We start from the raw sequence: 60,948 nt of genomic DNA, 5'->3' as shown, positions 1-60,948 counted from the left end.
AGGGAGGACGATTCACAATGTTAAAGAAAATAATGGATTCTACTACTTTGAATATGGAAGTAACTTGTGCGAACAAGTTCATAAGACTCAAATAACTAGTCTTAAATCCTTTTCTGAAATCTAGTAGCAATGAAATAATATTATGACATTTTAGGTTATGTCACCCTAACTTCAATATTTGAAGTATTTGTTTCCAAAGTCATTCAAAAATAAAAATCCATCTTGTTTTCAATGTCATATTTATCAAATTGAAAAATATCATCATGCATCATTCCCTATGCAACATTTCCTTCGCTTTTGTTCATAGTGATGTTTGGGGTCTATATAAAGTTCCAACAATTTTTGAAAAAAAAAAATGTTTCTTAACACTAATTGATCATCATATAAGTGTTTATTTGGTTTGTTTGCTCAAAGAAAAATTAGATGCTAAGCAAATTTTTTTAAAAAAAAATTACATTATGGTATAAACTCTGTTTCAAGAAAAATACAAGTGTTCAAAAGTGATAATCAAAAAGAGTATTTCAACAAAATTTTGAGCACATGTTTCTTAGAAAATGATATTATACATCAAAGCTCTTGTTTTGACACTCTACAACAAAATGAAGTGGCAAAAAGGAAAAATAAACATCTTCTAGAAGTAGTTAGGTCTTTAATGTTTATAACTAAAATACATAAATACTTATTTAGAAAAGCTATTCTTATTGCCATTTATTTGATCAATAGAATACCCTCAAGAAATTTAAATTTTGAGACACCAATGGAAATGTTTGAAAAGTGTTTTCCAATGTCACGTTTAATCTTTGATTTACCTCTTAAAATTTTAGGGTTTTTTTTATTTATTTTTTATTTTTTATATATGTGCATAATCATCATTAAAGTAAGTTAAACCAATAAGCATTGAAATGTATTTTTCTTGAATATTCTCCAACACAAAAAGGGTATTGTTGTTTGATCCAAAAAAAAAAAAATTGTTCTATGGATGTCATATTTTTTGAAACTCAAAGTTTTTTTTTTTTAATACTTCTCTTCATGAGGAGAATAGTTATGAAAACTCGTTACTTGAATTGGAAAGGAATGACGTGGTTTATGATAAAAACTCATAATTGATAAATTTTGACATGGTTTTTGATAAATAAAAAAAATCAAAATTGATAAATTCTTATTTTTTTAATGAACCAAATGTTTCAATGGAATTAAATACTTTACATTTAAAAGAAGGGCAACCTACTTCAGTGCCCATAAGTGAAGTAGTTGGTTGCTAATCTAGGAGTGCAACCATTAATCAAGAGATGTTAGCATGGAGTAGTTGGCTACACTTCATGTATTTTCAGTGTGACAACATAGTGCTAATGATGGATCAGTCAAAACTACAGGGGCATTATTTGTTGTGCAACATTCATGAGTGTGTGAATGGTTGGAAGATAATGTGCATAAAGTAGAGTTATTAAGGCATTGCACTGAGATTGAAGTTATTTGGGTGTGCTTCATAGTTGGAGGAGAGAGCACACTTTATTACTAGGAAGTGCTCTACTTATTTGAGGAAAATTGTGTACCTAAGGTTGTGGATGTGTGCTTGGGTTATTGATGACTGGATAACATACTTATGGTTGTCAGTTTTGTGAGTAAGATGCAAGTTGAGGTAAGGTAGTGCGCTTTCTTCTTGGTGCACTTAGATAACTTATAGTTGTTAGGACACCTAAGAGAAGTTCACTATTTACTATGATGCTCTTCACTTTGAGCAAAGTTCTTTCATTGCGCTAGATGGGATGCATAATGTGGATCATGACCCTAAGCCTACAAGTCAAACCACCACTTTACGGTGCACAAGCTTAAGTGCACTTCTTTAAGTGTGTAATTTAGGTCAATGCTCTAATAGTGTGTCATCTACATTGGTTACCCTTTAATGCACTTTCTAAGGAGTCGTGCACAAAATGAAGTGAACTATTAGTGATAGCACACCTCTCTTAGGTGCTTCATTTCTCATCAAGTGTTGGAAATATGCTAAGCCTACCTTAATCCTATAAAAAAAATATCATAAAACACATTAAAATGAGTTTTCCTAAGTAGATGACAATAAACTAAAATTAGACCGGTATTGAGTGCCTCAAATACACTAAAATAGGTTCTTTTAGACCTATCCTAGCATATTATTTGAGTTCCCATCAAAAAAACATTATTGAAATTCCTAAAATATACTGAAAATATGGAGAGAAAAAAAGTCAAATTCAACAAGTCTTAGATTGGAAATTTAGAAACTATGACAAGGATAAAAAAAATTTATACCTACACTATAGTATCAGATTCATTCAATATATGCCCAAACCTTTTAGAACTTTGAATGCCTCTAAGTGTAGTATTGAAATGTGCTCTCATGTATTGAACCATATTAAATTGTATTTCGATAACAACCTAAAACTTTTGGACCTTTGGAGTTGTAATTGGTGTATCATTTTAGGTATTGGGTTGTATTTAATAGAAATGATGAGTTGCATTTACAAACATGCATCAAAATATTTCAATATGTAGTACTGACATTAATTTTCAAAATGATAAGCGTCCAAACTTTTTGTGTACAATTCAACACTGATTCTTCTATTGGAAAAAGGTATCGAATTCTTCTCTAATGTTAAAATAGAATTCAATAAAATGTGAAACCTTCCGCCTAAAGTTGATTCTTGGAAATTACTTTTTTTTTTAGTTTTTATTTTAATAGTATGGAAATAACTTTTGGGTGGGCAATGGGGATTAATTGACCACTCAAGGTCACTAACCCCTTAGGTTTCACCTTAATCTCTTTAGAACAAGTTCAAATTTCTAGCTTTTAAGCAATATTTTTAAGTGTTCCAATTCAACTTGTCATTCTAACACACACATATACTCTAGTTTACGGAAGGTATTCTCCTAATGACATAACTAAGTATCATATGCTCATATGTATAAGTCATGTATAAAATTAAGTAATAAAATGCCCTTGGATTTCTCAAGCCAACCACCTAACTATCCATGTATATTTCCTATAGCAAGTGAAATTGAATTATATTAACTTCAAATTAGTCTACCTCAAAGGAACCCCACAAAAAAATTTATAGTATTTGTTAGGTAGAAACAAGGAGATAGGGGTAATTGATTTTGATGCATTCATCATTTCAACTGGATAATTATGGTTGCACTTAAATTCCAATCACCTAGATTCTTAAGACAACTCCATTCATAGTTAGGCTTATTTATTAAATATAAAACATGACTCCTAAGAAAACAAGTTAAAATGAAACTAAAAATAAATAAATAAATACTATAACCTACTAAACTTCCAATGGTCAGTTAAGAGCTAGGATCGCTGAGGGAAAACTCACTTTCCTTGTCAAACCTACCCACATAGTGTTTCAGCCTCTCCTCAATTACTTTGAATTCACTACCAGTCTTAGGATTCTAAATTTTAATGGCTCTAAAAGGTGAGACTTCATTGACAATGTAGGGACTTGTCCATCTTGACATAGTTTACCTAGAAAAAGGTAAAGCTTAGAATCACACAATACTTTCTTTCCTAGATGGAATTTTCCCCTTAACAATGTGTGATATTTAAAAAACTTAGTCTTCACCCTTGCTCTTTATGCACATTCATAAGACTCATTCCTTAAGATTTTCAATTCATTCAAATCATATTTCCTACTCATCCCAACCCGATCTTTATCAAAGACTAGGCCTTACTTTTGGAATTTATTATCTTCATCAAAATTCCCTTAATCTCACAATTGGCTAATTCCACTTACCATTGGTTTGGGGATGATAGGGTATAGAAACTTTGTGTTTGGCTCCATATTTGTTCAGTAAGTTCGTAAAGGGATTGTTATATATATAAATAGGTTCCTTCATCATTGATTATAGCTTTAAGAATTCTAAACCTTGAGAAAATATTCTTCTTAATGAATTTGAACATTACTTTATGGTCATTATGTTGGGAACCCTAGATCTCTCTGTTTTCTAACCTTGGATCATATAAGTGCATGCAAACTCCCTTAGGCCTTTAAATCTTATGTAATAAAAGGAAAAATAAAATTTTTAACATTCTAGAATCCAGAGAAAAGTCATTAGAAAACATTACTTTTGATTTGGACGTTCTCAAATTAATTATGCTCGATAAAGATGAAACCTAAAGGGTCTGGAGGTCTCGTACATCCAAGATGTTTTGTCTAATGACTCAAACCACAATCTTAGCACTCTATAGTATGGCTTTTGGAATAGAAGAATTCTAGGCACTCTCTTTCTCTCTATTTGGAGGTGGAAGACGACTCTCACACCAAAAAGTGATGGAAACCTTAACCCTTAAGGTATATTTATAGGGTTCCCCTACTAGGCTTAAGTGACTTGAACTCACAAAAGCTTGAGTCACTTAATTTAGACTAAAATGGGTCTTAATTAATTAATTAACCACATAGAGCCACCTAATTAATCAATTAACACATTCCAAAGAACTTGTTCACTATCCCCTATGCAACTTCACATAATTACCAAAACACCATTATGTACAAGAGTGAAAAACCCTCATAAACTGTGTCATCATGGTATATGTGCTTAAAGTGGGGACTATTAAGCCCTATAGGAGTATTGGCTCTCTTGAAATCCAATTTTGAAGTTGATTCAATATTCCACCAAAAGAGAATCAATCGCACTCTATTTCCTAATGTAAATAACAAAGAGATGAAGCTTGGGTCCATGACCTACTATCCATTGTATGTAAACACCCCTTGAACTAGTGTTCGTAATCTAAGAAGATAGTATTATCATCTATCAAGATTACTTTTCTAATCCTTGAGTTACAAATCCCATTTATTATGTGATCAGTTGACATACCCTAGCTCCAAGGAGCATATGTTAAATTTCCACTACAAGAGATGTTATGGCCATGGTTTTTTAGATCACATGTTCTTTAGATCACCCAAACAGAGACATTGTCTCAATCCGTAAGATATTATGGAGCTTCTATTAAGAATATCTATTCCCACCAGCCTCCATCAACAATAACCCAATCCATAGGAATATATGATCACTTTAGGGTCTCACCCATAAGTCAAAGCTTTTTGTCAAAGTTGACACAAACTCGATATTCTTTCAAGGTCGAGAGTCTATGCATGCAATATAGTAGCTTAGTCAATTATGACAATTGATAGCCTTATGTCATAATTCACCATAGGTCCTATCCAGTATGCATCACATGCACTAGTGCACTCACCATAAGACAACCATCTCGACGGCCAACACAAATCATCCCTCGATTAGGAGGTAGTGCATTACAATATTAGATGGATTACCCATATCCATGAATCAATTGTGGACTAATCATCACTCTACAAGGAACCCATGACTTGGATCTTCTATGTAACTCATAATGCACCCAAGTCATGTACAATGCAAATGATGTAGGACATGTATGCTCAAAGAATCCAATCAATGCATAATAAGATAATAAAAAGGAAAACTACAAACATAAATAAATAAATTTATAAATGAATTTCAATATGTTACATCATGTCATGTTTTTTAGGGTTTAATCCCAACACATTAGTCTTGCATGCTACTACCTTCACACATTTTGAAATATAATCAATCTTTACGATATTGTAGAGGTATCCAAAAGATGGAGGAAGAGGTCTCATAAAGTCTAATCCTCAACAATCGAAAACTTCAACTACTTGAATTTGACTCATAGGCAACTCATGTCTCCTACCAGTCTTTCCCAATTGCTGGCATTTCATATAGCTCCTGTAATGGACATTTAAGTATTTGAAAGGAGTAGACCAGTAAAACCCACATTGTAAATTTTTTATTTTTTATTTTTTTTCTGAAGTCTCCCTCATTGCAAAGTGGCCTCCATATGATTCTTCATGGCACATTTTTAGGATGTTTCTTTACACATCTTCTCGTATGCATATTCTTATGATATAATCTAGGCAATGTTTGTAAAGGTAAGCATCATCTTAAATGAAGTGTTTAGCTAAAGCTATGAAATATTTCTTTTCTACGCTTGCTCATTCTTCAAGTATTCTTCTAGTAGCAAGGAAATTAATGATATTATAATTTCATGGTAGCTTTGCTACAACAAAGTGTCTAAGTGCAAATCTTTGTTGTAAACAAAATATTAAAGTCTAAATATATAGTAACTTTGGCTAAGAAAAACCAAAGATAGAGTTACAATGACTTTATAGTATTTTAGGTTATCATCATCTGGGATCAACTCTACTGTGTTCAATTATTTTTAGCTTCGAATGATTAATTATTTTCTAAAGATAAAAAAAACTATAACGTAAATAAATCAAAATAAAATATGGATAAAGGTTTCCTAAAATAAACTTATTTAAATTATATAATAAGTATTGAATTTTAATTCAGTTAATCAAGATTAGGGATCCACAATTCAACTTCAAGTATGCATCTTTAAGTGAAATAAGGGTTTAATAATCTTAAAGTAATCAAAATGCATAGTCTAACGAGATCAACCTGAGTTTCACACCTTATAGTTGATTTGGATCCTAACTTTTAATATTTTATTTCATTGAATTACCTAATAAATGAATAGATATGAAATATAGGTTTAGGTATAAGGTTTTTAGGTTTTTCTCACTCTGTGTAGATTTTTCTTAGGGTTGATAACAATGATAAAACCTTTGATAGCTATCAAGAATTACCAAAAATCTCTAGTATCAAGAAATGTGTGATTATACTATCTTCTAAGTAAAACTAACTTTAGAAGGTATTTTAATCTCAATAGTAGTGCCTTAACTTTTCATTCATTTTATTGTTAATCCGATTTCATCCATTATTTCCTTTTGGATCTAATACTAGGTTTTCATGTTTCATCCCAGATGATTTTTTAGCCTCTTATTAGCATGTCCTCACATACATAGGCCATAAAAGAATAAGAAAAAGTCATTATTCATTTCAAAAAAATTACAAAATATAATTTATTCAATAATAATAAATAAATAAAAACCAAGAAAAACCCTCAATGTGTCCCTCTCCCATTGCAAGAATTGTCTAGCCATCTCCAATTCTTCTAAAAATTTAAGAACTTCCTACAAAACCTAAAAATTGAGTTTTTATAGATTTCATAAAAACCCAACACATGACATGTTCCTATTGACTACTTATTTTGCTAATAGTTACCTAAAAATGAGTAAAAAAAATAATAAAATCATGATTTCCAATCATATGGGGCTACTTAGGGTAGATGGAGTGACTACGATGCAATTCCTAATGTAAAAAAGGCGAAACATAGAAATAATGGTTTGTGATTTTGAAATTGGGGTCATTTCAAAAAGGATTTTGAAATCATGAGTTGAATTTCAAAATCATTTTGAAATGGTCCTTCAACTCTATGTAGTTACCTTCAAATGGTCATAAAGTTTTCATTTCAACTCCTATTTGCATATTGCTTGAAGTGTTGGACTCCTGATTTCTTGACCTTCAAAACCATATGTGTCTTACTCCAAAAATATCATAAGAAATACTTCAAAAATCACGTCAAAGTCAAGATATATGTTGCTATCAAGTTTGAATTCCAAATTCCATTTTAAGCTTAACTGCATTTGCTTCCAACCCTCTTCCTCATGATTGTTTGCCATGTATCTCACTTTATAACATTTATTGTTTATATTTCATGCCCATGACTCATTCTTCGTGGTTTATAAGTTTGGAATCTCTCATTTATGTATATTTAACCCCTTTTACTTCCTTGGTTGAGAATGACTTTTGCATTTAACATTCTTTTTATCCCTTAGACCTAGAATTAGGCTTAAAATAGAAGTTAGATCCATCATTAGGGTCTTAACATTAATTTGAGTTAAGTTGGATGATTTGAGTTTTTTATACTTCATAAATCATATCATATAAGTGCCATTGAAGCACATATTTTGGCTCCAATGAGTGTTATCAGGGAATGTGCCATTAATCATACTATCATGAAAGGATGGGTTAATCTTAACCCTTGAGAGGTGATCAACTAACACATTTTCTACGTCTTTATTGTCTTTAATATGAAGATTAAACAATTACAACAACAATATCCACTAAATTAACCTTGCTTCATTATTTTTTTTTATTGATAAGGTACTTCAAAGTAAACGGTTACACAAAGAAAATAGTTTTTGAATTTGTCTAATGCAAATACTTCAACAAGGAGCTCATTCTCAATTGTGTGATAATTTTTTTAACCTCATTTAATGTTTTGCTGGCATAGTAGACCATATAGGTTTTTTCTTCTTCTCTTTGGCTAAAAAACATCCAATCAATTCCCCTATGGTTGTTTGTTCACTTGAAGTGAACAAAAACCCATTTCGTCCTAAAGAAGAAAATGAAGAATTGTGTGGTCCAAAAGTATCATATCTTAGTGCAATCGATGTACTAATGTATCTTGCAAATTGTATTAGACCAAACATGACATTCTCTGTCAACCGACTAGCAAGATACAATTTTGCCCAACTAAAAGGCATTGGAATTGGATTAAACATATATTGTGATACCTTTGTGGAACAAGTGACTTGAGCTTATATTATTTGAAAGAATCAAAATCACAATTAATTGGGTATAGAGATGCAGAATATCTTTCAGATCCTCGTAAAACTCGATCTCTAACGGGATATGTTTTTATTTATGGTGGTATGACAATATTTAGGAGATCAGTCAAGCAAACAATGGTAACCAAATCTTCAAATCATTAAGAAATTATTGCAAGTCGTGAATGTGTATGACTAAGGTTAATGATTCAACATATTCAAAAAACATGTGGATTACCTTACATAAAAGGCAACGCAACCAAGTTTTATGAAAATAATACTGCTTGTATTGCACAAATTAAATGAGGATTCATAAAAGGTGACAAATCTATTCTTCTATACTCATGAACTCCAAGAGAAAGGTGAGATCGATGTTCAATAGATTCGGTCATGCAATAATCTAACAGATCTATTTACAAAGACCTTCGATCATATTGAAAAAGTTAAGGCATGGCATTGGAATTCAAATATTGAAAGATTTACCAATTGAAATGTTGAAGAAATCATAATCATGTCTACATGAGGGGGAGAATATTAATATGGATATATTGCGCTCTTTTTTACTTTCGTTCAGGTTTTGTCTCACTGGGTTTTACTGACAAGGTTTTTAATAAGACAATTACCATATTCTTATGATCATTCAAAGGGGAGTGTTATAAAATATGAGAATTTGTGGCATTATGAAAACTTATGGATGATCATCCGTAACGATGTTTATCTCTTTGTGACTTCGTATAAAAGGGAGAAACCCCTAATGAAAATCAATTCAATTTTCTCTGTGCATTCTATTATCTATTTTTTTTTATTTTTTATTTTCCACTTAGTTTTACAACATTATATAATTTTTCAAACTTATTTCACTTATTTCATTTCATTATATATATATATATATATATATTAAATAATTTAAAGATATATAAATTTTTGAGAAAAGTGAGATTTGATTCACTAGTATGAAAATATATGGAAAAAAGTACCTCAAAAATTTTAAATTAGTTTTGTTTTCATCTATTTAAAAAACATATATTTTTTAATGAATCATCCAATTATTCTCAAAAATGCCTTTTTACTTGTCATATTATTCAAATCAATTGACAACTAGACTCCTTCATATAGATATTTCCTTTTATTTTATATATTTTATTATTATTATTATTATTTTATTTGAGATTTTTTTTCTCTAGAAACAAACGTCTTGTAGAATTCTTATTTTAGTTTTCTAAAAGTTTAGGAAATATTAGAAAAAAAATCCTATTTAAATATGATTAATATTTTTTTTTATTTCCTAGAATTTTAAGAGGAAATATCGTCAAACAAATCCTATTTAATCATAACTACCAATTCAAAAAGTAATAACGATGTTTATTAAATAACAAATAATAAGTTTAATAATATATAATTATTTTAGTTATGATTAGTTTATTTAATATAAAATATTTATTTATTTATTTTTATACCATATATGAAAGTACAACCATATTGCAAAACATTTTATATATGAAAAACTCTTGCAACAAATCTCATTATCTATTATATTAAATAATTATTAATATTATATAATAAATACAATTTTATTATTGGTTTATTTATTATAAGGAATATGAATTTATTTTTAACTTATTAATACTAGAATAAACTTTTTTTTTTCAAATTCTTACTTTATAATGTTTCTAGAGGAAAAAAAATTCTCAAATTCCCAAATAATAAAATAATAATAATAATAATAATAATAATAATAAAATATTTAGAAGGGAGGGAAACATTACATGGAAGAGTCTAGTTCTCAATTATTTGAATGACATGATAAGTAAATGAATATTTTTGAAAATAATTTCATGACTTATTAAAAAGTGTATGTATTTTAAAATATTCTTAAATAGATGAAGATCATACTAATTTAAAAAATTTGAGGTTTTTTTTCTATATATTTTCATATTAGTAATCAAATCTCATTTTTTCTTAATTTTTTTGACTAATTTTAATTATATTGATTATTTTTTATATATTTTTAATATTTTATTATTATTATTTTTTAATAGATTTTGGTAATCAAATGTAGTATCAGAGTGTTTGAAGATGAATTTAAAAAGTGTTTTTAATATCTTTAATACTTGAACATTGCCAAACGCATTCTTAGTATTGAAAAATGTGTACGGGGAAAAGCCTAAAAAAGGCATTGCTTCGTGGAGAGGTAATGGTTGGAAGCCGAAGCTTATGTCTGGTAACGCACTTTAACTTTATTTTCCCCGTTTTGGCCCTGTGAAAAGGAGGAGGTGGAGGGTCTTTATGAACCCAAAAGAAAACCTAGCACATGTAATGGAAGAAGTGCGAAAGACAACTGGGTCTGCACTTTGCTTTGGGTTACCAATTACAATCACATTGACCGCAGCTCAAAGCCGAAGTTAGCGAATAAAAACAGCGAACTGCCGAATCTTCAAAACTTGAAAGAGAATATACTTGTTGGGCAAAAGAAAGAAGAAGGAGCAGAGGGAGAGAGGTTGAGGTAAAAGATGACGAGATCAGGGAAGAAAAGGCAGAAGGATGGAGAACAGAACAACCCTGGCGTTGCTGAAGGCACTCGGATTCGAATCTCTAGAGCCCTTCAAGAGTTCCGAGAAACACACAACGAAGGTATCTGAAATGCCCATCAATGGATATCAATTTTGACTCTGTTTGAGTTTTGCTCACCTGGGTTTTTGGTTGGTTATGCGCTTTTCAGTCTGTTTGGGTTGATTTTGTTGGTGGGCATTGATTATAATTTGAGAATATAGGCTTGTGTTGTGGGTTTTGCTTTTGGTCCCTTGGTCTGGTTAGCTTCATTAATGAAGAAAATGATTTTGAGTTGGAACTTTATGCAATCTTGTACAGTTCTAGAGTGGTTTGTTTTTGTTGGTGGGCATTGATTATAACATAGAATAATAACATAGATTTTGTTAGGGCTTTGCTAAAACAGAGTTATCATATCGGTCTTGCTTGTTTCTGTGTTTCTTTTATTGTACTTTTATTTTGTGGTGAGTATTGCTTAATAATGAAGAATAATCAAATTTGTGTTTTTCTTGCTGGATGCATTCAATTTTTTTTTTTTTTTGATCAGAAACGAAGAAGAATATATTAATATAAGAACGGATACAGGAGAGATAAAAGAAACAGAAGAAAAAGAAAAAAACCAATGGAAGGATGAGAGGTCCTTCCTACACAAATTGAACAAAGGAGAAAACTCCCAACAATAGAACTCTAAAAACAAAGAGAAACCCCATCAATCTTCAAACTTTTGAAACGCAAACCGCAATCTAGTTGAGTTGTAAAACATTTAGAGGAACTCCTCTAAAAGCTTCAGTACAAGAAGCCCATAGAGAAGAATAAAACCGAATCAAATCCCATACTATCTCTTCCGTTCTCCCTTTATCCTCAAAGATCCTATTGTTTCTCTCTTGCCACACCATCCAAATCAAAGTAAGGCAAGCAATTTGCCAAAGTGTCTTGCCTCTTAATGAGTTCCCCAAGCCTTTAAAAGTAATAACCAACATGTCCTCAAGACTCCTTGGAGGGACCCAAACCAACCCTACTAGATTGAACAACCTGTGCCAGAGTCCAATGGTAACGGGACAATGAAGAAAAAGGTGGTCAATCGACTCTCCATTTCCTTTGTAAAGAATGCACCATTGAGGACAGAGGGCTTTGTAGGGTCTTGCTGGATGCATTCATGAATTTGGGTAGTTTCATGATGGTACATGTAATGCTTATTGTTTGCTGCTAAAATCTGATTTTCTATGGTTTTGGAAAACATTTTTATTGGGTTGGTTAGTCGGTTGGTGTGACTAGAAGAAAGAAATATCATATGGGTTCTAGCTTGTTTCATGTCTTTTAAGGATGTCTTTTGTTTTGCTTTCATGGGGCTGCTGAATGATCACTAATTTGTACTGAAGTATAATTCTTTCAATTTTTTAAATTTTAGTGATGGCCCCTTTGGTGTTTTTTTAACACATTAGAAGAATTATTACTACATTTGCCCAAAGGAGGTGCTGCCCAGGTAAATGTAAGGTATTCATGGAGCACCTGATAAAGCAAAAGTTAATGTGAAAGAAAAAATGGACTCCTTACTCCTTAAGGTTTTCCCAGTGGATAAATGCAATTTAAACTTGTTTGGGAAAACTTCTTAAATGCTAAATGCCATGTTTGATGGTCAAATATAACTTTTAAGAGTCTTTGGATAGAATTCTCAAACTTGGCCCTCAACAAGATTTATCTACATTTTGAAGAAGTAGGGAGACTCATGCTTTTCTTCAAATGCAATGAAGAAAGTAGATTTTTATTTAATTTAAAATTTTTTACATATCAAAATTACTCTTATTTTAATACAAATTTTTAAAAATAGAGTTCTGAAATATAAAATTGAATCGCATAGCAACACTAACTACTTTTACTTCTATTGCTAAACTTAGAAGGCAAACACTACTCAAACAAGCCCTTAGAAAGGATAGCATCCTACTCTTTATAGAGACAAATGACAATGAATGGTCAAACTAGCCAAACCTTCCTTTTTTTTAATAGGCAAAGATCAAATATTTTTTTTTTGATAGGCAAATAAGAATTGTATTAAAAGAAAGAAAGTATACATGCCATATACTCCCTTGCCTTACACAAGCACCAAAATAAATATAGTGGACCAATATTCTATACTTTTCCTATGCTTGTAGTCCTTCTTGCCTACTATCCAAGGTGTTTCCAATTAACTTTGGAAGTACCCAAGTGATACAAAATGATGAAAATAATTGGGATCATAGACTCTAAGCCATCCCACAATGGGTAGTAAGTGATTAGCCGATTCCTCATCCTACTTGCATAACGAGTACAATTGGTTAATTTCACACTCCTTTGCCTAAGTTTGTCCTTATTAAAATTTATCTTGCAAACAACTTCCTGAATAAAGACCAACTTTGGGAGAGACAAGTTATCTCCAAACCTTTTTATGTTGAAAAGGTGTACTTTATTTGGATTTAAGGCCTTACGGTAGGATGTGACAAGAGGCATCCACCTTTAGATTTGTATCTTATCATTCTTACCACATGCGCAACCACATCTTCACCATTCCCAAATCCTAATCATAGAACTTTCTAATTGAACTTGGGTTCCTTTGAACCTAGCCACCGCCCATATTCAAATGGTTCACTCCATGACCTCACAGTCAATTGCAATGATATATGCATCCAAAAAAGGATCACTAAGAGGCAATTCCACATACCAACTAATGGATTGCTTCAAAACACAACAATATCCATTTTAGATATATATGATGTTGCCACGCCTACCAAGATGATTTTACTTTTAGCTATTTTTTTATAGGCAAATAAGAATAGAAATATATTAAAATCATGAATCAAGAAAAGACGAGCATGGTACACTAGAAGTAGGCAAGTGAGAAAAAAAAAAGCAAGATACAACCGCAACCCCTATCTAACACTTAAAGCTCAACTACTTGATAAAATCTCTCAAGGACAATGGACGAGCTTGACCATCGACTATGAGATACCCCTGAGCCCACACGTATAATTAGATATAAGGGAGTCCTTGAGAGATTGATTAGTGCATTGCATCCCTTCAAAGGTTCTTCAATTGTGTTCTTTTGAAATTGTCTAGAAAAGGAAGAAAAGCTATTCTCCAAGCCTTTTTCTCTCCTTTTTTCTTGATAGATAAACTTAGAAAATATATCTAAAGCGCTTAGAAAAGGTGCACAATGTAAACATTTTGTATACAAATAGCAATTGAATGCAAGCAAAAGGAAATAGAAATGACAAACCATAACCCAAGACAAAAACATCACTTTAAAGGCCTAGAAAGTCATATAGACCCAAAACGACCTTTCAAGCTTGCAACCCGAATCCACAAACCGCAACTTATCAAATCCTTGGGTAAAAACAAACTTCATCTACCCATTACTACCAATTCCACTCTCCCTTGCATTTCTTGAAACAACAACCTTTTGCCCTCTTAGAAATTACAAGACAAGCCCACAACTCTAGAACCCTTACCTAGAGACAAATTGATGCAATTTTGGTCCCTCTCCTCTTCTCTATCCTTCTTATTTATGAGGAGAGTCAAACATCTAGCCTCTAAACCATCAAATGACAAACCAAAAATCACAAACTTCATGATCTCAGTAACCATATCCCACCCATTAATCTGACTCCTCTCTTTTTTGTTTGATTTTCTGTAATTGATTAAGCATTCCAATTTTTGAAGCTCCCTATCAAAGCGGGACATAGATGAAGGCCTCCTTTTCACGACCACTAGTTTGCAACCCTTTCAAGCTTCTAACTTTCTAAGCATGGAAGCAATTTCCTTCTCATGCCCTTCCACTAACAATCCCGAAAACTTGCTAAAAAGGAGGCAAATATCCCGAAAGAAGGATCAGAGAGGCTCTCATCTCCCATTGAGCCCTTGTTGGGGCTCCCAATTCTCGAAGCAACCTCCTCACTACACACATCTAGGTTCGCTCTCTTGCATATTTGGGGTGATTTTCTATGAAGTCCATAACCAAACCCTTGCTAGAAATCATACATAATGGCCCATAACCCTCATCCTTGCACTCTACTGGAAGTCCGATGTCCTGCTCCCTCCACAAAGCCAAGCTTTTGGTCCTTTGCGATGATGGGCCCTTGTCTTTGGAAATAGAAGAAGCAAAAGGAGAGGACTTGCACCTCACAAACAAACTAGAGATGAAAACTTACCGACAAAACCTTCTGCTTCAAACAACAGGGCAGGGATTCCAAAACTTCGAACTGGATCCCTTCTCAATACCTTCAAATTGATCTCCCTCTAAGGGTAAGAGGCTAAACTAGACCTTTCTTCTCTTTTTGCCCACAAAGTTCCCATTCCAACCCATTACCAAATCCTTCACCAAATATGGGAGAACCCACAAAATACCAAATAAGAGAATAGAAAGTGCCATAACCATTTGGCTTTCCCATATGGATGAGAGTCTACTGATTCTTCTGCCTCTTTACATGTGCAACAATAACCCGCCAAAAATTTCAGGCCAAAAATTGCTTCAAAACAATCAATATCCACTTTGGTAATACAAAATGTTCACCCTTTGCTTCTCATAACAACAAATAAGCATCAACACATATATCTAACCCTTTATTCTACTTTTCCCCAATTTGGAAGCCCCAAAAATAACCACCCTCCATCACCTTAAGAATAAAGCAACTCAGAACTTCCATTGCTGAAACAAATACTGAGTAAAGGGTGATTCCCTTGCTTATGACCATGCAAACTCATAAAGAAATCATATGGATGTCGGTCAACCAATGCAAAAACTTGGAATAGAAATGCAAAATTCAATCCAACCATCTTGCTTCTACCCAAACAATAAGCTTCTAATTTGTATGGTCATAAATTTTTTGAACATTAAATTTGCAAGCCAAACTTGCTATTGAACTCCTCAATCTAGAATGAATTGTTTGTATTACTGACTAGAATTGAGGGCCTTGAGGCTTGGTTCAAATGGTAAAGGGTTGAAGAGGGCTTGTGGGAGGTTTTAGGTTCAAGCCCTAATGGAGATAAAAATTTCTTTATCAGAATAAAAATCCAATAAGAATTGAGAGTTTGCTTATTCTGTATGAAGATAATATAAGTTTCCCAATCACTTTCTAGAGTCTACGTCAAGAACCTTGATCAACAACGTTTGCAAACTACTAAGAAACTAATTCGGTTAAGGCTTTTCATGCCCTATGGATTGCCTTTTACTCCAATCAATAGCATGAATTTGGTGTTCAAGTTTTTCTCAAGTTTCCCTAGTACATGAAAATTGCTTAAGAATCTTGTAAGATGCTGTTTGACGTCTTCCAGTTCTTTTTCAAAAAGCCTTAGTCAAGCCATCTGCCTTAGGGGCTTTATCGTGGTCTAGCTTATCCATACTCAACACCTCGTTTTGAAAAGATCGTTCCTCACCTACTTGGTCTCCCTCACTAATAGATCCAAGATTAATCCATTAACAATAGGCCCATTGACCTTGCATTTGAATAAAGATGCTGGATGAAATTTTGAATCACCAATATAATATTGTTCATTTCAGATTGCCAAACTCCATTAACCCCCCAATTATTAATGTTATTGCACCTTCTATGAACATCAACAACCATATGAAAAAGTCTAGTGTTTATATCCTGCTGCTGTCTAGTGTCTAGCCAACCTTGTCGCAAAAGAACTTTTCTTAACATCAAGTATGTTCATGTTGGTATTAATATTAAATAGAAATGGTAACTCAAATAATTTCATTGTCCTCAATGCCCTCGGAATTTCCAAGAATTAGTCACTTAAATAGTCTTTGATGGTTATATAGGTATCTAGACTAATAAATGAAATGATGTTTGTCGTCCCAAATATTCTTCTCAGTCCCGATCTAAATCAGGAAAGTGGATAATTTGTAACAAAAGTTTCATGTTGTTGATTTCTTGGTGTAATGCTTCTTCCCCTATGCTGGCAGTTGGTATTACTGGAGTAGGATTGACCTCAAACACAAAACCTGTAGGCATAAGTTATAACATTTTCTCAATACTAGAATTAGCAATTGGAACATTGATGTTGTATCAAGGAGATCCCCTCTCCCCTTATTTGTTTGTGATAGCCATGGAGGTATTTAGTTGCTTATTGAGAAGGCCTATTAGTGGGGGCTTCTTATCTGGGTGGAGGGTGAGAGGTAGGAGTGGAGAGGGGATTCTAATCTCGCATTTGTTATTTGCGGATGATACGTTGGTTTTTTGTGAGGAGTCTTTAGACCAGATGACTTATCTAAGCTGACTTCTCATGTGGTTTGAGGCGTGTTCAGGGTTGAAGATCAATTTGGAGAAGAGTGAGTTAATCTCGATGGGTAGGGTGCATGATATAGAGGTTTTGGCCTTGGAGTTGGGTTATAAAGTGGGTGGGCTCCCTTCTTGTTATCTGGGTTTGCCTTTGGGGGCACCCTTCAAATCAATGACTGTGTGGGCTTGTTATGTGGAAGAGGCAATATATTTCAAAAAGAGGGAGGCTCACTCTAATCCAAAGCACTCTGTCTAGCATGCCTATATATTTTATGTCTCTCTTCTACTTGCCAAGAAAAGTGAGGCTGAGATTGGATAAGATTCAGAGGGATTTTCTATGGGGTGGGGGAACTCTTGCCCAAAAGCCACACCTTGTTAGGTGGAACTTGATTTGCTTGGATAAAAAGAAAGGTGGGTTGGGTGTGAGAAATTTAGCTCTGATGAATAGCGCTCTCTTATGTAAGTGGAATTGGCGGTATGCCAATGAAAGAGAGGCTTTTTGGAGGTGAGTCATCAGTCACAAGTATGGTGAAGAGGAAGGGGGATGGTGCACTCGGGAAGTAAGTGGGAGATACGGTGTTGGGCTTTGGAAAGCAATTAGGAAGGAGTGGTTGTTTTTAAATGGTAGGTTGGCCTACCAAGTGGGTAGTGGGCAGAGAGTGAGATTCTGGACGGACAAGTGGTGTGGAGAGCCACTTTGTGAGTCATTCCCCTCTTTATTCTCCATCTCTTTGTTTAAGAATGCTTGGGTATCGGATGTTTGGAATCCTGTTGGTGATGGGGATGGTTGGACCCTTCTTTTTGCAAGGGCGTTTAATGATTGGAAGATTGAGGTGGTGGAGCATTTTTTGCATAAGATCCAAGCCTTCCGGGTGTAAAGGGAGGAGGAAGATAGAGTGTTCTGGACAACATCAAAGTGTGGCGCTTTCTCAGTCAAGTCTCTTTATTTTATTCTGGAGCTCGGAGGTTCTTCTTTGTTCCCTAGTGATAGTATTTGGAGGGTGAGAGTGCCTCCTAAGGTAGCATTCTTTGCTTGGGAGGTTTCCTGGGGTAAAGTCTTAACTTTGGAGCAACTTCAAAGGAGGGAGTTCTCTTTGGCAAACAGATGCTTTCTATGCCTTTCTGAAGTAGAAACGGTGGATCACCTTTTACTTCATTGTGTTAAGACGTGGGTCTTGTGGAATCTTCTTTTCTCCCTTTTTGGTGTGACTTGGACTCTATTGTGTATAGTGAAGGAAACTCTTCTTGGGTGGCATGGAGCGTTTGTGGCGAAAGGTTGTAAGAAGGCTTGGAAAATGACCCCCTTATGTATTTTTTGGTCAGTCTAGAAGGAAAGGAATTTTTTAGCTTTTGGGAATGAGGAGCTTTCGCTTCAAAGACTGAAATATTCTTTTGTATGTAATCTTTGGTCTTGGGTTAGGGTATCTTTAGTTTTGAGCCCTTCTTCTCTTGTAAGTTTTTTAGATTGGTTAGGCTCTAAGTAAGGGAAGGTGGTGTGTTGATTTCCTTTCCTTTCCCCTTAGGAGTCTGTCTTTGGGCTTGTTTGTATACTTCCTGTATACTTTGAGGGCACTGTTTTTGATGCTTCCTCTTTTCGTTGAATATACATCCTTTTATCTATCAAAAAAAAAAAAAACATTGATGCTGTATCATTCAGTGACTACATGATTGAAGGAATTGTTTTATTTACAGACTTCACCTTAAACAAGTGCATGTTTCTTCATCTTATCAATTAGGTTCAAGTCCCAAGAGAGGCAAAACAAAATTACTTGTCAAAAAGAAAAAAGAAAAGAAAAGAATTGTTGCTTTGTTAGCATTTCTTAGTCCTATCCCTATGTTTATTTAATTATTTTGTTGCCTTCATCTTACCTGCTACAATTTGGAGGACCTGCATGTTGCTGGTATTAACTGAAACCCAGTGAGTTCATTTTAATAATTCTTTATGTGAATGCTATCATTTTTTTATGAGCTTCTTGTGTTTATGGGGCCTGCATCTGCCTCATTCCTTCTGTTGTACATTCCATAGGAGTGTTCAGGTTATTGAAGTATGGTTCTTTAGTTCATTATTTTTATTATTTTATGAATTTATGGATTTTGTGTGCAGTGTACACATTTGAAGCCAATCTGACGAACCACGAACGTGCTGTGGTGCATGAGGTATGCAGGAAAATGGGCATGACATCCAAAAGTTCTGGGTAAGCGTTGATGGCTGTCCATGTTAGATTTATGTATGACAAATATAATAATTAATTTCCTGAAATGTTAAGTTAAAAAATCTTACATGCTGCTAGTTTTATAGTTTTCAATTTTTTTCTTTGAAAGTAATTGTACTGGTTTCTTTGTGCAGTAATCATATTTGGCCTTTTGTTGCATAGTTTCTAATGAACCTAACTTTGTGTAGGCGTGGAAGTCAGCGGCGTGTTTCTGTTTATAAAACCAAAAAGAAGGTGGACACTAAGAAAGAAGAGGGAAATCCTTATTTGAATTTTTCAGAAGAGGCGAAAGAAGTTTTATTGGACCTATTTACACGTTATCCACCTGATGATAAAGAGATGGTCACGCAAATGGTTGAAAATGGTAGTGGAAAGACTGAGAAAATATGGGGAAAAAAGGATGATATTTTTGGCAGGCCCTCAATGAACAAGGCAGAAATTGCAAAGAAAGTGGAATTGTTAGCTTCTAGGATAGAGGAGGATCCTCACTTGAGACAGGTTCTCTCACCCTACCAGACTGATCTAGAAATTTGCACATTTTTTTGGTTGGGCCACACTTTTTGTATTGTTTTCTTTCTGTCAGACTCTATCTGTTTTTAGAACATAGTTTTTGAGAACAAGTCTCACTGTGAAGGTTTTTGGTGAATTCTTGCAGATTACTGAAGGGAGGTCTAAGCTTCCAATTGCTTCCTTTAAGGATGTCATTACGTCAACAATAGAATCTCATCAGGTTCTTTAACATTTTACATATTTTTGTTTGAAAAATTTAATCTGCTACTTGCCTGTGTTGCAGATTGCATCATAATCATCTTAATCCTAGATGTGGCATTAGATAGAGAAGAATGATATGACAAAATTTCTGTTTCTGACTCATGCAGTTGAGATAAGGGTTTGTTGATACACAGTTACACTCCCATCATGGTGTATAAACTAGCTGGAATCACTCATTATCTTTTCATTGATATCCATGTGTTGTTCCCACAATACATAAATTGGCATATGCATGCAGCTGCTGTTTTCATTTCTCTGTTGATTCGTTTTAACGTGAGTATTGTTTGTTGTTTTTCAAAGCAGGTAGTGCTCATATCTGGTGAGACTGGGTGCGGAAAAACCACGCAGGTTGCCAATTCTTTATGGCATATTTAACTTGTTGGAAAATCTATATTGAAAAGTAACCTTTACATGCTTTTTTCTGATATATCCACACATTCACAGATTGCATGAATTTGTCTAATATGTTCTGTGCATTGAAATTTTAAAATTTTTTCTCACTCTATTTGATCGATTACTTTTCAGAAGTAAAATTGAAATTATAAAATGTCCAGCAGTCTGTGTAATTGAGTTGCAAAGATTAGCGTGATATAGTCATTTGTCTTTAAAATGCACTGATGTTGGTTTAGATTAGAACACTATGGGCTGTGACATTACATGTTACTCAGGAATGCAAAGCTAGGGCATGCCACTGGGGGGTAAAAAATGAGAGTGGGCAAGTGCTAGTCTTTGATGGTTCTAATATTTGAGTCATATTTGAGCAATATGTATAGATGTAGAGATGCGCAGACATGTGTAGAAAATCTCAATCATGAGAAGATAAGATTTGAAATTGTGGCACTATTGCATCAAAGGAAACCTTTGCCAAGGATATATCTTTTTTCTTTTTTGTAAAGGATATATCTTGGAATTTATTTATTTTTAGAATGAGCTTAAAAATTTTGAGTAAGAAGGAAATATTTGTTTATCGATGTGGCTGGGGTGGAGATCCAACAGAAAGAGGATGGTGGATGCTTGGATCTAAAACCAAAGCTTTAAGGATCTGATTTTTAATAGGATTTCTGCAACTTCCACCAAGAAAAGCTTGAAATCTATGAGCTGCCAAGCTAAAATAAAGAAGTCCTAAAGAGGAAAGAGAGGATAAGAAAAAGGATAATAAAATCTAAAATCATATATTCCTGTGAGAAAGACCCCTTATCCTTCTTTTTTTCTTTTATCAATAAAAATTTATCTTTGTTTCTGATAAAAATAAAAAATAAAAAATCATATTCCTCCAAAATATGGCTGGTGCAATTTTATTTTATTTTTATAGGCATGATTGGCCAAGCCTTATATCGAGTTCTCATGCCTACTGTCCAAGTTACTTGGGCTGCAAGGCCTTTTTTTTTTGGTTTCTTCTTCTTCTTCTTCATCATCATCATCTTCTTCTTCTTTTATTTCTATTTTGTTGTTTTTTGATTTTTTTTTTATAATGTGGAAATCCACTAGCTCCATTTTGTATAATTGGAAAAGAATTATAGGTTACATAATCCCTCTCCATAGAACCCTGTGTCAGGTAAATCTGGGACTTGAACTTGAAACCTTTTGTTTGAAACTGAGAGCATTTACTAGTTGAGTTGAGCAAATAACTGTGGCTGCAAGTTATTTTTTTACTTTTATTTTTGATCAGAAACAAAATATGTTTTAATATGGGTAAAAAGTACATGAGAAGGATGAGGAGTCCTCCCTATCATTGCAAAAATCTGAGAAAAGAAGTGACTGAACTCCACTATACAAGGAGACCAAGACAAATGGGCTGCAAGTTATTTTTCCCCCTGGCAACTTGAATCCTGATTTTCTTGGACCATACCAAACCCATAAAAAAGATGAGTTCAATACATTCCACCTGATGCAGAACATGTTAATGAGAAAGGAAATATTTGTATTACCTAGAGATATCTTTTCTAGTTGAATAAAAATAATTTCTATTTGAGTTTATTTGTATAATTAGTTTAATTTGGTTCCTTATTGTCAATACTACTTTTGAGAATTTCAATTTGTGCTTGGTTACTATATAGGTTAAGGTTGTTTTCTGAAGTTTCTAATAGCATTATAAGTTCTTATGACAAATGGAAAAAGAGTAAACAGGTTGGCCTAGGTAGCATCATATAGTAAATGAGCTAAATTCAAGTTACCAAATCTGGTCAATTATACATGGGCTGAAGGCTTATAAACTGTAGGCTTGACAAATTATTTATCATTTTGTAGTTCTGCATTTCGTTAATCAGTTCAACATTTCTAACTCAAACTATTTTTCATTGGGTAATTGGGCAAAGTGCAGTTATAAATAGTCTAGTTTCCAGCCGAAACTTGGGCTCACTTACAAATGGGTTGAAGTTCAATTTCAGTTACTAAGATGTTAGGATGGGTGGCCAACCCACCCAACTTGAGGTGCATGAACCCTCCCATTCTCAACTCTAAGTTTAGGTAACTGAAAATTAGTATCCAATGAGTTGAGATATGTTTAGTTAGAAGAAGATTCTCTTTAGGCAATACTCCTGTTCAGAAGCTTGATTTGGCATCTTACTCAAAACCTTGTAAGACTTGAGGTTCTTTTGTGTCAAGAATGCAAGCCTATGTATGAATTAATAAAACTTAGTTTTTCTCTTATAAAACATTTATTTTCTCTTATAAAGCAAAAACATTTATTTTTGTTTGTAAAGCAAAACTTAATTTAAAAAAAAGATAATATTTTCATTGAAAATATCCAAATATCTTTGTATTTTTTGAATTTTGATAGTGTTGAATGTTAATATCAATATTTTGTTCCTTCATCCTTATAACTCATTTCCCATACTCCTTATTTATTTTTATCAAAGTAGTTCTTAGAATTTTTTGGGCTTGATGTTTGAGTGTATTTTGTGTTGATTTAGCGTCTTTACCATTTCAGCACCAAATGTATTTTAGTATTTTTGACTTGACTATAGTTTGTGAAACAAGTTATAAAGAGTTCATTTTAAGGTAGGTTTCCAAGATGGAAGATTGAGAGTTTTGTGAGATTGGGAGCTTCTAGGTTAAAGATGTAAGGATGAAAAGAGAAGGAAAAAAAGCCAAGGTGATTACCTAGTGTTCCTAGCCAATCACACTTGAGACAGGTTAAGCTAGAGATTGTTTTAAGATTTTATTTTAGGATGACTTATGTTCGGGCAGCCAATCATTTTAAGCTCTTTATCCTTACCTCCATTTGGTCTTGAGACTTCTACCTTTTCTCTTGTTCTTGGTCTTTCCTAACTTTTGACATAACTTATCAGACAAGAAAATTGACAATCTCACCTACCTTATTCTTGTTTAGCTCTCTTCCTCTAGACGCTCCTATTCTTTCCCTCAAACCAATTTTGTCTAGAAGTCTAAAGCCTCACCAACGTGAAGGCTCTAGCAGGGTTGTGAGCAAAAAGGTCAATACTAAATGACATGTTACAGTTAAGGTGGTCTGTCCATTTCTTAGTTAGAGGATTATGGAAGTTTATAAGAGTGGAAAGCCCCCTCCAACATGTGATTTCAAGCTCAATTTTGGTGGTTTGCCTTTGAGGTTATGCAAAACAAATTGGGATTGTAGGTGAGGTCATTTGGTTAAAAGATGTTCCAAGTTTTCTGGGGAAGGCTGACTATTGAGACACAAATTCTTGCTTTATTGATTTTGCTCTTTGCATGGTCATCGGGCATTGAGAATCTTTTGTTAGAGGGAGACTCAACTTTGGTGACACAATTGGTGTTTCATGGGAAGAAAGGTCTTTGGAAATTAAACTCTTGGTTATGCAAATCCATTGACATGGTTATATCTTTACATCGTTCCCTTTCTTGGATACCTTATATTGTCAACCAAACCAGGGATAGTTTGAGTAAGTGAGGGGCTTCTTAGGAAGCTCCTATTTGGATTAGCTTTTGGGATGCAAAAGGCTCTTTTGAAAGCCGAATAGGGGCTTCTATATATTTTTGGGTAGCTTCTGGCTTATAAAAGGGTTAAATAGGGAGTAAGAATAATGCTGCTTTTCATGGAAGCCCTTTTTATCACTTAGGAAAGGAGTTGTTTCATTAAATATGAAAATTCCATACTACCAGGATTGCCCATTTAAAATCATGACTTTAGCTTTGGTTTCAACATCTAGTTAAAGCCAAAAGCAAGAAGCTATCCAAAACGAGGCCTAAATTTCCTTTTAACTTTGTTGACATCATGAGTTTTGTTATTGTGTATGTGTTTATCTTTGTTTTCTTTTGTTGTTTTCCACCTCTCTAAAAGATAACCCATCCTTTTCGTATTGTTATATAAATATTCATTTTTATGGAATGAAATGCTTGATTCTGATTTAAAAAAAAATAAAAATTCATGAGCTTGTTGGAGGGTCACTAAGAGTGGGACAAGGCACAAACAGATTGCTGACAGTCAGTGGTGTCAGATTTAGATTTCCGAGGCAGATAAGGAAAGAGGTTTCACCTTGATAGAAATTTTTGCTTAAGATAATGGAAGTCAGGGCAATCAAGCCTAAGAAGTATTAGAAGGATACTACAGTTGTATAATTTATTGAATTTAATTATTTTGAGCATATGTTCCAAGGAGTGTTGTCAGACTTACAATAGGTTTCAGTTAAGTTTTGAACTTTTTGGAATTGTGTTTTCTCGCCAGTTTCCTCAAGAATGGAAACATTTTGGTATATGATGTCTAGTACAAACCACCTTCCTAATGCTGGCTTCATGACGTAGATATTTCTTTCCTTACATGTTGGGAAACTTTAATCTTCTTGTACATTAGTTAGCATTTCCTATATATGATGTTTTGACTTTTTTTTTTATCTTGTTAATAACATTTTTTTCGAATTCAGTTCAATGCTTGACTTTGTTATCAATATGATGCAGGTTCCTCAATTTGTTTTGGACTATATGTGGGGTAAGGGGGAAGCATGTAAAATAGTATGTACTCAACCTCGACGTATTTCAGCGACATCAGGTGCGTACGACCTTTCTGTCTTCAAAGTTCTTAGATCATTTCTAAATTCATTTTCTTCTCTCTTTTATCCATCCCTTTAAGCTGTACACAAGTTTACACTGTTGTGAATTTTGTTCTAGTTGCTGAGAGAATCTCTTTTGAGAAAGGAGAAAATGTTGGCGATAGTGTTGGATACAAGGTAAGGAATCGGATATTTATGCCAATAAGAATAATGATAGTATCTTAGTGTTTACGAAGCAAAAAATAGTTGATACTTTTTTCACACTTAAAATATTGTACTCAATGAAATTTATGCACTTATTTAGATTGTAAATTTTGGTGTATTATATTTTGGACATGTAGTGGTTTTATTATTTATCTATCTATTTATGACAATGCTAGATACGGTTGGAAAGCAAAGGTGGAAGGCACTCATCTATCATATTTTGCACAAATGGGATTCTACTGAGAGTCTTGGTCTCAAAAGGCACTGATAGGTTGAAGCCAGAAGCTTTACGCAAAGCAGCAAAGAGAGATATTTCTGACATAACGCACATAATTGTGGTACTGATCTTTCTCTCACTTAACTCATAAAGTTTCCAGAATCCTTTCTGAGTATGATGATGCTTTTTCTACTATAGGATCATTTTTGCATTCAGGATATAATTGAGTGAATTGTCTTCCTTTGCATTCATTAGAGAAAGCTACATCTGGCTTAGTGTCTAGTTGTTTAGTTTTTCACTTCCTCTTAGTCAAATCGCCATCTAGAATTACCAAGTTCTACCGTCTCCTTTTATTGTTAATCTGATATTTTAAATTTCCATCTCTTGCCTCAATTCTTAAGTTTAAAGGTTGTAGGAAATCTCCTTTTGAGTATCAAGGTATCATTTAAATGTAACTACTTTTTTTGTAAAAAATAAAAATATTATTGACCAACGACCAAACATACAGGGATTTATAAGAAGGATGAACAATCCTTTAAAGAGAAAACCAGAAGAAACGAACCAAAGCCCCAATAATAAGTGCAGAAAGAAGGGAAAAAAAAAAAAAAAATCTCTCAAAGAATTCAATCCCAGGGGAGGAGACAAAGAATCTAACTCTCCTCTTTGACTGGATATCCACATTTTTGTTTTTTCAACCCAAGTCTTCTTAGGAAAGAGACTCCTTTTGCTCTAGATATGTGAAAGATCATCCTCATCAAATGGACATAATGATAGGCACCTCTATTTCCTTTTTCAAATCACAAGACAACCACTGTAGAAGCTCTTCAACCATCAGGTTCTTGATCCCTTGTGGGCAGACCTTGATGAGGCCATTGACAAAAGGCTAGACATTTAGCTTCAGTGGAAGACTTGAGTAACATTCCTCTTTTATGATCTCTGATAATCCTTCCAATTCCTACTTGGCTTGGAGTCCCCAGAAAGCAACCTCATAGTTGCAGTTTCACTGTAAGACAAGAGAATCTTGCCTCTTAAATCCTGAAGAGATTAATGTCCAATCCATGTCCTTGGTCATCAAGAGCCAAAGAGATGTAAGAAATGAAATCTACCCCATGCCTATCCTTTTCAGTTTCTTATTTGTCCTAAAATGTTTCTAGCATTCCTTTTCATCCAGTTCACTCAACTGTAGCTAAAAGATCTTACTTCCCTGGACTCCGCCCTCCTTTTCATGCCAAAGCTGTCAAAGAATAAAATCATGAATTTTAGAAATGCCTTTTCAGGCTATGTAAAGGATCAATGCTGAATAAAACAACCTCTGGGAAAGCTCAAGACAAGTCTAGCAATGGAGGTATAGGTGGCTCACTGGTTCACCAACTGAACGTGTGGAAAACTTTCCAAGGCTAAATGGCTCCATAATATCTTTTGATTTGGAGCATTTCATTGGTATTTGTGTTCTTGTGGGTCCACAATCTATGGAAGAGCTTTTACCTTTGTGGAGGCTTTGGTTTTCCAAACTAGTTTGGCATGGTGGGAATTTGGGCTCACTATCACTTCTTGACAAGAACTGTTGGGAGGGCATGGGTTCTATTTGGTTCTTGGAATAGAGTAATGGGATTAAGAAGCCCTAGATTCACCCATTCACATTCTAGCATTTAGAAAAGTAAATATTAGTATCAGAAAAACTGTTTCTTATCTTATTCCAATGCATCTCATTCGAATATTTGGTTTGGACAAGAATCTGAAACCAATTTTTGACGAGCATTCTATATTAATACACACTTTTAAATGTGGATGTAGTCCTGACAGGTAGTAACTTTCATTTATTTGAAATAAATAAATGAAAGTATGATTATAGCAACTTTCATATGCTACACTAAACGAATTGGGACTATTTTTCCACCCAAAACCTCAACTCCAATACCCTTAGAGCTGAACTTCAAGCTTAGTGTTGTTGAGAGCCCTTTTCTCTAGTTCCTTCCTTCACGTTGTGTTCTCCATGAAAATGAATATAACTTGAGCTTGCCCCTCATCCATATGAAGAATGTATAAGGGCTCTCCTGGGCATTGAAGGGATCTTGATTTTTCACTTCACTTTAATTGGTCTTTTAATCTTTTGTCAACACTTGATATAATTAAAAAACCAATTGTATATGACTAACTCTGTTAAATAAATGTTACTGTATTCCAAAATAGTGAATATTATAATGAGACACTTTCATGCAAAACCATTCCAATCAAATCCCTTTACATCCAATATGTATAAATGTTACTTGGTTTCCACATAATATTTATTTTTTGGACTGTATTATGTGGAAACAAATTGTTTTACTAATTTCATAATTTAATTTATTGTTGTTTCATTTATTCTGTATTTTGAGTATTTGTATAATGTGATTCTGGATATGCATCTGGTACCACAAGTTATATTGTAGGTGGATTGTGTTTGAGGAGTGTTAATGTATGCATGAGATCTGAGTCACCGGTATTTTATGAACTGATTCAGAGCTAGTGCAAAAGTGAAGGCACATTATTGTCCCAAAGACTGTAGACATCAACCTGCATGTGATAGTGTGGTCTATGTTAATCGTGGGAGTTGTTGATTTAGAGTCAACATGTTAGTGTATTTGGTATACATTTTGTGAAATCACTGATGAGAACATATCTAGGAATCTATATTTTGATGTATTCTCACCATTGCCAAAAGCAAAAGGGAGTCAAGTTTCTGTTCTTAATTGCTTTGATTAATGAAAGAGCAACTTCTTCTATTGTCCAATCCTAGTGACTTGGATAATCGAGGCTAGAAATATTGGAACATATACTTCTAAAGATGGAATCCACTTATCAAAAGAGAGGACAATAGTCCCTAGAGTTATTATAGGATTTAATTACTGGAGTTTAGTCTAGTCAGTTCAATAAGAGGTTTTCTAATATGAAATTTTGGTATGTATGAATAAACTCTTTATTTATTTCTAAAACATTCTTCTCTGAAAAGAATTTTATTAGCAATTCACTCATTAATTTAAATAGTGAGGAACGTGAAGTATAAATTACCAATGGGTTGACAGTAAACATTATGTAAGTCCCAAGATTTATTTATAGATATTGCATGGTGGTCTTTGCAAACTAATGTAGAAAGGAGTTGTCATAATATTCTCTCAAAATGCAATTACTTTTATTTTGTGGGCTTAGTTGTAATTACTGTCTTCTAATTGTGTTGATTTGACTGGGAGATTAAAGAGTAATTGAAGCCAAGAGAGTGATTAATACCTTGGAAAAGCTCCTGTAGGTTCTTGAGATTTGGTTCAGCAATCTTTAGTTCATTTTCTTGTTCTTCCACACAAAATGTAAACTAGAGTGATGAGCTCAAGGAAGAGAGTGTGGAAGCTAGTTGCTTTATGTTTGGTTTGATATATTTTTTAAAAGAGGAACAGTATAAGTTTTGAGGGAGCATAGTAACTTCCAATTTGGAGATCAGAGACTTCCTTTTTAAAGCACTTGTTTCTTGGTCTTGGACTCTTGTGGGGATTGAAAATGCTTCTTAGATTTCATTGACTACTTGGGTGTGGCTTAGGCTGGTGTAGGGCCTACTTGTTTGCTTGGTCTCAGACTCTTGTGGGGATTGAAAATGCTTCTTTCTTAGATTGCATGGGCTTAGGCTGGTATGGGGCCTATTGTTATATATAAATAACAATGAAGAACTAAATAAATTGTGTAAATCTACTCACAGTAAACTGGTAGCAATATCACGGTTTCTAGTATGGTACCTGGTCTCATTATATTTGGCATGTTCAGTCTAAATATGTTCTGTGTAGCACATCTGAGCATTTCTAGCATTATATGATTTGTATATGCATGAGAAGAAACTGAAAGAAAACATGTGAGTATGCTTTCAACTGCATCCCTCTTTCAGTGTTGCTGTCCTTTGGGATTTGTTGGTTTCTTAAAACAAATTCCCTCCAATCTTGATATTGCTTGGGATACTGTGTTGAAATAGGTACTGATTGTCTCCCCACATTCGTTTACCATATTCTTGCTTCGGATTTATTGGCATGCCCTTAATATGGCCACAATTTTTGTTTGGTAGGATGAAATTCATGAAAGGGATCGCTACTCTGATTTCATGCTAGCAATTCTCAGGTACTTCATACTTGATTTATAAATGTAGTTGTCATGCTAGAAATTCATGGAAATGGGTATGTTTATTTGCTTGGGGCATGGATACAGATGTAAATTTAGATTTTTTTATTATGTATGGAGTGATAAAATACGAGGATGCTTGTGTTTCAAGTAATTTGATATTCAAAATATTGTTGTTAGCTATTGAAGGAGTTGCTCTTTTTGTATGCATCACTGTTGAAGTGACTGTAAACTTTTTGTCACTCTTTCTTTGTTATATAAAAAAATAAAATGAAAGATTATAATCTTCTCCATAAAAACTAGAGGTAGTGGTACATCCAACATGCACGCATAGCACAAAATATGTGATTCGTCAAGATGTTGGAATGATCATATTTATAGAAAGAGACGAGAAAACAATGAAACATGTGATGATTGGTTGAGAAGTTAGATTGATGGATAGTGAGGGAGCAATTAATAGAAAGATAGGATGAGATTACTATGAAGGATCTTTTAAAATAGTTTTTTTGAGGGGGTTATAGCTGGTATTTAAGTAAATCATAACTTGTGAGAAATGTGAGAAGAGAGAAAATGGGATGCTTGCTATGGTATAGAGAGAAACGTGGATTTGGTTTTCTTACAAGAAACCAAGGTGCAAGAGATGTTAGGAATAGGGAGCAATGGAAGTTAGAAGTTCAACAGGAGGCATTTTGGTGTTTTGGGACAATAGGGTGCTAGAGTTGATTGACATGAAAGTGGGGGTGTCCTCCATCTCCTCTTGGTTCAAAAACTATGAAGATGGCTTTGTTTGGATGTTCATAAGGGTGTAAAAATTCCAAATTGTTTCACAAAATGGCCAATGCATGTTGTAGAAGAAACATTTTGACCAAAGTAAGAGTCAATGGTGAATGGTTGTCTTAAGGGGCCAGGATAAAGGATGGGGTGTGTAGGGCCTTTCAATCCCTCCTTTGTGACTTAAGAGGCTAGAGACTGTGCATTAGCATAATTAGCTTTGAAGTCTTGGGGAGAAGCAACTCTAGGAGCTTGAAGGAGCCTTTTGCGGAGGGGGTGTTTTACCTGCTCTTTCTAATCCATGGGGATAAGGCTTCTTGGCCAGATGGCTTGAATATGGTGTTTTAGTCACATTAGGAATTTATAAAGTTTGAGGTGAAGGGTTTAATTTAGGGAGTTTTTTTACCAAGGCACTTTTTAGAGAAACTTAGGGTTTGTTTGGCAATGTTTTCGAAAACAGTTCTCAATTATTTTCAGGAACAAAATTCTATTTAGGAACTTAAATATGATAAACAGTTTTCTCGCCATATTTTTCATGAAGGTAATGTTCACTACAAACGTTTCCAAAGTGTTCATCTTTTCAATTGTTACTTAGAACACTCCATACTAAAAACATCTCAAATTTGTTTTAAGAAACATATCTTCAAAAGAAATTATGAGAAAAAATTGTTTTTTGTCAAAAGTTTCTCAAATATATTTTCTAAGCTAGAAAACTATTTTTTGTTTTAAAGAAAAGAAAATTGTTTTCAAAAACAATTACCAAACATACCTTAAAACACCACTTTCTCGGTTTGATCCTGAAAAAAGGCGGAGTAGAAGATTTAAAATATTTTTGGCTCATCCCCTTGGTAGGGGGATTGTTGAGCTTTTAGTTAAGGTTTTGAAAAACAGACTAACAAAAGACATAAGAAAAGTGATTTTAGCCTATCAGCATGCTTTTGTGTAGGATAGATAGATTTTGGATGCAGTTTTTATTACTAATGAATCCATTGATTCAAGGTTCAAGAGCAACAATATGGGAGTTATTTTCATGATGGACATTGAGAAGCAGTACGATCATGTCAACTAGGAGTTCTTAATTGTGGTCTTTACCAAAATGAGGTTTGGTCAAAAGTGGATTAGATGGATAGAACGGTGCATATCCACAACAAGTTTCTCAATTCTAGTTAATGTGACCCTATCTAGCTTTTTTTAGTGCTCTAGAAGTTGGAGACAGTGTGATCTCCTATCCCCTTATTTGTTCATTTTGGTGGTGGCGGCTTTTAGTCAGATCTTAAGCATAGTTAAGGAGAGGAGGTGAAGGGGGGTTTACTTTAGGATTCAAGGTGGGTGGGATGTACGGAGAGTGGATGTGAGTGTCCCATCTTTTTTTGGTTGATTATTCACTGTATCAAAGCAAGAATGTTGTGGCAGCTGATTTACTCTATATTTAGTGTGGTTTGGGTGATACACTTTATGGTTAGAGGAAACCTTTTGAATTGGCATGACTTATTCATGGGGAAGAAGTAGAAGAAAGCTTAGAAGGTCACTTATGCTTATTTTGGATCTTATGAAAGGAAAGAAATAGAAGGTTGTTTAATGATATCGAATAGTAGGACCAAGCAATTAAATCTTGTTTTGTTTATAAATTTTGGGAATGGGTTAAAGTATACATGGAGGACCATTCAATGTCCATGATAGACTTTGTAGATTGGTTGAGCTTCAAGTAAGGAAAGGGAGTTGCTTTCCTTTTTCCATTTCCTTGATTTGCCTGAGTGTCCATTGTATACATTGTGTGTACTTTGGTGCGCCTCCTCTTAAGCTCTTCTAATATTTTTCTTTTTCGCCTATTAAAAGAAGTTTACAGCGTGTAATAAATATTTTCTGGAAATGAAAGAACATTTACTTTTCTGCAAGATATTTGTTTGCATTGCATGTTAAAAATTTTCTGTCATTTCCTCTGATATCAGTTTCTTACCTGCAGAGACATGCTTGCCTCTTACCCTCATCTACGTCTGGTCAGTATAAATCCCTGTTTTCTATTTCTATTTATTTATTTTTTTATGAATCGAACTTCCATGTGCAAGACACTTCTTTGATTTTCTTAACCTCTAATTATATGATTTCACTTAATGGTCTTCACTTACCATTTTTAATCCAACAGATACTAATGAGTGCTACTATTGATGCTGAACGATTTTCACAATATTTTGGTGGCTGCCCAATAATACGAGTTCCTGGATTTACTTATCCTGTAAGAAATCATTTTTCCGGATATTATGAGATATTGATTTGTTTATCTGATGTTTCGACAGAAGTTGTGATATCTGGCATTAATTGTTTCAGGTCAAAACATTTTATTTGGAGGATGTACTTTCTATCTTGAAATCAACAGGAAATAATAACCTTGATTCTACTTTGCTAAGCCTCCCAGTTGAGGACCCCAAGTTAATTGAGGACTATGGGGTTGCCTTAGACGAAGCTATTAATTTGGCTTGGTCAAATGATGAGTTTGATCCTCTACTTGATTTCGTTTCTTCGGAAGGGACCCCACAAGTTTTCAATTACCAGCATAGTTCAACTGGACTAACACCACTAATGGTGTTTGCTGGAAAGGGTAGAGTTGCTGATGTTTGTATGATGCTATCTTTTGGTGCTGACTGCCATTTAAAAGCCAATGATGATACAACTGCACTGGACTTGGCAGAAAGAGAAAATCATAGAGAAGCTGCTGAAATGATCAAACAACACATGGAAAATCTCCTTTCCAATTCTGTGGAGGAACAGCAGTTACTTGATAAATATCTAGCAACTAACAACCCTGAAATTATTGATGTTGCCCTGGTAGAGCAGTTACTAAGGAAAATATGCAATGACTCAAAGGATGGAGCTATTCTTGTTTTCCTTCCTGGATGGGATGATATAAATAGGACTCGGGAAAAATTACTTTCTGCCTCCTTTTTTAAAGATTCTTCTAAGTTTGTGGTAATTTCTCTTCATTCTATGGTACCATCTGTGGAGCAAAAGAAGGTTTTTAAACGCCCACCTCCAGGTTGCCGCAAAATTGTTCTCTCAACCAACATTTCCGAGACCGCCATTACCATTGATGATGTTGTTTATGTCATAGACAGTGGTCGAATGAAAGAAAAAAGTTATGACCCTTACAATAATGTATCAACTCTTCAGTCTGCTTGGATTTCAAAAGCAAGTGCTAAGCAACGGGAGGGACGTGCAGGCCGCTGCCGTCCTGGAGTCTGTTATCATCTTTATTCTAAACTTAGAGCGGCATCGCTACCAGATTTCCAAGTTCCTGAAATAAAGAGAATGCCAATCGAGGAACTCTGTTTGCAGGTACTCATTTTTCTCCATGTTGACTATTTTCTATCTGGCACAAATTTCATACACAACTTGTATGAATGATGGTATGATGTTTTTCTGTTTGGTATATATAAAGAGGTCTTCTTTCAGACTTTAGGTTATTAGAAAGTCAAATTTTTATTGTTTCTTGATTTGTGAATAGCAGAATGATTGATGGAAACCTCAAATAACAAGTGAATAAATCCAATGATATGAGAACGATTATTGAAGGGCATGCTTTTTGTTTCTTACTGGCAGGTGAAGTTGCTTGATCCAAATTGCAAAATAGAAGATTTCTTGCGGAAGACATTGGACCCTCCAGTTTTTGAAACCATACGCAATGCAGTTATTGTTCTTCAAGATATTGGAGCCTTGTCGGTGGATGAAAAGCTGACAGAACTTGGGAAAAAGCTAGGTTCTCTACCAGTTCATCCATTAACAAGCAAGATGCTTTTCTTTGCCATATTGTTGAACTGCCTTGACCCAGCTTTGACTCTTGCATGTGCCTCTGACTATAGAGATCCATTCACTCTTCCCATGTTACCACATGAAAAGAAGAGAGCGACTGCTGCTAAAGCTGAGTTGGCTTCACTTTATGGTGGGCATAGCGATCAGCTAGCAGTCATAGCAGCATTTGAGTGCTGGAAGAGTGCAAAGGAAAAAGGTCAAGAAGCACAGTTTTGTTCTCAATACTTTGTTTCTTCAGGCACAATGCATATGCTCGCTGGCATGCGTAAGCAGCTTCAGACTGAACTAATCCGGAATGGGTTTATTCCAGAAGATGTATCGAGTTGTAGCCTAAATGCAAGGGACCCAGGTATAATCCATGCTGTCCTTGTGGCTGGTTTGTATCCTATGGTGGGAAGATTGCTACCACCTCATAAAAGTGGAAAACGATCTGTTGTAGAGACTGCTAGTGGTGCTAAAGTTCGCTTGCACCCACACTCCAATAATTTTAAATTGTCATTTAAGAAATCTGACGGTCGCCCTTTGATCATATATGATGAAATAACCCGAGGGGATGGGGGTATGCACATAAGGAATTGTACTGTCATCGGGCCACTCCCATTGTTATTGCTTGCAACAGAGATTGTTGTGGCTCCTGGAAAGGGTAATGATGACGATGATGAGGATTGTGATGATGACAGTGATGGTGATGATATTGATGAAGATGACAGTGAGGGAGATGGAAAGGAAGCAAATAATAAGTTGAACGGGCAACAGGGTGAGAAGATTATGTCCTCTCCTGATAATACTGTTGCTGTGGTGGTTGATCGATGGCATTCTTTTGAGTCAACAGCTCTTGATGTAGCCCAGATATACTGCTTGAGGGAGCGACTGACTGCAGCAATTTTCTTCAAAGTAAGTTCTCAGCATTACTTTCAGATTGTATCAGCAAAGCATGCATTTCAGGGATGCATGCTGTGTACTTGTTTGCATTCTGAATGCTGTTTGGTTTCTCAGTCTTGATTTTTTTGTTGATCCTTTGTAGGCAACGCATGCCCGTGAAGTTCTTCCTCCAATGCTTGGGGCTTCTGTCTATGCAATAGCATGCATACTATCTTATGATGGGTTATCAGGGATCTCTTTGTCATTGGAATCCGTGGACTCACTGACTTCAATGGTGAATGCAACAGAAATTGACAATTCTGCATCAGGGAGAAGACGAATGGGTCAAAATCCAAACAATTTCCTTAAAACACTAATGAGCCATGGCACAAGGCACAAATCTCCTTCCAAACATCACAAAAACAAGGGAGCGGAAAACTGGAACAGCCCACCAACCTACAATGCATGGTCTCCATATATGCCGCCATCCTTGACATCAAACCAGAGGCCTTCATCACAGCGGCCCAGTTTTTCTGGGTATGGTTCGAGCATGCATGGACCGTATGGTCCAAGAGGAGATTCTTTTAAGCGGCAGCGTGGAAATGGCTCTGGGAAATAACACAACAATGACTGGTTAGTTCTTTTATACATGTGTGGAGATGAGACGACTAGGAGCTGGACCTGATTTTCCAGATGTACAAAATTAGTTCATGTCAGAAGTTGGATTTATGGTCTGGTATGGCCCAAGGAAGGTTTTTCTTGGGCAGGCACTGCAGAAATGGACAGGAAGACGGATGGGAATTGAGGTGGATGTGATTTTGGAGTGGTGGATAAATTTACTGGGAAGAAGTGAGAGATGGGGGGTGGGTAGTATTCGATTAGAAGTAGCCATTATGCCCTGTTTATTAGGACTCATTCATCACATGGTAGATGCGAAGTTGCAGCAAAACTTCTAGTTTCAGCAGTTCTGCTCGACCAATTATCACCTATTCATTGTTGTATGACGACTGCACAAGCTTCTACTCAATGTTAACATACTTATAATTAATGGGGAAATTTTCATTTACCCACTTATCTCTTCTCACCTCTTGTTCCACCAAATCAGGTTAAGCGATTGATTTGGTGGTGGGAATATTTCTCTCACTGATTTAGATTGATTTGGATTATTTCAAATGGCCATACTTGTGCTATGATGCACTGTTAAAAAGTTGGCCATTTTTTTTGTTCTCAATTTTGTCTTTCACTTATTAAAATAGATGGTATGAATCAACAATAGCGGAACAGAAGCTGCCCATAATTCTCATGGTTTCATTCATTCTTTGCCAACACGCATGGTACCACCCAATGCAACAGCTGCTCAAGAAGGATAGCTACATAATTTTCTTGTTCAAAACCTGCAGAGGAAAAATTGGAGGACTGTTGTATGAGATTATGAGTTTCTCCACCATGATTCATGCTAGCAGAATGGACATGGCCTCCCACTGCTTATATGGATCACCCCACCCAGTTATATTAGCATTACTGCTCCATCTCACAACCTATTTTCTCTCATTTTCTCAGCAAGCAAATACCAATGTGGCAATCTCCTAGCTCTTTGCCATGGTTGTTGTTGCAGGTGTGCAGGTAAGGACATTCCCGAAGCCGACTTGGAACGGAGGTCATCCTCACTACCCAACCTGAGCATGACTTACAGACATTGTTATCACTTGTTTGGTAGGTGAAGATCATATTCAAGCAATCTTCCATCAATCCATGGTCAGATAGATCCATAGATGTTACAGAAAACAGATTTGGTAAGGAATATTTACGTACAAGAGAAGAAATGTTTATACCTTCAAGATTTTCCCACATTTTTTCTTCCGTGTTTCCTTCATGCTGTGTCTGGTGTTAGGCTGCATACAGTTTCAATAATTTTCACTTAAGATTATGTCTCTCAGACATGTATATGTATATATATATATATATGTCATGGAACAAACCTCAGAATTTGTCGAAGTTCTTTTGAAACATCCACCATGGTTGGCCTCTCCTCTGCAGTTAAGCTGCTGCATCTGAGAAAAAGTTTATATACTTGCTGCTCAAGGATCCCTTCTCCCTCTATTGGAATTGTAGGATCCACGCCTCCATCCCCACAGTTTAGTAGAAGAGCTGTCTCATCCTGGCTTAGATCATAACCCCTCTGTCCAGTTAAAAGCTCCAACAGAAGTGTGCCAAAGCTAAAGACATCATTCTTCTCTGTGAACTTGCCTGTTTTAAGAGACTCGGGTGCTATGTTTCCCGTAATCCCCATGACCTCATCGGTTGCGTGTGTTTCCCCCTCCGGAATTGGTATACAGAAAAAGAAATTGAACAGTTTGGGAGCACAATCTTGGTCCAGAAAGAAATTAGCAGTCTAATATCCCTATGAATAAAGGGCCTGGGAAATGCAGTATGGAGATATGCAGCTACATTTGCAATTTCCCATGCAATCCTTAATCTACTCTTCAACAGTAAAGGCTGGCTCTGTATTCTTCTGTTTGGATTAGGAGATAGGTGGGAGAGACTTCCATCCATTGGAAATTCATAAACTAGAGTGGGAAGTTGAGTCTCCAAACAACATCCTAACAACTTCAAGACATTCTTGTGAGCACTCATCTGTGTTGCAATGGCAATTTCATTGATGATCCTTTCAAGAGGACCTTCAAAAGGGTATCTGTAGTTTGGATCAAACTTCCTAACACAAATCAGTCGGTCGTCTACAGAACCCTTGTAGCATTTGTAATAGCCTGAGTCATGAAGATCAAGAGCACTACTGTAATTGTTTGTGGCCTTCTGGAGCTCTTTGTCAGAGAAGTAACGGATGGGATTGGACTTGCCATTGAAAGAGCAAACCAGCTTCTCTAATAACAGGCTTCCGTTCTTCAGAAACAATTCCTCTCTTCTCTTTGCCATAATTTTTCCAGCTCACTTGATTCCATCAAAGTAATTGAAAAATATGGTTGATAAAAAGTATAAAAATATCAGTTGCGAGAAAAAAAAAAGCCAGAAGCAAAAAGCCAGTAGAATTTCAAAACAACAATAACATGAGAAAACGGGATCAACTAAGAAATAGCAAACTTACAAGACTAGCTGGGAAGGCGAATGATCTGAATTAGATATTCGATCACTTGCTAAAAGATGATATATATAAGAATCAGAAGCCGTCCAACTACCCCGTAAGCGAGAGGTTTAGGGCTTCTCCTACACAACTCCGCGTGAGAGATGGGGTTACTCACAAGTCCTCCGCTTGAGAGATGGGGTTGCTCATCTGTTCTCTCTCTCTCATGTGACCATAGATAGTGCATGAAAAAGTGTACAAAATATTAATTATTTTTATGTAAATGTATTAAAATTAGATTTTTCAATGTCAAGTTCTTATTTTACAATTATTTTTAAATGTATGTATAAAAACATATTTTTTTTTGAATAAAAATCCATTAAAGAAATTTATAAAGAATGATAAGAAATTAGATTTAATAACAAAATAACGAAACCATGCACAATCACTCACAAAATACTTAAAAAAAAGGGATATATTTTTTGCCGGATGACCTTTTATGATTGGATGCCATTTTTTTTTGACATGATACCCAAACCTAGTTTTCCAATAATATGCATGAAATAGTCTAGTAATTACATGGATTGGGCAACTATAACTATTAAAGGCCAATTTTTAATTGCATCAACTTGTATATATGTTTGTTTAGAGAGGGATAAAATTGATTTTTATAGAATAAAATTTTTTTTAGAAACCTAAAATGTTTTTAACCTATTTTTAATATTTTAAAAATAATTTTTATATTTATTATTTTATTTTTAATCATTCTACATGTTTGTATAATTATTTTTTTAAAATAACTCATAAAAAATAAGTGAAAACAATATAAAACAACTAAATGATATTACACCCTATTTTATGTTTTTATTGGTTATCAAACGTGTTTTCTTGTTTTTTAGTTTTGAAGAATATAAAATTATTCTCAAAAACAGTTACCAAACAAACCATATATTTATTTGAATATTGTTCATTTTAATCCTTTCTAGGTCAATCTATGAAACCACTATTAACCACTACTCTATTTTCTCATTCGTTTGCATCTCACTTTGTTGTTGTGTTTACCATCCCCTTAGTAGGGTAAGTGATTATGCCAAAAGCAGTTTTTCAATAATACTATTGTAAAATCAGTAGGATATATTAAATATTGTTGAAGTAAAAAGAGTGGAGAAGAATAAAGTAAAAGAAATTTATGAAAAGAAAACTATGAAGTTAGACTACAATAAATCATTTTATAATAATTGTAAAAGTTAAATGCATGTTTGAAAATTTTGATACAAGAAATAGTGGCAGCCACAAATTTCTACACATATTTATAATATTTTCCTTTAGATGTCAATCAGTCTTAGAATATGCATCTTTAGAACCTTGTTAGGGAAAAAAATTGAAGGAAAAACTATAGTGATTAAAAAAAAGGAAAAAAAGAAAGAATGATATGGTATTCTTTTAATGCTTATGAATTGCTATAGCTATCTTGTTAAAAATCTTGTCAATAAAGCCCAATGGGATCAAACTTGGATGGAAGGACAAAAGTGTATAATGTAGTAATATTGTTATTAATATGTTCTTTCTCACAATGACATGATTATGTTGTTTGTAGTGACTCAATATGAAGATTTTTTAGATGATGCATTCCAATTTGGTGTATGAACTTCTTGAATGTTGCAATAAGTAGGGTTTTTATGAATCAATATGCTAGATTGTCATTTGATCTTATTTTTTGAACATCAATCTCACCACTTTTGAAAAACTCATGTGTATAGAAGAATTTTGATAAAATGTGCTTAGTTAGATCATCTTTAATATATCATTTTATTATTTGTTCAATACATACAACGTTGTCTTTCTATGCACAAATTTCGTAAAAGTCCTGTAATGTAAGCAAAATAGTAGAAAAATGTGTGAAACAAAATATTTTAATAAAATTAATAAATTGTGGGGTATAACCTTTGTGGTAATATTGTTTTACAAAAAACAATATATCCCTCCAATTCTTTTATAGAGATCAATTGAGGGTAACAAGTGACTTGTTCCTGCATGAGCTCATTTAATAGCAAAGATCACATGTGTAGACTATAAATATGTTTTCTTTGTTTTCAAAGTCAATTGAGAGCCTATACTAGCTTATTTTTGAACGACTTTATTAAAAGGTGAAGAACATATGTGTAGTTATTTTACCATTTCTAAGACTTGTATAGATTTATGGGACTTATAGGGAGATTTTGTGAAGTCTTTTCTTCTTTGTAAAGCCTCATTTTCTGTGTGAAGTTGTTTTTGTCATCCCTATAAGCTCCCCTCATTGAGGGGGAGTCACCCCTATAAATATTTATAGGTGAAATTATAAAATTAAATTTTGGAATTGTGCAAGATTTAGTTGTTTGATTTTAGCATTTTGTCTTCTTTATTAAGAAAAATTACCAATAAGAGAATATTTATTTATTTTTTATTCTTTTTTGACTTCAATTGGAATATTTGTTTCCTTTAAGAATTTGTCAATAAAAGAATATTTATTTGGAAGACTAGATGTTGTAGTCTTCCAAATTTCGCCATATGTCACTTTTTTTTATTATATATGGCATGTTAAATGTGTGTAAGACCTATCACTTGTCGATCCTGGATTTTGTTGAATTGGGAAGCCATATTTTTTTTGAAAACTAATTTAGTGATAATTTATTTCACTAGAATTTTTTATGTCTACAGTCTTCATGTAATATTATTGTATTGTCTTTGAACACCTTTATTATTGGCCAAATATTTGAGACCTATCTTCAAAACTTGAGTGCTTAGTTGAGCGTCATAGAGTCTTGGGTTACTATACAGCCTAGATTGAGTTTATGTTCTTTTCCTTCTTGAGCCTTGGATCGATGACAAAAGAGTGTTACTAAGGTATTTTTGTAATACATTTCCATTCATACTTTGCTATATTTTGTCATCACTTTCTAGATATTTGAGATGGTATTTTAGCTATGTCTACTCATTAGAGTTTAAATATGTGTTTCAATGACACATAAATAACATGATTTATGTAATATAAAACACTCAAATCATTTAACTTAAATTGATTTTGAGACTAACTATGGATCTAACTTTTATCTTAAACTTAATTCTAGAGTAAAGAGATTTTAGCTTTAAAAGATGAAAAGATTGCTAAGTTCATTTGCCATTTTCAACAAAAGAATAGGAAGAGGTTCAATTATGCATAAATTAGAGACTCAAGACTTGTGAATCATGAGATCATCCAAGGGCGGGCAAAATAAGTAAAGATATGAGCACAATAAGTGAATTTATGCAGGAAAGAGGGAAAAATCACTATGAGAGAGAAGGTTTAAGGCAATATAACAAGTTTAAACTTCAACTTGAGGCAACAATACAATACCTAAATTTTAAATGAATAATGGAGTACTTATCATGAGTTTTATGGAGGAAGTATATATGTTTTCAAAGCTTAAGATGTAAAAAATGTAACGCTTTAAACGGTTTATGAATTCAAGTTAAAACATGCAAGACATGCATATTTGAATTGACCTGCATAGAGAGCAATAATTGAGCTCAAAATCAATATGTTATTTTCTTTTTTGGCCATTTGTAACTCATACAGTTGCAATTTAGTGGCTAAGATTGAATCCCCACACCCATTTCAAACTCGAAAATATGAAGAAACTGGATGAATAGTGCTCGAATTTGAAATTCTTAGTGAATTTAGAACTCAATTACCCCATTTTGAATTCAAGACTCTTAGGCCACTCGTGAATTTGAAATCGATATAAAAAAACTTACCTTAATTTTGAATTCAATGTCTATTCCTCAAATTTTAGCATTTGAATTACTTTAAAATTAGATCCAAATACCTTCATCCAATTTGAAATGAGCAGGAATTGTTTAAAAGTAGTAATCTTGTTTAGTTTTTGGGTTATTTATGATCTAATTTGGAATAAATGGTCGAGCTTGCCACATGTTTTATTAATTTTATTCATTAACTTTTTTAAGAAGAGTTAAATAAATTAATAATATTTTAGTAGAGAAGTATCTCTAATAAAAAATTTATGATTAATTAATTAAAAAAGATGAAAATATCTTCGATTTATAAAACTAATCTTCCCTATTTTTTAAATAAAGGATATCAAAAATAGATTATTTTTAAATTAAAAAAAAAAAGTGAAAGGATTAGGTTTACAAAGAGGCAAGATTTCGTTCTTATCCAAAATTTAATTAATAAAAAATGAAAAAAAAGTCAACTAAAAACCTTGAAACGACCATTCAAGTTTATCCTAACAACTCTGTAGTGGATAATGCAAAAACTTTCCCCTCCGCTGCTTCTTCTTCCACTCCTACCTCAAGAATTCAATCTCAGATACTAGAGAGTAGAGAAATGAATCAAGAACAGTTTACCATTGGCCAAGGTCCAGTAATCATAGCTATGAAAGGTCACCCTGGCTCCGGCAAGAGCACGCTGGCCCAGTCCATAGCCAGAGTGTTGCGATGTCCCCTCATCGACAAGGACGATGTCCGCGACTCTACTTCACCTTTGGAACCTTCCACTCCTGATCGACTCCTCAACGCTCTCTCATACGACGTCATCTGGCAGATAGCCTCCACTCAGCTTCGCCTCGGCCTCAGCGTCGTCCTCGACTCCCCTCTCTCTCGCCGCTCCCACCTCGACAGCCTCCGCCGCCTCGCCGCCTCCTCTGCCGCGTCCCTCCTCGTTGTCGAGTGCCGCCCCAGGGACCACTCCGAGTGGCGCCGCCGCCTCGAGCGCAGGGGCCTCGGCGAAAGCGACGGATCCAGCTGGCACAAGCCCTCCACGTGGCAGGACCTGGAGAGGCTCCTGGAGGAGTACGACGGGTGCACGAACTACGAATTCGGCGATGTTCCGAGGATGGTGGTGGATACGACGGCGCCGGTGGGACTGGGGGAGATGGTGGCCGCTGTGGTGGAGTTCATTGCAGCTCATGCTGGTGGCGGGCATTCTCACAAGGTGTCCAATGAGGTGTCGACACGTATGTATATTGGATGTAATTCTTAAAAGTCCAGATGGTTTTCTTTTTCTTTAATTTCAAACAATATATTGTATATTTTGTAAATACATGTTGGTATTATTAACCTAAAAATATCGATAAGGGATATATCAATACTTATAATTTTATGGAGATATTAAGTATATCATATGTTAATAAAAAATATAAATTATATATATATATAAGTTATATAATTTTAAAATATATTTAATATTAAAATTATGATCAATTTTAATTTAAATTTATATCAAATAAATAATAATATATGTATAATTTTTAATTTTTATATTTTTTATATTTAATAAATATATAGATGATATAAAACGACCTAAGAAAATTATGTTTATATTTTTAATAATAAATTAAATTAAATCTAAAAATAAAAAATTATAATTAATTAGTTTAATAATAAAAAAATAAAATAAAAATCGAAAAATCGAAAAAATATATGAAAATATTGATTAATAGATATTCTTTCAAAATTATTTGGATCCATCCAAAATTGGTGATATATCTGGATATTTTAAACTTTAGTTGTTATGAAGAAAATACTATTATTTTAAAATATGAACTTATATCTTAATCTTAAAAATTAATTATGGATTAAAATGGCATTATTAAAGATTATACAATAATACCTTTTCTAAGGTCTCGTGCTCAAAGCATTGGGCCAATGAGGCCCAGAGAGAAGCCCAAATATTGAGGCCGAAATATGGTGTAGGGGCGTTTCCGTTGGTCCTTAACTCAAGTGAGACCTGTATTCTAACCTTTAACCAGACTTGTGTTAAACCAAGATTCTCATAGTTAATCATGGTTGCAACGGCCAGTGGAAACTACAACCTGCTGTAGTTGGGACAACGAGCGAAAGCTTTGGAATGAAGAATTGGTATTTTCTTATTTATAGTAGTAGTGTAGGCCCATATAAATACTTGTGGGGTCATGGACTTAAATTTGAAGGACAACCTAGGCCGTATCTAATAAGTCTCATGTGCTCCATTCCTATTGACGCCAATGCCATTCCCTATCTTGTTTTGAAATCAATCTAATTAATGCTACGATATTTCTCCCACCCCTCTACGACAAGAAAATTGTCTTTATTAGGTGCATTTCTACACCCACTTAGAACTAATAATGTATTAATTAATGAAGATTACTTATAGGATAGATAAGTATTTAGTTAGGTTGACAATTCTGAACAAAAAACTTTTAAGTGCCTCTTCACTTTCGAATCCTTATCTAATAAAGATTAAGACATTGAAAATGTTGAGATGTTTAAGTACGTAGTTAAGGGTGTAAGTGAATGTAAATTAACCAAGTTTTTAAATTGCTATTTGTTTCTTAAACTTTTTCTTTTTTTTTAAAAAAAAAAGAGTTAAGAAGGTTACGACAACAAATTTTTTGACTAAGTGTTTATGCCCTGTTATAAGATCAATCCAAATTTAAATAAAATTGATCCATTTTCTATTAGATGATTTTTTAGCCATTGGATCAAGAGTTCATTTCATTTTTAACCTAAATGTTTCCGGTTTAGGAATGGGAAACACCAATAGATCCAAACTAGACATGTTTGGTTTATGAGAAAATCCTTCTTCACCTTGGTTTCTAGATGATTTTTTCAATTGTATTTTCTTAAAAAAAAAATGGCATATGAAATGATTCCAAACTAATAGATAATGTGGTTTCGACCCTTAACTCAGTTTCCATTCAAAGACCTTGGAAATATCCATTCTTTCTTGGTGTGAAACACAAAAAACAACTCATACTTTCCATTTTAGCTAAGTACATATAAGATCTTTCAGTCAAAGTTTCAATGATACATTTTAAGCTATTACCAATTCTGATGACTTATGATCATACATTGTCGATTCATGATGGTCAACCTCTTGAGTATCCCACTCTCTACTAATGCGAACCTTAGATTGCTTCATTCCCAAACCTTGGATCATTAGAGTGCATGCAATCTTATCTTAGGCTTTCCTATATCTAAGCACATAAGAAATTAGGCATTCAAAAACCATAATAGATATCATAGATCTAGAAAAAATGTCATCTTCGTGATTTGGATGTTCCCAAATTGATTCTTGTCGATGTAGAATACTCTAAAACAATACATGATTTCATAAATTCAATCATGTTCCACCCGATGACTCCTCATTGAGTCTAGGCATTAAGATGGTGGAGGTCTCCAAGTTAGAGGCTAGGATTCTCTCTATGGACTAAAGGAAGAGAATGGCAATTGAAGCCCTAACGCCTAAAAAAGATTGTGTAGTCACTCTTTATAAATGCCAAATCTTAGAAAACAGGTGACTAAGTGGAAAATCTCCAAGTGATTGATACTATCTTTTACCAATGGAATTTTATCTAGGAGCATCTAAATAAAAGATAAATTTTTTAAGCCTTACACCTAAAGTTTTTGCTTTTTTGTCTTTTGTTGCATATAGATCTAGTGTCCTTAGGTAGATAGAAGCATGCACTTATGATCAAGGGGTATTCCAACATGCATCACATGCATTGTATATGCTAGGGTGAATTAGGAGTTACATGGAAGATCCAAGTCATGAATTCCTTGTAAGATGATGAATTGTTCACAACTGGTTCATGGACTTAAGTCACCTATCTAAGGCTATAGTGACCACTTGATTGGAAAGATGACTTGTCTTTGTTATTGGGTTAAGTTTCTTATTGTGAGTGCACTAGTGAGTATGATTATACATTGAATAAGACTTATAATAAGTCATGACGTTAGCTATCGGGAAATCATGACCTCACTAAGTTATTATACCACATGAACGTTCAACCTTAAGAGAATATTGACTTAGTGTTAAGGTTATCAGTGGTTTTGACCTACAAGTGAGACCTTAAGGTCATTGTTAATTAAGGCAGATGACAATTAGTACTCTTAAGATAGGTCCCATGATATCTCTTGAGTTTGAGATAATGCTTCCTCTTAGGTGATCATAAGGACTTGTGATCATGAAATATTATGGTCATAATAATTCATCTAGTGAAATTTTATATATGCTTTTATAGAGTTAGAGCTTGTTAGTTGTTCACATAATAGAAAGATTTGAGACTTAAGAATGGTAGAGATGGTCTTGAGAGGTTGATAGTTTTTACCTCATTAGATTACAAACACCTTTTCATGGGAAGCTTGCATGGAGTGCTTAGTAGGTCACAAAACCAAGAAATTAATTAAATTGGATTTAATCAATTTACATCTCGCTTTACTTTCATAAGATATTAGAGTGCAATTGATTTTCTATGATGAAATTTTGAATCAACTTCATAATTAAATTTTTTTTTTCAAAAACACATTTTAGGATAAAAGCACTTCTTAAAACATTGTCAAATAGACTTTAAGAGTGCATTTAACAATGATTCTAGGAAGTGTTTTTATCATATCTAATACTTGAAAATTTTTATTTTTAAAATATTAAAAAAATTAGAAATATTTCCTAAAATCACGGTTCATTTTTAGAGTAGTTTTTATTTTTTATTTTTAAAATTAAAAAATAGCAATAACTTTTATACAAGATATAAGAGCTCTTAAATATATTAATAAAAAAAAATAATGATTAAAAAAAAACTATTTGAAAATTTAAACTATCTTAAATTTTAAAAATTTGGAATGTGATTTGTAAATATATAAGGTAAATATAATTTTCTAGAAGAATCGCTATTAAGTGTTTCTATAAGAAATACTATAAGTGATTTTTCAATTTTTTTTAATGTGATTTTTCTTCAAAAACACTTTTTTACACTAAAAGCGCTTTAAAAATATTGTAATATTAATAAGAAATTGTCTTTTGAATAAACAACTTCAATTTAAGGCCTTGTTTGGGATAGTTTATGTTTTTTATTTTAGGAAAATGAATATACAATTTTTAAATAAAAATATTGATATGAAAATAAAATAATAAGAAAACTTTTTGTATGAATCAAAATAGAGTTTCTACAGGAAACAACAATTCCTCATAGTGAATTATTTTTCCAGTCATAAATTCTTTGAAAAATATTAGTCAAATAAGTATAAAAACTCACATTAAACTTGAGGCTAACAGACAAACAGGAATTTCAATTTGAGGTGACAGTTGAACTGAGCCTTGCGAGTTTGGGGTAACCCTCAATCCTATTCATCCCACATCGGTAACGCAGTGCAACCTATGAAGTCATACCATATTGTCATAGAAGATGTGTGTAGGGAAAGTAATTGAAGACGTGCAAGACACAATTTCACCTAAAATATTTCATATTGGAGGATTTTGAAAAGATATATATATATATATATATATATATATATATATATATATATATATATATATATATATATATATATATATATATACAAATTTTACAAAATATAATAATTCAAAAATATTTTAATAAATATTTGAAAACAAAAAATGATATTTGTGTCAACATCCCTTGATGTTAAGATTACTTCCAATACAAGAATCACATGTATCAATGTTGTCATGGAAAGCAAGTTAATTAGAGCAAATTCATTGCAAAAACAAATCCTAAAAAGAAATTAAATCTTAGCTCTTTTTTTTAGAGCTCGTTTGGTAGTAATTTTAATAAACGATTATAATTTTTTTAGTACTAGAAAATTTTTATTTTTCAAGTCTTAGAATAAATAAAAACACTTCTTAGAATTACTATCAAATATGCTTTTAAAAAATTAGAATATTAAACATTTATTTCATCACCAACATATTATCATTGGAGAAAATAAATCAAAAAATTTCCCTATTTAAATATTTCATACATAAATAGAAATATAAATTTATAGTGTCTGTCTAGATATATTTTCTATTTTTCTTTTTTATAATAAGAAACTTTTAGGTCATATTTTGGTTTGAAAAGTTTGAAGCAAAATGTAAGAGAAAAATAATAGAATGAAAAAGTAAAAATAAAGAAAAAGGAAAAAATATATTTAAAGTTTTTAAATTATTTTGATATATTACTTCAACCTTTTTTTTTCATTTATTTAATTATTCTATATAAAGATTAAATAATTTAAAAATATACAAATTTCTTAATAATTTTAATTATATTTTACTTTCTTTCATATTTTCTATAACAAAACCAAACATGATAAAATAATTTTCTTTACTATTTTTTTTCTTTCCCTAGAACTTTGCAAGAACCAAACATAGCCTAGAAAAGTATAATATTTTACACACAAAAATTTTACTTTTGGAGAAAATATTTCTATTAAAAACACTTCAAATAGAAACATTATTAAACACATCCTAAGTTTGAAGGGTACCCATCTTACCCTATTTTGGAAAAAAAAAATCATTTTTTATAATTAAGATTATACACATGAATAAAAAACCAAAATAGAAATTTTACGACTAAAAAATATAACTTTAATTTTCAAATATTAAAAGACAAAAAAATTATGGTAACTAGGTATTATTGTAAAAAAAAAATATCAGTTACCAAGTACTACTAATATTTTACCATTTATCTAAAATTTCAAAAATCTCATAAAATATTATTTAATATTCATACTTATTTATTTCATTTTTAGTCTATTTATTCAAGCTTTATTTTAACAATTTAGTCCTATTTATTTGTTCATATTCAAGAATTAATATGGTTTAATAGATTATTTTGAATTATAGATGATATATTATCATTAATATTATACTTGAATAATAGTAACAAATGGTTCCATGATGTATAATATGATAAATAATGTTTAAATAAATGGTTTTAATTTCATTTGTCTTATGTTTAGTAAGTCTTTGATAAACCAATTTAATAACTTAAAGTAACTTAAAAACTTAATCTAAGTCATTAAGTAAATTAAGATGTTTAATAAAGTAACTTGATTTAAAATAAAAAACAACTTAATAAATAAAACCGATTAACTTATTCTAAAATCCACATCTTTATTATATTTTTTTTACCTTCATTTCTCTTAATTACCTTTATGATTTCCTTTACTACTCCACCACCTTCAATGTTTCTCAACCTCATTTGCCCTAATTATAATTTATCATAATAAATATGTTAATTTAATGATTTAAAATATGTTTTAAGTTAATTTCATTAAACAGTCTTAATACTTAAAATAAGAATTAAGTAATAAGTTTTTAGTCAATAACTTAAACAGAATTTAACTTAAATTATTAAATAATAAGTATTAAGTTTTACTAAAAACTCCCATAGTTATTTGAAAATTCTTAAAATATATTAAGAAATGATTAAATTCATTAAAATTTTAAAGAATATTTGCTACAAAGTCATTAAAATTTTAATTTTTTTAATGTCATTAGTTTGGTTGTTTAATTTGATATATTTTCATAACTAACATTTAAAATTACTTAATTTTTTTAATAATAATGAATATCATTAATTTCATTATAATTAGAGATAACGAGTAGAATATATTATAGTTATATAAAGAAAATGAATTTGGTATTAAGGTATGAAAAGGTAATTTGGATATGAAAAATATGACCATGAAAAAAGTTATTAATGTATTAAAGAATAAAAATAAGAATATGTCATGTGAAAAAGGTAATCTAGCTATGAAACATACGACAAAGATATGGAAAATATTATCAAGGCATAAGGAAATAAAAAATATGATCTAGATATAAAGAATGCACATCGACCCACCAAAGCACGAAAGTCAGAATCTCTTAGAAAATGGATTCCTTTTTGAAGAGTGCATAATCATATGGATAAGTTCACAATATGTCAATTTGGGATCCACTTCGAGATTTTCCTTGAGAGGTATGGGAAGGAATTGGAATGTAATAATATCGATTTATACGGATATAAAATAAAAGTTTTTCTATTGATTCAAATGTTGTACTTATGGGATAGGGATGGAGGAAAAGAGAAAAATTGAAGGTTTCATATAGTACTTCCGATCAAAAAATCAATTTGATTTATTTTGTACCCTTCACTCAATGAGAAAATGGGTACAAAAAAATATGATTAGGGTATGAAAAATATAAATAAAATACTAAGGTACTTAGAAAATTAATTTAAGTGTAAAAAAAATATAATTAAGACACATAAATATATGATCAATATATAAAAAAAGTGATTAAGATAATAAGATATAAAAACATGATCAAGATACTAAGATACAAAATATAATCAATTTACGTCCGAAAAATGTAACTTATGTATAAAAGAATATAATCAAAGTACAAAAACAAAGTGATAAAGGTATAAAACAAATGTATCTTAGGTATGAAAATTACAATAATGTTATAGAGGTGTATGAAATTTGTGATCTAAGTGTAGAAAATATAAAAAAAATACTAAAATATAATTGAGTATAAATATACAAAAAATATGTATAAATTAATAAATAATTTATTATCATTTATCATAAACATTTTCTAGACATATTCCTATTTTCATAAATAGATAAATATTACATCAACTTATATTTTCTTTTATCACAAAAATAAAATTCATCTATGTCGTATTAAGTCACATAATTTTTTTTAACTTTTCATTCTCTTTTTATACGTGTTTACTATAATTTTGATAAATGTTAAGTAAAAAAATATTTATTTAAATAAAATATATTTAAATAACTTTTATCTCACTATTTATCAAGTTATAAAATTATATAAAAATTCTCTTTAAAATAATAATTAGTCAATTATAAAAGATCGGTAAAGTTTTTATATTTTCAAGATATATGTGATTCAAATCTATTTAAACTTTGATTTATTTTTTTATCCATCTTTTAATTTTTATTTTATCTTGAATATATTATTGGTGTAAATATATGATATGATATACCCAAATGACCAGTTTTAGTTTAGGGAACCTTTGAAACAAATACAACCCTTCCAATGGTCCAAAGTTGTCACTGTTAAGAGGCAATAACACCCTGGGTTTGAGTCCTGTTACGAGAACTGTAGAATTTTTGTTTTTAACTTTTTCTCGGTTAAATAAATTAACTTAGTGAATTTGGTGGTGATTTTAGAAAACGTTTTAATTTTTTTAATATTTTTAAAATAAAAAATTTAAAGTGTTAAAAATATTAAAAACATTTTTTAAAATTAGTATCAAATGCATTTTTAGAGTGCGTTTGATAGTGATTTTAGAAAACATTTATAATATTTTTAAGAATCTATTTGGTATTGATGCTATAAAGCGATTTTAATATTTTTAGTACTTGAAATTTTTTATTATTTAAGTGTTAGAAATACTAGAAATATTTTCTAAAATTACTCCCAAAAGAACTCTAACACTTGAATAATAAAAAATTTTAAAATCATTGTCAAACGGGCTCTTAGAGTTACATTTGACAATGATTTTACAAAATATTTTTAACTTAAAAAATATTTTAAAAAAATTAGATGTTTAATAAAATTTAAGAAACACTTTTAAAAATATAAAAAATTAATATTTAAAAAAAAATATTTGATCAGCAGTTTTTATAAAAATACTTTTTAAATATTAAAAAATAATTTTCATAAAAATACATTTAAAGAAGATATTTTTAATAAAAATACCTCTATTGAAAGCACTTCCAAAACGGTGTTCAAGATTTTGAGTAGAAATACTTTTTATGATGCTAAAAATATCAATGAAAGTTGCAACAATATGTTTCGAAGCAGAAAAAACAAAATATGCCACTTGGAGTTAAAATAACACAAAATACTGCACACAAGAAACGGATAATGATTATCTCTGGATTCTCAACAAACAAACAAACACCTTCCACAAGAAAGAGGAATAAAGTTTTGGAAAGTCGAGGGCGTTCTTGATGATGTTTTAGAAAACAGTTTTTTGAAATAAAAAATTTATTTATAAACTTAAGATATTAGTATTTTATATTTTTGAAAATAATTTTTATTCATATAACATGATAATGAGACTAATTTTTTTAGCACTCATTCCACCGACAAATTTAAAATTTAAATAAATAAATTAGGAGTGAATTTAAGATTTTTTTTTAAATACGAAAAAGGTTCTATTATTGTCTTATTCCATCATAATTATGTATAATATTAATTTTAAAAATCAATTTAATTTAATTTTTAATTTTCTATTTTAATATATATATAATAATAAAAAACTTTTCAATAAAATAAGTTATCAAAATCATAATATTTTAATTATTTATAAAATATATTTATTTTAATGTGATTAACTTTTTTTAAAAAATAATTTTTTTTAGTAAAATTAAAAATTCCTTAGAAAAGAGTTAAACATAATGAAACACAACCATTACCATTTGTTCTTACTTCCATAAAGGAAGCATGGGTCTTTACGGTAGGAGATTTTTTTTTTTTTTTTTGGTACCAACTCAATACTAAACAAGTCCGAGCTAATTGAATAGTTGTATTAGAAATTCCATATATCGGTTTGCCATAAAGGATATAATTAACAACTTGAAGGTGCATATTATCCCTTTCTTGCAAATACCGTGTGCTATTTCATATGTGACTATGGGTCGAACCAAAACAAAATACTTTTTCTTGATAGGTGTGATCCCTGGATATAGATCCTAAATTTTCAATTTTTTCTCTTCCTTGGATTTTTTTTCTCGTTCCTGGTGGTATCAAGATGTCGATGTGCTGGAATATCTTATTTGTCTCTCTAGGAAACTGATATCTATCTCTATAAAAGATTTTAAGTTCAAACCTGTTTTTTTTCCTATATTAGACAACTCGTATCAAACTTATCCCGTTGTCATTCATAATTATTTATACTATGTAATTATTAATTAAAATAACCTAGACAATATAATGATAACAATTTTAAATACATTTAAAGAAAATATATAACAATTCTCAAAATTATGCTTTGATAGCAGCTGAAAACTAATTTTGTTTTGATTTTGAGACCAAAAAAGCTCGAACAGTCACTATCATAATATAAGAATTCAAATTCATGGGAGAAGTGTACATTAAATGGGGAAGGTTGCAGGGTTGCAGCCTTAGGCCCCTTTGTATAAATTTTTAATAAATGGAGGGTATGGAAACAAAAAAGAGAAGAAAAGGAGCAGACCACAGTTTTCGCACGTGGTAAAAAGGAGCAGTGAGTTTTCAAGTTTTTATAGTGACTCACTCCCTATAAATAAATTATATCTAAATTTATTATCAGTTTATCACCACCGTTACCCCCTGCTCTCGCTCTCTCTCTCTCTCCTTTTCCGGCGTTTTCCGGCTAGATTTCCTCTTTTTCCGGTCAAACCCTCATTATTCTTCCTTTCAGGTGACCCTCTGCGTCCTTCTTTCCTTTAATCTTACCATGCTTTGCTAAGCCTCTGTATGGTTCCCGAGAAAACAGAGGCACAGTAAAATGGAAGGAATATTTGATTCCTGTGTTTGGTCTGGCCCTAAGATGGGGAAAAACGGTGGTTTTTTTTCTTTTCTTTTAGTTCTCTGTGTTTCTCGGCGATCCAACAGGACTTGTGATGTTTTCTGATCATCTTGAAATGAAGCTTTTGCATGAATATTTGTTGATTAGCTTAAGGTTCTTCTTCTTGTTGAATGACGGGTTTGTGGTGCTTGGAATTGATAGTATGTTTTGGCACTTTAAAGCGAAGTGATGATAATAATTTCTGCGAAGTATACTAATTATAAAGGGGTTTGATAATGATAATTATGTTTCCTTACAAGATACTGATACGAAAATTTCTAATTCTTTTGGGGATTATGCTGCCTTGAAATTATTAGTGATAGGGAAAGAAAAGTAACAAGAAAAATTAACATCTTAACAAAATCATACCAATTCAGCAGCTCTCTCGCACACAATTTGATTATTGTCTGTGGTGAATGCTTTTGCTTTTTCTTGGTAATGCTTCTCTGACATGAATCAATTGTGACCAATCAAAATGTTTTCCGGGGTCTGGAAATGCATTCTTATTGGTGAAAAATATATCTTGGTACTGTCTTATAACACAACATAGTATGGAAATCAAAATAAAATCTCAATATTCTGTGTTTGGGTGAATGATTAGCTATATATGCAGAGATTGAAATGATAGGATTTATATCTTAATAGTTACCCTTATGCACCAACTACATTTAGCATTGTCACAGTCTCTTAGAAATGTATGTTTGGCTATTCTTTTTAAACTTGATTTCCATTGTCAATCATATTATTGACACTTCTTGTAAGCATACAGTGACTCACAATGATCAGGGTGTTTGATGAACTTGTTGAGCTCTACTGAATGATGCTTTACTATAGATATAGGGATGATGTTGCTTATGATGTGATTACATACTTTAAATTTGTTCTATCATGCATTGGCTGAAAGAAACTATGGAAAGCTCCAGTACCTTTTGTCAATAATTGTTACAAAACTCTCAAGACATATTAAATTCCAAGTATCTTTTCTCAACTGAAGGAGAAAAAAAGGAGACATGGGGGAGTACTCTATTTATTATAAACATGAAATAGTTTTACTATTATTATGAAGTTGATATGCATGCCATGGGTGGTTGTTATATAATATGCTAAGGCTGATTTCATCAGTTGAGACTTATAATTGTTGAGTATCGTTATTGGACCAATGCATTCACCATTTTGTGGACTTTAAGTTTCAGAAGTTAAATAATTGATTTAATGAGCAAGCCATGGAACTTCTTATCTTTAACAATGGTTATGAACCATTTTAAATCAACAATTTTTGCAGCCTTGTATAAAGTTTTGTTCTAAGATATGATGGAGCTAGAGGTAGTTCTTTTGAAATTTTAGTTGCAACATAATGTGCTCCATGTACTTCATCATCTAAATTCAGAAAAAAAAAATGTCTATGATTTGTGAACTATGTTGAAAAATTGTGAAAACAAAACATGAAAGATTTACCTACTTTCAGTTCCTCCTATGTTGACTCTCCTGCTCTACAACATAACTAAAAATTTCAGATATGACAATGATTAAAACAAAACTTTCATGATATAGAGGATGGTTCTCTTATAAATTACTTGGGTATCCAAATTTCTATTGAAAGAGAAATTACTGACAAATGTTGTCTTAATTCAATTATAGATGATTTTTTATTCAAAGGACTATAACTTAAGGTTCATGATATATTCTTTTTTCATTTTTTTTATTTGTGTAATCCTTGATTAGATATGTGTGGAATATAATCTTTTTATCAAATTTTTTCATTTTTTTCTCCTATGGAAAACAATTCCAGTACTTTAGTGATCGAAGAAACCCTCAGTAGGTATACTTTTATATGAACTTAATTGGGTTGAAAATTACTTTTGGTGTAACATAATCCTAGCTTGGAACTCCTTTTACAGTAAGAATATATATAATAAAAATCATTGTAAACAGAATATATTGTTCCCCTAGCTTCACTGCCCTTGAGCTGTTGAGGCTTACCCTTTAGATCAAATTTGTATGATCAGAAAATGACTGTGAATTCACTCAAAACAATAGGCACATCACAAAAAAAGAAGAAGTGAGAATTGTGTATATGAATGAGTTTGAGCAAAATGGGAAATAAATAGAGGAAAGGACCTTCTTTTCCACCATTTACAGGAAAGGGAGGAGGAGGAAACATGACAAATACAAAAATTGTGTATCCTAAAAGCGAGAATTGTCAGAGGCTTGGAGATGGCGGTGGTCCTGCCAGAAGATGAATCTGCTTAACAGAGTGCTCCACCTGTATATTTGTTTGGGAAAAAAAAAGTTCTAAATGCAGTTATACCAACTGGAGGAGCCTTGTCTAAGAATTTTTCAAAATTTTACGGATCTCATGGCCCCCTTCTGATCCTCAGATAGTTCAGCCCCTGATGTAGCACTGAGCATTTAAATTCTACTTACTCCTGTAAAAGGAATGCCTATATACAAGCTTGGTTTTGGTGTTGTAGATGGACCATATTCTTTGGGTCTTTACCAGTCTTTTGAGATTGAAATGTGTCAATTATTGAAAATGACTATCCTTTTTTAGGGTTTGCTTATCAGATTATTTAGCCTTTTTAATAGCATAGCCTTTTCAGAGATGTAAAAGGGTTGCTTGTTCTGCATCTCATTTCGTCTTTGTTCTCTCTCTTTCTCTCTCTCTCTCCTCTTTTTTTTCTTTGGATCTTGGGTGAAAAGCAATGATGTAATGTTCTATCCTTTTCCTTAAATTGTATAAAATCACAATAATACCCTCTTGTTTCTGACAAAATATTGATTTTGGTTACTGCACTGGGCTGTTGAGTACTATCATTTCAAAAATAGCAAGTTTGAGATTTATCTCACCTTAATTGCTTATGCCATTTCCTTTTGTATATTCTTCCTTATTCATTCACAAAGAGAAAAGGAAGGACAGAGATAATAAGAGGATACAGAAAGTTAGGCAACAACTAGGGCTTCTTGTTTGCAATGTTGGCTTACTAGTAAGATGTAATGCTGGCTTCTAAAACAACAGCTATGGAGATCAAATCTTACCAGAATCAGGCTGAAGCTCTTCTTAAGGAATATGTGCTAGCAGATTCTTTTATACCCTATGCTTCGATTATCGGTGGTCTTGTTGCTTGCAAGATGGTATGTTCTCATCATTCCTTTTAATGGTTCCAGTATAATAGGTGCACATAAATTAGTCCAATTAGAGCTATTATTTACATTTTGCTGCATATAAAATCAAATCTTAGTTCTTTAGGTTTTCCTTTTATTATTTTTTTTCTTTTCTTTTTAAAACAAGTTTTGAGGCTCTTTTTACATTTTATTTTTATTTTTCTATTCCTTTGTTTCCTCTTAGAATTCTCTCTTTTCCAGGTCTATGATCTTACTCAGTTGATCAGTGCAGTTCATTTTAAGAGCTTTTCCAGCCTTTCAAAAGTCCAACGTAATGAGTGGAATAACCGGTGTGTAAATATTTCCATTTAGTTCAAATTTATTTATCTTACATTATTCTATAATTTTTATATCTGTCTTTACTGTTGTTGCAGGTCTATATCTACTTTCCATGCCATTTTTATTACAGTTATGTCATTATACTTCGTGTTCTGGTCTGATCTTTATTCTGATGAACTACTTGCGGGCTTTGTTACATTTCGGAGCTCATCACTATCTACATTTTCTTTGGGGGTATGATTATTTCTTTTTTTCCCTCACCTCTTTGGGTTCTTTTTCTTTATTTGAACCTTTTAAGATGGTCTTAGGTCCTTATTTCTGTTTTATTTAGATTTGGGATATCTTTCATTCTTGGCTTTGTATAATGTACCTTTGGGAGGGCAAAAGGACTGTTTTAGTCAGAACTAGAGCAACAAAATAAGCAGCATTCTTCTACTGTATTTGTTACTGACAAGAAACAGAATAGTTTCCTTTAGCGCTATCTCTTCCAGGTGAAAAGAAAAGAGACCTCAATTGATGTCAATTTTGTGGAAAGATTGAGCTATTTGTCTCTCATTGTATTAGATATTGTTTATATAGTGGTTTTTGTTGGCTATTGAATTCATTCACTGAGTTTTTGCCATTTAAAGCCTACATATTTAGTATTAAGGCACTTGAAAACATGTTTTGGTAAGGTTATTTCAGGCGAAAATGTATACAAATTCAGGCCTTAAAAAATGTAAATTAGGGCAATTCTATAGCCAATCAGATATCCACCTTTATATATTGTACCCTTTTCAGCCGAAATTATGTTGCTTGGTAAAATGTGAAAAATATGTGGCAGCAAGATCAAGTGGAAAGCTAGAGCACTAGTTAATACTTACCAGTTGAAGATGTATCTAGAAGACTAACTTTTCCAGTTGAAGATTTTTCTTAAAGAATTGGATTGAGGCCAAGCTACTAACTAGTTAATAATTAATAGTATCTAGTTCACCTCTATTGGAGAAAAGCATGATTAGGTGGATCAACACTTCATTAAGGAAAGATTCAAGTAGCAACAGATTTGTACTCAATTCATGAAAACTTGGGATTAAATGGCTGATGTTCTTACTCTAGATATGACTAGTTTTGTTCCATGTGATGCTAGGCAAGTCAGGCACATGTAACGTACAGTCGCCAACTTAGGAGTTTTGACAGTGTAGTTGGTTAATAAGTGAATAGTAATAGTCATAAATTTCTCATATTTTCTCTTCTTCTTTTTTCACATTAGAAACAGAGGCTATAGGGTGTTGGAGTCACCCCTACCCAAATCCCCCACACCTCTTCCTTTTCTCTATTGTTCTCTTGTGTTTTTATTTCTTTTCCATCAAACAACTCTTTCTACAAGGTTACACATTTATCTGCCATCATCTAGTGTAACTGCTAACAGCTCAAGCTGCCAACTGCAATTATTCAGGTTTAAGTCTTGAGAGCTATCACTTCCTACAAGAGTTCTGGAGATTAGGACCATACATGACCGAGGCAACTCTGCCTTAAGATGATTAAAATGGTTGCCTTACCCATTTAAACAAAGAAAAAGAAGACAAATTTTCCCATTGTTCCTGTTCTAGATTTTTCTCAATTTGTAACATATTATCTAAAGGTCTCATGATAATGTGTTGTTTCATACTAATGAAAACTTATATAATACCAAAGAGAACTAAATTTTTTCATAGCATTTTCTCATTGTTTTAATGTTACAGTCAAAGTACTAACGAAAAACACCTCAGTCTCATATATCCAATGTCGATGAAATTTTTTTGAAGGCTTCATTAGTTTAGGCCTCATTAAAATTATTGCATTTTTCAATTCTGACAATTGGAAAAAAGCTTATTATCTTTATAGGGGTTGCACTTGAACCTTTTAGCTATTGATTCAAATTTTAAAACTGTAATTAGGTTGTTTTCCTTATCATAGAATGCATTGAAAAGAAAAGCTTCTCTGTATAAATAGACAAATATATATTCTAATTTACTTATTGTAATAAAATAGTGAATTTTTTTTCTTGGGATCCTCTATCCAACTCACCTGTCACTAGACGCAACTTTTGTGAACCAACAATGGCTAACAACCTTCTCCTTGTGGCAGTGTTTACATTACCTCCTGTTATCCAATCTGAGAAGCAAGTATATGTTTCATATTTTGATGTGTTTTGACAGGTTTCTGTTGGTTACTTCCTTGCTGATCTTGGGATGATATGTTGGTTTTATCCATCCCTAGGCGGAATGGAGTATGTAAGTACCCTCTTTTGAGTGTTTTCCCCCCTTTTCCATTCTGTGATTTAAAGAAAAAAAGCCTAATGTACATTTCCATAAGATGGTGGATGTGTGTGTGACCAAAAAATAGAAGGTGCAAGCCTGGGTTGTGGTGGAGGTGGGGGTGGGAGGAAAGTTGATGTTTTAACTTGTAGAAGTAAAAACTTGAAATTGGTTGGGAAATCAAGGCACTGACATTGTCATTTCAGGTGGTTCATCATCTTTTATCTATAGCTGCAGTGGCATATGCAATGTTGACTGGGGAAGGGCAACTTTACACCTACATGGTTCTTATCTCTGAGACAACAACCCCAGGGATCAATTTGAGATGGTAACACCCAACTAATAAAATGAGTTGACAGGTTTTAGTTCTGCTCTCTCTTTTTTGATTTGCAACTTGGGTTTGTAAGGTATCTTGATGTTGCTGGAATGAAGAGGTCCGGAGCATATGTCATGAATGGGGTTGTGATTTTCTTTGCTTGGCTGGTGAGTAAAATCAATTTACTATTATTTGTTGATTTAATATCTTCTCTTTTAATTTTTGTTGTTTACTTTGTATGATCAAGTTATGGAAACCATTTTTCGCAAATCAGACATGTAGCTTACATTATTAGTCTTTATTCCTTGACCTAATTACTAAAATATAATGTTTTCTGCAGGTTGCCAGAATACTCCTTTTCATATACCTGTTTTACCATATCTACTTGCACTATGATCAGGTAATAACACTCACTACCTACAAACCTAGGAGGAATTGTCCCATGGAACCCTTGTACACTGCATAGCAGAAAGTGCCTGCATACAATAGAAAAGCAGCACAGATGCTTGATTTTATTTTATTTTATCCTTTCTATGAGAGTTGCTGGCTTTTTTTTTTTTTTTTTTTTGTGCCTCTTTTCATTCTAGGATCTCAGGAGATACAGTTTTGTTGTATGGCTTGGGCTTGTTTTGCTAAATGTGCTTATGGATACACTTCCTGTTCTATGTTTTTAAAATTTTTTTTTTTTTAAAAAATGAACATAAAAAAGTTGTAGTAACTTTTATAGAAGATACAAGAAGTATTAAAGGCTTACATTGAAAAAGTAATGGTTTTAAAACCTGTTTTAAAAATTTGAGATATCGAAAATTCTTGCAATTTAAAGATTTTTTGAAGTGCTTTTTAAAGGCATAAGTTAGATTTATACTTTTTGTATTAGATGCTCTATTTTTATATAATTTTTTATTTTAAAAGTAAAAAAATAAGAAGTGTATCCAAGTAGGATACTAAGCTCTCACATATGCCTATGAAGTAGTTGTGTCACCTACTAATGATGGCCTAACCATAATGTTGTTTTCTCATCCAAACAGGTTAAGCAGATGCACAACATTGGGCTATTCTTGGTAGTAGTTGTTCCATCAGTGCTTGCTGTCATGAACTTGATGTGGTTTGCCAAGATCATAAAAGGATTGAAGAAGACATTGACCAAGAGACAATGAG

General features: G+C 32.7%; 2 protein-coding genes and 1 pseudogene across 3 annotated transcripts in view; 2 read left to right on the top strand and 1 right to left on the bottom strand.

Annotated features, from left to right (window-relative positions):
- The first annotated feature begins 10,732 nt into the window (after nt 1-10,732).
- LOC100260829 (DExH-box ATP-dependent RNA helicase DExH6) lies at nt 10,733-36,380 on the top strand. The gene is made up of 14 exons (XM_002278572.5): nt 10,733-11,180; nt 19,458-19,548; nt 19,755-20,064; nt 20,222-20,296; nt 20,641-20,685; nt 25,228-25,318; nt 25,438-25,496; nt 25,700-25,861; nt 29,822-29,874; nt 32,609-32,642; nt 32,789-32,878; nt 32,971-33,975; nt 34,240-35,343; nt 35,474-36,380. The coding sequence occupies exons 1-14, from the start codon at nt 11,060-11,062 to the stop codon at nt 35,927-35,929; spliced, it is 3,696 nt and encodes a 1,231-aa protein (XP_002278608.2). The 5' UTR covers nt 10,733-11,059; the 3' UTR covers nt 35,930-36,380.
- A 218-nt stretch (nt 36,381-36,598) lies between these two features.
- On the bottom strand, nt 36,599-38,590 carry LOC100255755 (non-functional pseudokinase ZED1-like; annotated as a pseudogene).
- Nucleotides 38,591-53,491: 14,901 nt separating this feature from the next.
- LOC100257514 (uncharacterized) overlaps nt 53,492-60,948 on the top strand; it is a 7,657-nt gene continuing 200 nt past the window's right edge. The window contains exons 1-9 of one of the 2 annotated variants that reach the window (XM_002283139.4): nt 53,492-53,610; nt 56,774-56,889; nt 57,121-57,209; nt 57,294-57,432; nt 59,376-59,450; nt 59,681-59,802; nt 59,882-59,957; nt 60,131-60,190; nt 60,819-60,948. The exon at nt 60,819-60,948 is cut by the window's right edge and continues 200 nt beyond it. In XM_002283139.4, coding sequence (XP_002283175.1) covers nt 56,776-56,889; nt 57,121-57,209; nt 57,294-57,432; nt 59,376-59,450; nt 59,681-59,802; nt 59,882-59,957; nt 60,131-60,190; nt 60,819-60,947 — 804 coding nt within the window. In that variant the 5' untranslated portion in view covers nt 53,492-53,610; nt 56,774-56,775 and the 3' untranslated portion in view covers nt 60,948. Of the gene's footprint in view, nt 53,611-56,658; nt 56,890-57,120; nt 57,210-57,293; nt 57,433-59,375; nt 59,451-59,680; nt 59,803-59,881; nt 59,958-60,130; nt 60,191-60,818 lie in introns of both variants that reach the window. The other variant, XM_010658804.3, reaches the window with a different exon arrangement.

Source organism: Vitis vinifera, chromosome 12 (assembly GCF_030704535.1).
Source record: "Vitis vinifera cultivar Pinot Noir 40024 chromosome 12, ASM3070453v1".
In the NCBI taxonomy this organism is placed as follows: Eukaryota; Viridiplantae; Streptophyta; class Magnoliopsida; order Vitales; family Vitaceae; genus Vitis; species Vitis vinifera.
Note: the sequence above shows the minus strand (reverse complement) of the source record. Positions and strands in the feature narration are given on the sequence as shown.

Bases quoted from the DNA above. Each gene is read 5' to 3' on its own strand.
- LOC100260829 (XM_002278572.5), top strand. From the start codon at position 11,060: ATGACGAGATCAGGGAAGAAAAGGCAGAAGGATGGAGAACAGAACAAC. The intron at 20,065-20,221 runs GTTCTCTCACCC...GAATTCTTGCAG, and splicing joins AGGATCCTCACTTGAGACAG to ATTACTGAAGGGAGGTCTAA. The intron at 20,297-20,640 runs GTTCTTTAACAT...TTTTCAAAGCAG, and splicing joins CAACAATAGAATCTCATCAG to GTAGTGCTCATATCTGGTGA.